This window comes from Microchirus variegatus (assembly GCF_963457635.1).
Source record: "Microchirus variegatus genome assembly, chromosome: 15".
Classification (NCBI taxonomy): domain Eukaryota; kingdom Metazoa; phylum Chordata; class Actinopteri; order Pleuronectiformes; family Soleidae; genus Microchirus; species Microchirus variegatus.
Window position 1 is genome coordinate 21,308,682 of NC_139816.1, and position 72,089 is coordinate 21,380,770.

At 40.9% G+C, this 72,089-nt stretch overlaps 4 protein-coding genes across 4 annotated transcripts in view; 3 read left to right on the forward strand and 1 right to left on the reverse strand.

Annotated features, from left to right (window-relative positions):
* The first annotated feature begins 8,020 nt into the window (after window positions 1–8,020).
* On the forward strand, window positions 8,021–12,997 carry LOC310937652 (MICOS complex subunit MIC26-like). The gene is made up of 9 exons (XM_083901965.1): window positions 8,021–8,113; window positions 8,403–8,525; window positions 8,715–8,837; window positions 9,940–9,972; window positions 10,113–10,167; window positions 10,448–10,543; window positions 10,999–11,090; window positions 12,084–12,173; window positions 12,693–12,997. The coding sequence occupies exons 1-9, from the start codon at window positions 8,096–8,098 to the stop codon at window positions 12,732–12,734; spliced, it is 672 nt and encodes a 223-aa protein (XP_083758091.1). The 5' UTR covers window positions 8,021–8,095; the 3' UTR covers window positions 12,735–12,997.
* Window positions 12,998–14,058: 1,061 nt separating this feature from the next.
* On the reverse strand, window positions 14,059–18,189 carry LOC310937183 (diamine acetyltransferase 1-like). Its single transcript, XM_083901397.1, has 6 exons — window positions 17,900–18,189; window positions 16,703–16,754; window positions 16,566–16,634; window positions 16,265–16,366; window positions 16,117–16,157; window positions 14,059–15,620 (listed from the first exon to the last, which is right to left on the reverse strand). The coding sequence occupies exons 1-6, from the start codon at window positions 17,960–17,962 to the stop codon at window positions 15,444–15,446; spliced, it is 504 nt and encodes a 167-aa protein (XP_083757523.1). The 5' UTR covers window positions 17,963–18,189; the 3' UTR covers window positions 14,059–15,443.
* A 3,987-nt stretch (window positions 18,190–22,176) lies between these two features.
* On the forward strand, window positions 22,177–46,861 carry acot9.1 (acyl-CoA thioesterase 9, tandem duplicate 1). The gene is made up of 16 exons (XM_083902054.1): window positions 22,177–22,310; window positions 30,563–30,657; window positions 30,892–30,918; window positions 31,804–31,849; window positions 33,079–33,249; window positions 33,360–33,397; window positions 33,736–33,819; window positions 34,590–34,693; window positions 35,215–35,288; window positions 35,382–35,449; window positions 35,548–35,659; window positions 43,876–43,966; window positions 44,072–44,157; window positions 44,260–44,347; window positions 44,901–45,051; window positions 46,452–46,861. The coding sequence occupies exons 1-16, from the start codon at window positions 22,297–22,299 to the stop codon at window positions 46,505–46,507; spliced, it is 1,305 nt and encodes a 434-aa protein (XP_083758180.1). The 5' UTR covers window positions 22,177–22,296; the 3' UTR covers window positions 46,508–46,861.
* A 20,170-nt stretch (window positions 46,862–67,031) lies between these two features.
* The window catches only part of zc3h12b (zinc finger CCCH-type containing 12B), a gene marked incomplete at both ends in the record, with an annotated part of 8,375 nt that continues 3,317 nt past the window's right edge, over window positions 67,032–72,089 (forward strand). The window contains 4 exons of the mRNA XM_083902033.1: window positions 67,032–67,663; window positions 67,759–67,898; window positions 70,731–70,965; window positions 71,565–71,671. Coding sequence (XP_083758159.1) covers window positions 67,032–67,663; window positions 67,759–67,898; window positions 70,731–70,965; window positions 71,565–71,671 — 1,114 coding nt within the window. The remainder of the gene's footprint in view (window positions 67,664–67,758; window positions 67,899–70,730; window positions 70,966–71,564; window positions 71,672–72,089) is intronic.

Here is a 72,089-nt window from a genome sequence, read left to right on the forward strand (position 1 = left end):
ATCACACTCCATCTCGTTCCAAACATTAATATAGATAGATTAATATAGAAAAACATGGTCTGTCTCCTTCTCCTCAACTGCCCCTTGGTATACCCCTCATCTCCGCTCTATGACTCTTTCCAGTCTGGTTCCGCCCCCACCACAGCACCGAAACTGCCCTCATAAAAATCACTAATGACCTCCTTATTGCAGCTGTTTCCGCTTCTCTCTCATCCTCATCCTCCTTGACCGTAGTGCAGCTTTTGACATCATCTCCCACCCTGTCCTCCTCAGCAGACTCTCCTCCATCGGCAACACTCACACCCCATATTACTGGTTCCACTCATCTCTCAGGCCTCACCGAGTGCATGCAGCTCAAATCTTTTAAATCCAACCCCTCCCCAGTCACTATAGGTGTTCCCCAGGGCTCTGTCCTGGGCCCTCTTCTCTTCATCACTTATTTCCTCCCCCTTTGTCCTAGTTTCAACCTGAATCAGTACATTTTTCATTGTTTTTCTCATGCCAGTTACTAACTCTCCTATCATTTCAGAACCTGTCAGTCATTCCACCTGCCACTCCCAGTTGCAGAGTGCTGCGCAAACTCTTGTCAGGTGGAGACGCTGCAATATTAAGCTCTGAAACTTATCAGATTGTTTCAAAATAATATTATTAATGTGTCTACAGTGACAAACATGAATTATTCTGTGAGAAACAACAACGATACACCAGGTACCTTTGAACATGTGTGGATAAGATCATAGAGGACACTGAAGACAAAACTGATCCCGCGCGCAAACACACACACTTCAAACATGTGTGCACGCGCGCGGGCGCATGTGTGTATGAGTGTCACACTTTTCTTTAAAGGGAAATAAGTAGTTTATAGTGCCATCTAGAGGAGAGGCTGAAATTTACAACAAAGACCTGCTCCTCTGCTCACCCCTCCCTTCCCTGAGCGCTACGGTATCCGCAGCTGGTCAAATGTCGTCCTCGTCGTCTTTCTCCGTGTCAGCAGATGAGGTTCGTGAGGCGAGGGAGAGGGCGAGCTACCGCGGCCGTAGCAGACGAAGCGGAGAGAGAGGAGGCGGGACTTCAGCTACAAGTAAAGAGACGCTTGTTTTGTTCTCTCGCGTTTGTCCTTACAGGCTCCGGTAGAAACATGGCGTCTTGCTGCTAACAGTGGCTACGCAACCGCGGTCCGCGGTCATGTTATTTAACATGACTTTTTGAAACACTACGAAAATGAAACAAAAACTATTATACAGCGACTAGACAATGCAGGAGCACATAATATGTATAAAAAAGTGGATTTTGGGTTATATAAACCCATAAATACTACATATTGTACCTTTAAGTCTTACTTTGAGCAAATAACTGAAATTGATTTAACACAATTTAAAATTTTCTTTATGTAAATAGACACACAGCTGCTGACGTGAAGACATTCACACACACCAGTCTACAATGTATTAAACTCTCCAGAATAAAGTTACAAACTAATTTGTTGTAAGAAAATGGGACTTTAACGTTGAGTAGAACATTTCCTTATCCCATTTTAATCCATACTATAACAAAATAACTGCAAAAAAGTTATTCCACCACCGCTGAGCCTTTCATCAGAAGAGACAGCTGATGCAGGTGCACGCTCGTCAGCCGCTGCAGACTCCGGCACACCTGAGACTCCGGCACACTAGCATCTTCTTCCTCCCTCTTCCTCCCTCCCCAGCATCCACAACACAATCAGTGACAGTAATGAATCATTATATGCAGTAAGTCAATGAGCTCTATCTGCTTATTATGTGCGTAATGCGTGTGTGCGTAACTGGATGATGACGCGTGACACTGACATATTTCTAGATTGTTGAAATGATCTGTAAATCCAGCTCACATGGATAAGTCATGTCTAAACAAACATCTCACATTTGAAAAACAACATCTACAGGATCAACTATCAATGCACAGCCAGTTTTTTTAAAAACATTAATATGAGAGCAGCCGTGGTGACTCTGCCATTTAGTTCCTTCGTGTTTATCTCTAATTCCAAAAACAAACAAACAAAATATTAATATATTTTTTCTAATGTATAGTCCCAAGGTGGCGTTGTCAGTCTCCAGTAGCCTACGAACAGGACCTTGTTAGTCTTAATAACTTTGTTTGCTTCCCTCCTTACACTCGTCACAAAACCTGCCGTTGTCAACAGGATCTACTCTAACAGCAGAGACGTGTGTTCTTTTTTGTTGTTGTTTTTGTTGGTAGGCACATTGGGCATCTGTGAGAGACAAAGCAGCAGTGGATCTTCAGGTTGCCCTAAGGAGGTTTCCTCGCTACAGGTTTGACATGTGTGGTGCTGTTGCACTGGTTTCAGTAATGTGGGAAGGGTTACAGGAACTTAGAGCCTTGGTGGCGCAGTTAAAAGTTGATAACGAGCTGCTTCAAGAGCAGCCTGGCCCTAGTGCGTCATCTGCCACTTCGGCACAATCTACTGCCCCTTCTACTTCTACTAGTGTCTCTGTATCAGAGAGACTAGTCTTCGTGCCCCGAGATAGGAAGTGTCCCATCTTTAAGGGGAAAACACCCCTTGAGTTAAGGTCATTGCAATCCATGGTTGCTTTTAAAAAGGGAATTACATTTTCTTTATTTTCTTCAGCTTTTGATTCATGACTATAGGGCTTTGTTTTTTAAGAAAAACACCTCATTTTATTGTTTCTATTTTAATGTGTGTGTATGTATGTATATAAATATATATGTATATATGTGTGTTTATATTTATATTTTACTTTTGCTAAGTGTGTTTGTTTATTTTAGATAATTTAATGACATTTCCACACTCAAAGCACATTGTGTCTATGTACACCATATGAAATGTGCTGCATAAATAAACTTGACTTGACTTCACCACTGATTCCCAGGGAGGCTATTATAGTTGAAGATTAACAGGTTGAGTGAAACAATCGGGAGAAACTACTTTTTCATTTCAGCACAAAATCGGAAATTGGAAAAACGAGTCTCTTTTTTCATTTTGATTTTGCAAACAAATTGCAGTAAGCTGTATTGCGATTTAGATACATTTTGATTAATTGTTCAGCCCTACACTACAGTTTATGCCAAAATATGCAAATTACATTTACATAACGCAATCCGATGCATTTTTCTATGTTGATAAGAGTATTAAAATGAGAAAAAAAAATGGTACAAAAAGAAATCAAGGGACATTTAGAATAGATAAAAATGTGCGATTAATTGCATCTCTTTTGCTGCTGTTACACTTCCTTCTAAAAACTTGCTCAAACTCACTGTATGAGCGCATTAATATTTTCAACTCCAGTGAGTGAAGAACGTCACCCTCCACTTCCCCGTTGCCATGGTGACTCGTCGAAACGGGGCTCCATTCATGCTGTCTTTTTATACTTGCACGCGCTTAACTTCAGGTGAAACTACTCCGAGTTGAACAAACTAACTCAAATCAGCTGTTGTGGAACCGAAAACTCAGAGTTTCCTATCTCAGAGTAGATCAACTCAGAGTTCAGGGTTAGACTGATAGTTTGTTGAACCTGCTTTTTGAAACGGAGCCCAGATGTCTTAATGAACATGCTTTGTTAAAAATACCTTAAGGATGAAGCACCATAGTAGTTCAATCACCCTGCCAAAACAGCCCTGTTCAGAACACTCTGTTAAAACGAAACTTAAAGGTCACATAGAGTGGTCCTGTTGCACATATATGTTAGTTATGGAGGTCTACTTACATACATTAACTTGTTTTTATGGTCAAAAACCTTCTAGTTGCTGTAAACAAGCCAATAGAAATCGGTCTTTTCTGACGCTGTTCCCCAGCTGTGATATTTCAGACTGACCTCTCACACTCAGAAGACAGACTGTGTTGTGATTGGCCAGCCAGCGTAGAGCCTTCCCAACTGTCTTGTGATTGGCCAATACCCGTAAGTGAGAAGCGCAGCTCCCCCCTCTGGAACGGTGGATGCACTGCTCCTCATTATCAAAACATTGTTTTAACCTTGTTTAAAAATAGCTTCTTCACGACTCCCCGCCTCAGTCCCTTTGACGACCTTTGACCCGGAGTCAGACCCAGAGTCAGAAGACACTATCGCTCGTGAAACACCTCCACAACGGACGTTATTCTTCTTCTGTGGTTCAATGTACGCAATTGGAATTGGAACTTCCGGTCTAGTTCCGCTTTAAGGGACAGGAAATGACAGCCACAGAGGCTACTGGGAGCTAACAGCAGTTAGCATTTGGAAAAGTGATCATTTGCAGGCTCTAGCAGGCACATTGCTGTCATCATCCATTGGACAGATAATTACTCTGAGGCTGGAAGTTTGTGTAGGACTCTGTGCTGCACTGTGGAGCCAAGAATAGAACTTGGTTGCCGTACACAGACCAGGGCCAAGTACATCACTGTTTTAACTCTTAACCTTCACACGTGGAAAGATTTCACTGCCTGTTGGCAGGAATTTAGGTCAGGTTGTTCACTCAAACACCTATAGATTCATCTCGGTATGCCAGTAAAAAAAAGATCAAGCGTTTCCTCTCCAACGTGCGGAAGTTTGAAGTTGAACGTAGCACAGCATTAACAACCACCTGAGGTGAACTTAGATCACCTTGGGCGGAGGTGCTCAGCAGCAGCCTTTGTTATGCACACTTAAAAACATGGCATCACAATAAGTAACTTTTGTGCCAAGATCTTGAGTTGGCCCCAAGCACTTGTGGGCCATTGCTTCTCGGCCTTTTGGAACCTTCACACGGTCATGGACACATTTCACAGCTGGAATTTAGGTCACGATGTTCACTCAAACACGTTTCATGTCAATCCAGATTCTTTATCTTCTGTTGTTTTCCAGTTGTAGCTAGAAGTAGTTCTGCCACTTCTTTGTTACATGGGGCAAAGAAACCAGAAAATATTCACATTTAAAGGTGCCATATGTAAGAATGTGGCCAAAAACTGTTACTACATTCAAATTCAAAATACCGAGGTCTTTTAGGTTTCGTTTTCTGACGTAACAGGCAACTCGTGGTTGCTTGGCAGCTGAGACTCTACTGACTGCAATGATTGGTAGTGGTAGGTGGCGCCACATGCCAAAACACAAAACTTGCTTTAGATTTATTACATAATAACTAACAGACTAAAAGCCTCAAATGCTTCTGGCGAAAAATGTCGAGAACACAGCCGCGGATCTTTAGGAAGTCGTGTCCTTCCACAGGCATCTTCCCACTCCTTTCTCCTCTTCTTGTCAGTGGGAAAGCTGTGTAAACTCACAGCACTTCCCTTGTTGCCTTTCGATAAAAGCCAATCGAAAGTCGCCCACAGCTACTAAAAGACCTCACCGGAGCGGGTGGATACAAACGGAGACTTAAACCAAATGCCTGTCCGAGAATTCTCCCACAAAAGGAGCCTAAACGCCCGCGTGAAGCGAGTGAAATCCGCGTTAAAAAGCGGCAGAGACAAGAGACGCTGGATGCTCTCCTGAGCAGACAACCCGCGTCTGCAGTCGCCGCTTCACTGTATATCTATATATGGAGATGCAGTTGCCGCACGTACACCACAGGTTTTGTCCCACTCTCGCCTCATCCCGTCTTTCTTGCGCTTCATTTTGATGCTCGTTTTGTGAAACATTGTCAGTGCTGTCCTCCTCCTGTATGTTTCGCTCGGGTTCAAATTGAAAAGGCTGAACAGATGACATGTTTATGCTGAACAGTCACAACAGGGTCCCGAAGCCCCCAGTACAACCTTTATACGTCACTACCCAGAGTGCATTGCGACGTAAACAACAATGGCGACCTACGAGTTAAACTATTTTTACAAATTTTATAAAAAGACATCAAGAAGGTTTTTTATATCAATTTATTATAACTGATACTAACATTTATCTTTTAAGAACTACAAGTCTTATAGCTGGGGTTCCTTTTAAGAAGCTGAAAAATTTCAGAAACTTGTTTTAATTTTCCTTGATAAGACTTTTTTTGGAGCTTCAAAATGTATAAAATCTTAGAAATAGTACAAGACAACAATCCTCATTGTTTTCATTATCTGACATTGTCAGATGTCAATGTTTATGTATATATACAGTACAGACCAAAAGTTTGGACACACCTTCTCATTCAATGAGTTTCCTTTCTTTTCATGACTATTGACATTGTAGATTCACACTGAAGGCATCAAAACTATGAATTAACACATGTGGAAATATGTACTTAACAAAAAAGTGTGAAACAACTGAAAATATGTCTTATATTCTAGGTTCTTCAAAGTAGCCACCTTTTGCTCTGATTTCTGCTTTGCACACACTGCATTTTCTTGATGAGCTTCAAGAGGTAGTCACCTGAAATGGTTTTCACTTCACAGGCGTGCCCTGTCTGGTTTAATAAGTGCGATTTCTTGCCTTATAAATGGGATGGGGATCAGGTGGATACACAGCTGATAGTCCTACTGAATAGACTGTTAGAATTTGTATTATGACAAGAAAAAAGCAGCTAAGTAAAGAAGAACAAGTGGCCATCATAACTTTAAGAAATGAAGGTCAGTCAGTCCGAAAAATTGGGAAAACTTGGAAAGTGTCCCCAAGTGCAGTCGCAAAAACCATCAAGCGCTACAAAGAAACTGGCTCACATGAGGACTGCCCCAGGAAAGGCAGACCAAGAGTCACCTCTGCTGCGGAGGATAAGTTCATCCGAGTCACCAGCCTCAGAAATCACAGGTTAACAGCAGCTCAGATTAGAGACCAGGTCAATGCCACACAGAGTTCTAGCAGCAGACACATCTCTAGAACAACTGTTAAGAGGAGACTGTGTGAATCAGGCCTTCATGGTAGAATAGCTGCTAGGAAACCACTGCTAAGGACAGGCAACAAGCAGAAGAGACTTGTTTGGGCTAAAGAACACAAGACATGTAAGAAAGTAGAAATATGTGCTTTGGTCTGATGAATCCAAATTTGAGATCTTTGGTTCCAACCACCGTGTCTTTGTGCAACGCAGAAAAGGTGAACGGTTGGACTCTACATGCCTGGTTCCCACCATGAAGCATGGAGGAGGAGGTGTGATGGTGTGGGGGTGCTTTGCTGGTGACACTGTTGGGGATTTATTCAAAATTGAAGGCATACTGAACCAGCATGACTACCACAGCATCTTGCAGCGGCATGCTATTCCATCCGGTTTGCGTTTAGTTGGACCATCATTTATTTTTCAACAGGACAATGACCCCAAACACAACTCCACGCTGTGTAAGGGCTATTTGACCAAGAAGGAGAGTGATGGGGTGCTTCGCCAGATGACCTGGCCTCCACAGTCACCGGACCTGAACCCAATTGAGATGGTTTGGGGTTAGCTGGACCGCAGAGTGAAGGCAAAGGGGCCAACAAGTGCTAAGCATCTCTGGGAACTCCTTCAAGACTGTTGGAAGACCATTTCAAGTGACTACCTCTTGAAGCTCATCAAGAGAATGCCAAGAGTGTGCGAAGCAGTAATCAAAGCAAAATGTGGCTACTTTGAAGAACCTAGAATATAAGACATATTTTCAGTTGTTTCACACTTTATTGTTAAGTATATAATTCCACATGTGTTAATTCATAGTTTTGATGCCTTCAGTGTGAATCTAAAATTTTCATAGTCATGAAAATAAAGAAAACTCTTTGAATGAGAAGGTGTGTCCAAACTTTTGGTCTGTACTGTATATACATGCATATATATTCATTTTGGTAAAATATTCGTTTTTTGTTACTTTTGGTGACATTATTAATTGTGTAATATGAACAATTACAGCACTTTCTAAAACAATTGGTAACAATTGGTGGATGTCTTTGTAAAATTACACTTACTTTGTATCTTTTTTAATTACCACAGTTTTAAATACATTACATTATTAGTATTATAACATACATTTCACCAATTTTACAACATTTAATTTTTTGGGGGGTAAATTAACATCTTAAGAAAAAGAAGGAGGAGGAGGAGGAGAAGAAAATGGGAGCAGGAGAAATAATACACGCGGTACACTCCAGTCCAGTAGGCGGCAGTCACGGTGTTAACAGCAGCAGCAACAGCAGCGGCGGCAGGCAGCAGCAGGCAGCGGAAGGCAGCATTATTAGAAGAAAATAAGAAATAAGGCCCAATGTCGTATGTGAAATTGGTAATGAACAAATTTAGCAGTTTTGTTCACGTGTCTCTGTTTAACACGTTTGTTTAGTGAGTGTCAGATTAACGGTGTTACACAGTTAAATGTGTGAGAAACGCGGTTACCACGAATTTTGCTAGCTTCAATCGTTGCTAACATGTCTGTTTTTTGCTCGTTTTATTTTTACCTAAAGTAATGTAATACAGTGTGTGTGTGTGTGCGTGTGTGTGTGTTGTATTTTATTTTATTTTATTTTTCCGTTGCTTTATTGTTGTCAACTGTTGTTCTCCCGGTCCGCCGCCAGGTGTCACTGTGCGCCGCAGCTCCGGGTTTGACGGCTCTGCTGAACGGCTCAGTGCAGGCCGCTGTGGCTGCTCCTGCTGAGGGGAAGAAGAAGAACACAGAGCCGCTGCTCAACCTCCATGAGGTAACTGTGGTTCAAATAAATATACATCTATATCTATACATACATGTACATACATGCATATATATACATATATACATTAGTACAAGCTCTGACAAATATGTATCACCTGTGTCAGACATTTTCATGGCAGCAGCATTAAAACAAACAGCCTCATCTTCTTCTTCTTCTTGGTTTGTTTGTTTGTTTCAGCTGCCGTCTTTATACACCAGACCTGAAGCGGAGCCTGGTTGCGTGGAGCCAGAGGCCGGACCACTGGAGCAGAGTGTGTCGTCACTGAGGAAATGGGCAGAGCCGTACACAGACCAGTGCCAGGTACATCACTGTTTTCACTCTTTACCTTCACACGGTCATGGAAACCTTTCAAAAGATGTCCAGCCGTACCCTCACCATCCATTCGGCTCACATAGACACATCCACCGGAAACCTATGAAAGCTTATCGTACTATTGTACCGAGACAAATTTGAGTACACAAGAATGTAGGACTGACTTTTTGATACAATAACCGCCTCGCTTGTGTCCGAAATCCACTAATTTTTACTGAAATTGATTCTCCTACTTGGCTCCTTCACTAGTGTCTCCGTGAAAGCGACAACAAAACCTAACGGAAGCAGACCAGCCTACCGGCAGCCACAGTTGCTAGGTGGAAGTTCCATTGTGCATGTAGCCTATTGCAGCACTAAATCAAATAAAATTTTATTTATATAACCCACAATTTCAAAACACAGTTTGTCTCACAGGGCTCCACAGGGTTGTTAACGTCTTGTGTCCTTAGACCCTCGACCAGGGTAAGGAAAAACTACCAGGGAAAAAACCCTTATTGCAGAGAAAGAGTCTTCTACACAGAGGTTGAGACCACAGAGTGAAAACAATGTAAAGTGCGCTCTTAAGAGTCTGTCAACACGTTTTACTAAGATCTGCTTGGTTCTTAGAATCTTAGAATTTTAACGCTTTTCATATTTTTACATACATTTCATACAGTAAATATAAGCATTATAGCTCAATAGCTTCCAGGTTATTTCACCTGCTGGCTCAAAATCGATGCACAATCACACTTTTTTAATGAGACACATCTCTTTATTTATTTTATTTTTTTCCAAAAAATCGAATGTTTTCATACATTCAATACCCGTGTTTTGAAAACCGGAAGTTTCTACACGCTGCAGTAAGCTAGTCTATGCACTGACTTTCCCAGTTGTCTCAAAGTATTCGGTTTATGGCCAACAATTTTTGCTTTGGTGCATATTGTTCTTGCATTTGTCTTTACACATTTCTGTTTTAATGATTTCTTTGTAATGTGTAGAAAAGAAACCAGAAAATATTCACATTTAAAAATCGGAGAGCCCTGATATGGTCTGGCATATAATTTATTTTTAGTTAACGTGTGACTCAGTGTTTTATGATTGTTTGTTGCAGCAAACCAGTCAGACAGTGATGGAGAAAGCCGAGGTAAGTGAATGAAATCCAAACCCAGCCTGCGCAGTTCACAAGCTCCATAACGATTTCTTTAGCCGTTATTGATTTGATTATACAAACAAATTGAGTGCATTGAAGTTTATCTTTTTACTGTCAACTGTCCCTGTCCACAGCGAATTTACAAGACAATGGAGCCAATTATCGACACATCACTTAATAAAGTCACAGGTGAGAATAAACATTCAATTGACAAATGTTTTTTTGTGTTATTGTAGTATTGGCAAATACATTCACTGAGTCATCACAGCAGCTGAATTCACTGACATCACTTCCTGTTTGTAATGAACCAAGGTTATGTTGACACCCACCACTGTGATGCTGTAATGCTGAAGGGAACTTAAAAACAGCAACTTTCTCTGTGAGGTTCTGAATGAAGCCCACCTTTGTTTTCATCAGAAATTATTTAATCATCACTCTTCTTTCTCTCTCCCTCACTTTTGTCTTTCAGATGTCTACCAGTTCCTCAGTGACCCGCCTGCTGACCTTTACCCAAGTGTGGCTGTGGTGGGATTCTCCAGCTTCCTGGGTCTTTACTTGGCCAAAGGTAACACACACACACACACACACAGAAAACAGGAATGAGGTCAGAGATGATAGATAGACTCATCATGAGTGAGCATGTGACAACACACCAGAAACATGTAATTTAAAACATAACTAGTTTTAACCATGCTTTTTTCCCTCGTTTTTCAGAGATTATAGAAGGAAATACTTATATTTACTTATACTTATTTTTACTGCTACAGAACCTCATTGAGAATGTTGTTGTTGTTTTAACATTTTCTTCAGCATCAAACTGAAATGGTGACACTCGTCTGCACAGACGTGACTTCACTGTGAACAGGAACTGAAAAATTATGATTTTGCTTATTTTTAATATTGCAATGTAAAAGAATAAAGGCTTGAAACAGTAAGACTGCAGCCAAGTGTTCATACTTGCGTAACAAAATTTGAGTGAATTACTACACGCGCATCATTGTGACTGTTTGTCTGTCCTAGGCTCCAGAGTGAAGCAGCTGGTATTTCCAGTCGGACTCGTGGCTCTAACTGCCTCCATGTTCTACCCTAAGCAGGCCGCCGCCATTTTAAAGGTGTGTTTTTGGGGTTTGGTAATGTTTCCTGTTCATATTCACATTCTTATCAGACTCCACTTTTTCCACTGTTCAACAAAACCTCCCCCACACATTATAACAAACATAAAAGCCATTGAGGAAACGGCAGCAGGAAGTGTGACCCACCTGCTCACCATGACTCACTTTACACTAATGTTCAAACAACTCTGCTACGTGTTTGTGTGTGTGTGTGTGTGTGTGTGTGTGTGTGTGTGTGTGTGAGACAGGAAACTTGGTTGTACAATCACAGCCTGGAGATGCTGAGATGCAGAGACACTGGGATCAGAGTTTATGCTAGAAAATATTTTTGGCCTTTAATATTCATTTAAATCATGAATATTAAGATCATTGATTTAATTATTTGGCATTTTTTACACCAGACATTTTGGCCAGTGACATTTTTTTTGCCGACCAAATTCACGTGGCCAAAGGCCAAAAGCCGGCATACTGTATACCCTGGCTGGAATACAGAGACACAAAGAGGCTCAGACACAAAGACACAGAGATACTGAGATTCAGAGACACTCAGATGCATAGACGCTGACACATAAAGATACTGAGACATAGAGACACCGAGATACTGAGACATCGAGATACTGAGACATCGGGCTGACCAATATGGCTGAAAAGTATATCATGATATAACTACTATATATTGATTGATATCAATAATTATTGATCAATTTCATTACAAACATTGAAGACGCATACTGAGATGTAAGCAATACTGAGACAGATACTGAGATACTGAGACAGAGACAAACCGGACTTTGTTTACCATCGTAGAGAGGACGTTTGACCTGAGTCATGACCTCTGTCACAGTCTGAAAGCGAAGGGTTAACAAGGGGTAAAATAACCCCATTCATGATCGATTCACACGTTCACCACCAGTCTGTCATCGTATGCATCGCAGTTGTGAGTAACTAAATCCAAACATAATTTGGATTGTTGCTGTAATCCCACCCCACCAGGTGAGTCGAGACTCTGCGTACAGCTGGGCCCAGCGTGGCCGTGTAACTGTGGAGACGATGTGGAAAGAGCCACCGTTTACCAAAAACAAGGTGAATTCTTTAAATCTCTCTTCACTCCAGATATTTAAAGCTGCGGTACGTAACTGTTGCTGCTGTTATTCTGTTTTTTGTTTGCTGCGTCTTTCATTTGAAATCAGACCTTCCTGGGGGATCGTTTGTGTGTATACAGCAGCAGAGCTGAGGCGGGGGGAGACGAGAAGTGTTTATCCCATTGTTAGCAGTAGAATTCACTTATGAAACTTTGTGTGGCTGCTTCTTTGTGTGTTCACTCAAACTTCAGTGACAGGTGGCTCGGTGGGAGAGGAATTTGCCTTGCACAACCAGAGGGTTGAGGGTTGGCTTCCCAAGAATGGCAAAATTGTAACATAAATCAGCTTTGAATAGGAGGATTAAGACCTCAGTGTCCGTCCGACAGATTTGAACATTACGTAAACTAATTTGACAGACATTTGTTTATATAAATGTTACATACTACAGCTTTAATCTGTGTGGTTTATTTTATGGCTTCTCTCACTTCTGTGTCGTCTGTCCTCTTTTTATTTTGTGCAGTCTGAGAAGAAAGAAACGGAGAGGAGCGACTCGAGATGCTGAGACGACATGAGTAACACTCACAAGCGCGCACACACTTTACATTGACATTTAAATTGACACTGTCAACTGATTATTTTCTTTCCACATCATGTTTTCACCATGTTCTGTCTTTAAACCTGTCTCTTGCTTCAGTAAAGAGGCCAAATAATTAACTTAAACACACATTCCATATGGATTTGACTTATGGTTTGTTGTCCATGTATACTATTAATACTAATAACATGCTGTATATATACTGTATGAGGATTTATCTGTGTAATTAAAAACACAATAAAGTGTCCAACTTATAGCCTTATTATTGTAGTAAATCTGTGCCACTCTCTCTCCCATACCTAAGTCCATTGAGAAAATCAATGATTTTAGTTGGCCGGGATGCAGGAGTTATTTCAAATGATGGCCACATGGTTGGTGTAGTGGTTAGCACTGTTGCCTTTGCAGCCAGAAGACCTGGGTTCGAACCCCAGTTGGAACAAGGGCCTTTCTGTGTGGAGTTTGCATGTTCTCCCTGTGTAAAACATGCATTATGGGTTTAGGTAAATTGGTCACTCTAAATTGACCGTAGGAGTGAATGGTTGTTTGTCTATGTGGCCCTGCGATGGTCTGGCGAACTGTCAAGGGTGTACCCCGCCTATCACCCTATGTTAGCTAAGATAAGCACAGCACCCAGGAACAAGGGTCTTATTTGGTGCAAAGGCGAGAGTGGGTGTCATCTTCTTCAAAAGAAATCTGTGAACTTTGTTTTTGTTTTTTTAGGATTCATCAGTTTCATGTTCTCCTTGTTCCTCTTTCACTTCTCTGTGAAACATGTGGTCGTTTTTAGACACGCAGGGCACAATGCTTTAAATATACACACGGTGATATTTGAGAAGTGAAATAAAGTTTCTATGATTTACAGAAAGTGTGCAAGAATTATTTAAACAAAATTAGGCATGTGCATAAATTAAAGGCACCCATGTCATTTTATTGATTTCAATACCTTAAGAACTAATTATTGGAACTCAAAATTGGTTTGGTAACCTCAGTGACCCTTGACGTCCAAAAACCGGTGAATACAATCATGAGAAAGGTATTTCTCCTCTTTGCATCTTCTCTGAAGAGTGTCAACATGTGAGCCTCAAAACAACTCTTAAATGACCTAAAAACAATGATTGTTCAACATCATGGTTTAGGGGAAGGATACAGAAAGCTATCTCAGAGATTTAAGCTCTCGGTTTCAACTGTGAGGAACATTGTGAGGAATGTGAAGACCACAGACACAGTTCTAGTTAAGACCAAGAAAAATCTCATATAAGCAGAGGTGAAGGATGGTGAGAACAGTCACAGTCAACCCACAGACCAGCTCCAAAGACCTACAACATCATCTTGCTGCAGATGGTGTCACTGTGCATCGTTCAACTATTCAGCGCACTTTACACAAGGAGATGCTGTATGGAAGAGTAATGCAGAAAAAGACTTTTCTCATCAGTGCTGTGGACAGATGAAACTAAAATAGAATTAGGCAAAACAAGGGGTGTTATACACGGCGGAAAAAGAACACAGCATTCCAAGAAAAACACTTGCTACCTACAGTAAAATGTGGTCATTCTGTGTGGCTGTGTGGTCAGTGCAGGGACTGGGAATAGTGTTGGGGTCGCATGGATTCCATTCAATATCGGCAGATTCTGGAGAACAATGTCCAGGACTCAGTGACAAAGTTGAAGTTGTGCCGGGCCTGGATCTTTCAACAAGACAACGACCCTAAACAATGCTCAAAATCTACTAAGGAATTCATGCAGAGGAGCAAATACAACATTCAGGAATGGCCATCTCAGTCCCCAGACCTGAATATTATTGAAAATGTGTGGTGTGATTTAAAGCGGGCTGTCCATGCTCGGAAACCATCAAACCTGACTGAACTGGAGAGGTTTTGTAAAGAAGAATGGTCCAAAATATCTTCCACCAGAATCCATACTCTAATTGGAAGCTATAGGAAGCGTTTAGAGGCTGTTATTTCTGCAAGAGGAGGATGCACACATTTTATCTTTTAAACCTATGAACATGCCTAATTTTGTTTGAATAATTCTTGCATACTTTATGTATTTCCCTTACTGTATCAAATATCACTGTTTGTCTCCTATATGATTTATTTAACTGAAATTTCTAATTCAAACAACCAATGATTTATAAAGGAAAATCATGAAAATTTAAGGGGTGCGCAAACTTTTGCATACCACTGTATATCTGTATAGGATAAACTAAAATGTAAGATTTTAGAGAATTTAGCAAAACTAAACTGAAAGAACTATAACTATCTTTTATTGTGTTTTTGTTAAATGTTGTAAGTTTTTATTTTTTCCCTGTTAAAGTTGTTTTGTTTGGCAATATCTTATTTTTATAATTGTCTGCAGAGCTGAAAAATCAAAAATAGTTGGCAATTCAATTCAATTAATCATTTAGTAATGATACATAATTGTTGAAGCGTAGACATTGATCAGTTACTGTTTTATTGTAAATATAATTTACAGTAAGTTTTACCTGCACATTAATAAACGCATCAACAGTAACAATGGAAAAAAGTCAGTAAAATGTTAAAATAAATGAACGTAATTCATTAAAAGCACCAGAAAGCAACAGAATTATACAGTGACAGTTTCCCCCTTTTTAAAGCGAAAGAAAAGCGGAACTTCTTTGCGTGCGCTCAAGCTGCCCTGCCCCCCTGTCTGGCCGTCGTCACTCCTCAGTGGGCGTGGCCATCTTGATGAGGCTGTCCTTGTCAAAGCGGAACAGCCTCCACCCCTCCTCCTGAGAGAGATCCTCGGCGCCACGGCGCTTGTAGAACTGCATCGACGGCTCGTTGTTCTCCGCCACCACAAACATCATGCCGGTGCAGCGTGTCTTCATCGCCAGCTAAAAGGGGAGGAGCAACACCGCGTTAAAAAAAAAAAAGGCAGTCCACCAAATTACACAAAAACTTAATAATCTTTAATTAAATCTCCTTTGTTGTGTAAAGCAGTTTTTTTTAGTTTTTTTTATACCACATCAGAGACGAAGATTAACATTAAAGGGATAGTTCACGTTTCAGCTGCAGGACAATAAAAGCCAGTTGAAATCCAAGATGTCTTAAGAACACGTTAAAGTCTTTCAAAATCAAAAAAAAAAAAATCAGTGAAATCAGAAAATCATGATTTTCTCTGTGGGGTTTTGGTCTAGTCAAATCTCAGGCTTTTTTTCTCTCCCACATCAGTGTCCATAGAGAAAATCAGTGATTTTAGCTCAGGGAACACAAATGTTATTCCAACCAATTACAGGTCGTATATACATTCTTTCGAAACAGATGTTTGAAAAAGGTGACAGTGCTGATCAACAGGAAGATAAGTTCTGTGTGTGTGTGTGTGACACTCACGTCACTGAGATGTCTCAGGATGTCTGATCCCATCCCAAGTCCTGCAGCGAGGAGAACAGTGTGTTAATGAAGCAGCAGAGTTGAATAAACATCAACATCAGCCACCATAGATCAGACCAGTTATTTGTTTAATGGTTGTTTTTTTTACCCCGACACTCGTCCATCACGTAGAACTCTTCCAGGTAGAGCTGTTTGCCGACCCACGGGTCGTACGTGAAGTAATACATTGCAAAACCCACCACCTTTGGATCTGATGGAGACAGAAATATAAACTATGTAAATTCGGTGGAACTCAATTTTGACCGTGTTTTCATGTTAGGGGGCGTTGTAGAGCCCTTGAGCAAGCCCTTGACACCCATGCGACGTGTCAAGAGTTTTATGCACATTAATCTCAAAATACTCTCTAAATCCAGATTAAATACAGTTTGTATTGAAGAGAGATTTCCTACCATCTCCTTGGAGTTCGGCGATGACACAGTGGTAAAACGGGGTGTCACCGAATCCATCCTCTAGGAGATCTGATGGAAAACACATGCGTTTGAAAACAACAACAACTGTGTGTGTGTGCTGTGAATAAGTAGCTCACCTTTCTCAGTCAGAGCCACCTGGTCCTCCATCTCTTCATATTTGGCCAATTCCTGTGCCAAGAAAAACACATTTACATTACTAAACAACAACTAAAAATATATCACTTAATAACACTGCGAGCAGAAATTCATATTTATAATGTTTTTAAAAATAGTTGTTGACAGGGTCATATCATTTCTGTGTGTAAACGCAAAATATTTTGACCTTTTCTGCTTTGATGCATTTTCCTTAAAGTTTCTAAATGACTTCTTCATAATCAGCACTGTTTTAGTGTTGTTATTTATATTTAATTTATTTTCATCTAGTGAGAAAATATTGCAATTCACACACTTTGATGTTTTGGTGCATAAATAAAGACATTTGGGAGGGGGAAAACGGGCAGATTTTATTTACATTAAAGCTTCAACTTTATTTAACTTTTGATTAATCTGTCCATTTCCATTTGGTGTTTTCCAAAACCTCAAAATGACGACATCCTCAAACTAATCCAGATTTGTCGCAAGAAAAACAAAAAAAACATATTCACATTTTACAGCTAAAATGTACATTTCTGGTGACAGGATTTTGAGAATAAACTCAAATAACTAACTTAACTAAAGTACTTCGTTTTGTTGATAAAATGTCAGTGTTTTAATTTGAAGTTGACGAAAAGTGGCAGAAAAAAATAAGTAATAACTGACCAATAATTGACGAATATTATGTAGAAATACATGATTTTATTTATTAATTTTGACAAAACTTAACAAGGGAACATCTTATTTACGTGCTTATATCGTTTTAGTGATTTTAGTCCATCAGTCCATCTGTGTGAGCTAGCTTCTCGAGCTAACTCGCTATTTTGTCTTTATTCACGGCGCTTGAACTCTCGTGGTGTTTAACGTGATTTGTGCCTCAGATTCAGGTTAACTCAAGTCCGTGACCATATTTGGGAATCCTGGTAATAAGAGCGGAACGTCGTCTGTCCGTAAACAAAGGCCGAGACCTCGTACATCCTTCGAGAGTGACGTCATTTTCAATAATAATAATAATAATAATAATAAATCACCTGCCCCTTCGGCTATTTTCGCCGTTTCGACGCCTGGTAACGCGTCTAACGTCGCAGCTAAACGTCGGTTTCACGCGATAACATCGTTCAACGAGCCGTTCCGTCGAATCGTAGCATCTTTTGCTCGTCTGAAGTCGCAGTCGGGCCTACCTTCACCAGTCGTAAGATATCAGAGACGTCCCGTGGTTCCGCTTTTCGTAATTTATACTCCATTTTCTCCTTTTACTCTTCTTTCCTCTGTTAACCAGTCCTCGGTATGTGAAGTGGAAGATGAGATGTTTCTTCATTCGCTTCGCAGTGACTTTGCCCCCACAGTCGTCAGCCTCTGGTCCGGACCTGTTCGTCGAGTCAAGAACATCCAGTAGAGTCGCCCTCGGCTGGGTCGCTGCCGTGTCTAAACTGCAAGAGCCTTTGTTTACATCGGCCTAGTTATACCCCAGCCTCTCGCTCAAAGGCGGTTGGTCGCTTCGTGGCAGGTGTCGGGTTTCGGGGGCCCGCCCCCTCCCTTCCCCGGAGACGTCTCTGCCAATTAAAGGCACAGGGCTGGTGACGCGTGGGTCTGTTTGGAATGTGTTATAAGATCTTTTGTTTTTGGTTGTGAGAAAATGGAATTTATGACAAAAACTTGTATGACAGCTAATAACAAAGCCACTACATTTGCATTTAATGTTCTTCATATTCTTCAATAAGTGTTCAATAATATCAGTGTGTCCTCTTTAGCTGTTAAAGGGATAGCGCATGTTTTTTACTTTGTTTTGGAGGAGAGGTTATATGAGGAACTATTGGCACTTTTCCATAATACTCTGCAAGAAGTGACACGTTTATGGAATAAAAAAACATATTTGTATTTTATTTGTTTGAAAATCAGTAATAAACATGCATTGTTTATTACTGTCATTTCAAAGTAATGTGTTACATTATAATATTACTGTCTTTGAATTGTCAGGCATTACACTTACTTTTGCATTATTTTCACCAAAATAACTGGAAATATGGATTTGGCATTCTCAAGGCATAGGCATACTGTATATTGTTTTTGTATGTTTAACTGTATGTTATTTTTTTTCTCCGTTTGCTTTCTTGTGGTTATTAGCTTAATGTTAGCGTGGCACTGCATTAGATGTTTAGTTAAACTACTTTTAAATTACTTGCTATTTCGCGAGTTAGACAGATTTTTGTTTTCGCTTAAGTGCACTGAACTATAATGTTCTTCATATCCATGTCTCTGACAAACTGAAAACAATGAGCATATGTCCATCTCGTGAATGTAGTCCAACTCTGCTGCACTAACAGGAAGTAAAAATTTGCGGATATTTTTTTCTCCTCTGCTAATCTTGCGGTGTTGGCGAATTTGTATAAAAACAACACACCACTTAATTTCGGGTTTAAAATGCATTGTAAAAATGCAAGTAAAATATTACTAATTATTTTTTTATGCCTTACATTACCACGTTACCACAAAAGGTGATGCAGTACAGGAATTACATTACTTTTGTAACATGTTACTCCCAACATGTTTGCAATGATTGGAATTGTGTTTTCTCAGACTCTACTTGCTCCGCAGTAGACCAGCAGCTGCTGCGTCCCTGAGAATTTACAACTACAAACTGTGTGAACACCCCTTTGATAGTCAATGCAGTAAAGTGCAATGAAGCTGTAAATTAACTAATGGCCAAGACCGCAGACCTCACTCGCTCTCACACTCTCTCTCTTGCCCGCGAGTGCTGATCAAGAGTTTTGTGCAAGCAATTTAAGGTCCCGACTCATGTCCCAAATATGACAGGCTTCATTCAGTGATTGAAACAAATAAATTAACATTATTGAAATGTTTACCTGCAGTGTGTGCCCACTCGCAAAGCAGACACGCTGGATATGCTGTGGTTCCTGTAGGCTTTGCGTGTGTGGTGTTGGGGGGAGCCTCCATGTCCATTTTGCTTGGGGCCCCCAAATTCCTTCAAACGGCCCTGTTTACATGCAAAGACCACAGTCTGTCCATTTGGAGTCTCTGCTCCACCTGAGCTGGACTCTCACACAGACACATGCTGCTCTCTCTTGAAATGTATTTTATGGAAATGATTGTAGTTTTTTGCTTTTGTTTTTCATTAGTACGTTTTTTTTAAAGGAACTCTTCAGGGTTGAATACATTCACTTGACTACTGAGCAGACCAAAGAGGCTCTGGGTGTTTTGCTCAGTTTTCCATGCTGTAGCAAAAATTCCATAGAAGCAAAGCGAGTAGAATTTTCCACCTCCCACAGGCAAAAAGGTGAGGTGAGGTTAAACTGTGTCAGCGTTCCGGCACCATTGTGTCCTGGAGGAGGAGGGAGTGTTCTGATCCTAAACAAATTTATAAGGTAATAAACACACTACTGGGAAAACAACACCATTAAGGTCAAAGTTGAAGAGCAGAATCTGACCTTTAGTCTTGACTGATTACTTTATTGGGATCAAGGAGTCTGTGGTTCAAGTTCAGTGTACCAATGTACCTCTTATGTAAATATGTACGTTAAAGCTACGGTAAGCAGAATTGCTCTGAAAGGAAAGTGGAAGAATAATGGCAAGAGGATGACTGATAAGGATGACAAGAGGACGAGACTGAAGAGACAACAAAGAATATGACATACTGGGTAGTGTAGCAGTTTTCTAGTACCAGAGGATGGATGAAGTAGAAAAAGAAGAATGTTATAATATAACATTATAATATTATTGTCAGTTGTACTTGTTTCAAGAACGTTTTGTTGGAAAAAAGCGGAAGAAGAAAAGTCATAGTAGTTTATATTCAATTAATGCGTCTCAGAATAACAATGCAATATCTTGAGATAACAGGGCACATATTATTGTGATAACGAGATAAATCTGTGCGTTATCTCGAGATAATGAGGCACAGTAGTTCATATTTGTTGTGTGTTTTTTTTTAAATCATTTTCTGCTCTAATGTCCAGTATCAAAAGCACAACATGCCCTCGAGCCTGAATGACTATAGACCTGTGGCACTTACATCAGTAGTCATGAAGGTGTTTGAGAGGCTTGTAAAGGACTCCTCCTGCTCCTACACCCCCAGCTATATCGACCCTCTGCAGTTTGTGTACCGTCCAAACAGATCCACTGAGGATGCCATCGGCCACATTCTGCACACCACCCTCACTCATGTTGACAGTAGCAGTGGGAATTATGTGAGACTGCTGTTTATTGACTATAGTTCAGCTTTCAACACCGTGATTCCGCACAGACTGATCAACAAATCGAGGGACCTAGGACTGAACACCCAGCTGTGCAGATGGGTGCTGGACTTCCTAGGGTGGACAGCTGCATCTCTGACACCATCGCCCTCAGCACTGAATTACCACAAGGCTGTGTATTGAGCCCTCTGCTATACACCCTGTACACCCATGACTGTGCGGCCACTCAAACCTCCAACTCCATTGTCAAGTTTGCTGACGACACAGTAGTGCTGGGTCTCATCTCCAGCCTACAGGAAGGAGGTGGAGATCCTGGAGAGATGTCGGCAGGATAACTGCCTCCAGCTGAACGTCAGCAAAACCAAGGAAATGGTAGTGGATTACAGTAAGCAGCAGCACTGCCACTCCCCTCTCTTCATTGAAGGTGCTCCAGTGGATGTGGTAAATAACATCAAGTACCCCGAAGTTCAACTCTCGGATGAGCTCACCTGGTCCATCCACACTCACCCCCAGGTCAAAAAGACAGCTGAGGAGGTTCAGGGTCTCCACTAAGATCCTGAAAACCTTCTATACAGCTGCTGTCGAGTGCGTCTTAACAACAAGCATCTGTTCCTGGTTTGGAAACGGCACAGCCCAGGACCGTAAGGCCATGCAGAGAGTGGTGACACTTACACCAGACGCTGCTGGAGCAGAGCCACCAAGATTCTTAAGGACACTCTCCCACCCCAGCAACAAACTGTTCAAGCTGCTGAACCCAGGCAAATGGTTCTGCAGCCTGACAACCCGCGCAGAAAGACTGAGGAGGAGCTTTTATCCCCACAGCAAAAGGCTCCTCAACCAAAACAGGCCTCTCACCCCATAACTATAACTATGGACAATTTGCAGTACTGCTATACTGCACTTTAGCATGACTGCCCCTTTCCTGTCACTTTACACCTTATATTTATGTGTGTATATATATATATATATATATATATTACCATATTTAAGTTAAATTTAATTTAAATTGAAGTAAATGTTCAGCATCAGAACGACTCTAAAGCAACATTTCACTGTGTTTCCGTTTAACCGTCAACATGTGACAAATAAAAATCCTTGAATCCTTGAATGAATCCTAATGTCGGTCACAGAAGAAGCCTGACAGACTTAACTCAGGGCAGTTTCTACTTCCGCTACACGACGGTACGTCATCTGAAAGGTGGGCGGTGCCTGAGAGTAAACCCGGAACTTCCCAGTCCAGTGACAGTCGTGTCTTATTCCTTGACAGACTTCGCTGTGAGGAGTGAAAAACATCACATCTTCTCCTCCGGGTTTCGATCCACTCACCGGGGTTTCCTTCGCTCACCTGAACATTCATCTGCTTCACCACCATGTTCTCCTCGAGGTCAGTGAGACCGGATAAAATCACGGGTAAAGCCCGGAGGTAGCTGTTAGCATGCTCGCCAGTGCAGCTAATGATAATGCTACAGCTACATTTTTAATTCTCTTTAGCTTTATTTACACAGGGAGGTAGTGTCACGTTCAGATCTCTCTCTCTCTCTCTCTCTCTCTCTCTCTCTCTCTCTCTCTCTCTCTCTCTCTCTCTCTCTCTCTCTCTCTCTCCACACACACACACATTATTGTCTGATTTCAGACCGTATATGTTGAGAAAAGTTATAATATGGAGTGCATTTTATGAGGTTCTTGTATTTATGTATTTATTCTTCCGATCTATGAAATTGGGAGTGCATCCCAAAACAATAACCTAGAGCGTAGCTTTTCTATTAAAGGGGGAAAGTTTTGTTGAATGAGAAAAGTATACTGTCTTGTCAATTCTATACCTAAATGGCTGAATTTATCCAGGGAGATTTTAAATGGGAGATGAATTAGAAATGTCAGATCATCCCTGTGAACTGGCATTAAGACACTTTTTGTCCAATTAATCCGATATCCTGCAAAAGTACAGAATAAGTTGATTTTATTTAAGTACCAGAATAGTCATTTGTGGACGTGTTAAATAAAGAAGAATATCTTCTGCATACAATGATATTTTATTAATTGTTTCTTTAGTGGTGTATCCATGTATCTTAGGGTCAAGTCTAATACTTTGAGCCAATGGCTCAATAGCAAGAGCAAAGATTAGAGGGGAGAGGGGGCGTCCATGCCTCGTCCCCTTACATAACAGGGAGGATAGTGTTCAGTTGGTTAAAATTTGGGTTGTAGGATTTTTGTAGATAAGTTTAATTAGTGACAAAAAACTATCTCCGAAATTAAATCTACTGCGAACTTCAAATAAGTATCGCCACTCAATCTGATCAAACACCTTTTCGGCATCAGGCGCAAGTATAACGAGATCAGAGTGTGGTTCCCCTCTTGTGTACATGATATTAATGAGGCGTCTCAAAAGTAGAGTTTCTATTCGGTACAAAACCCGTCTGGTCTGGGTGAACCAACCCCTCCAACAGGGGTCTGTTTAAGATTATGTACTTCCACAGGCGTGGCGTAATAAGATCTTGGGCAAAAGTAGTGCCACGGTTCGTCACGTGATCGTTCTACACCAATTGGGTGGCTGCATTTTGTCAGATCGGACCAAATGGTTTCTAAACAGTGCTGTATGCTTATTTTATGTCATGTTTGTCATAAGTATTTAATAACTCATTACGTTCGATGTATTTGCGTTATATAGGCAGTATCGGTGAGAGGTTTTACAATCTGTGGCTAGTGTAATGTCGGTGTTAAAGGCGCCATCTGTAAAAAAGTGGCCAAAAACAGTTAATACACTCAAAATCAAAACACTGCAGCGTCGTATGGATGTGGTATGGAGGAGAGGCTCCTCAATTCCTCAAAGCCCTCTGTTTCAAGTGCGGTCCTTAGGAAGCTTCATTTCGAGGGCTACGTAGCCCTACGGCTTGGCCCTAGCCCTTAACCCTAATGAGAAATGAGACAGCCCTACCCCTCACATGAACGCGCCAAAACAAGGGGTAGGGGGAAGGGGTGGAATTGGGATTCAGTCTTCCTCAGTTCCCTCAGATTTCTTAACTGTTCTCTCAGTTTTGGAAATCTGTTGCGGCAGTTAGGGCTGGGCGGTATACCAGTTCATACCGAATACCGTTTTTTTTTCCGTCACGATATGAATTTTTAACATACCGCCATACCGGTATATTTGATTACACAGCATCCGCGTTGCCGTGGCGGTGCTGCGGCGGTGCTGCGGCGGTGCTGCGGCGGTGCTGCGGCGGTGCTGTCTGTTTGCAAGTGAGCGCTTTGCATGTTAACGTTTCATTAATGTTTATATATTTCTTTTAATCACTGAATGAAGCCTGTCATATTTGGGACAAGAGTCAGGATCTTTAATTGCTTGCACAAAACTATTGATCAGCACTCAGCACTTGTTTGTTTGTCATTTTGTCATTTAAACCTGTGTGCGCAGAGAGCGCGAGGCATTTTTGGCACGGGGCGAGAGAGAAAGCGAGCGAGTGCGAGAGAGAGTGAGATCAGCGCTCTTGGTCATTAGTTCTTATCATACTACATTAGTTCAAATACTATGAGAATATATTTTGAATATCTGTGTTTTTTAGAGGGAATATTCGAATATCATTTTTGAGCAATTTGACAGCTCTAGTAAGCATGTCAATGTCTTGGAATATCAAGAATGCATGAAGTTAAGGTCAGCAGCACCCTTCACATCAGCAGGTAACACAGGGTTTTTTTATAAAAGATGTTGATTTGCACAGTCAAAGTTCTGTAAATTGTCTTTGCATTCCGATTCCTCACTTCATTAGAATCATGAGGAGCTCCTCTTTGTAAACAGCATCATTTTCTGGGGCCATGTGAACCTGTACTAGTGTGGAGTTATTCTACAGTATTCATGACAGTAAAATATACCATCTGCAGTAATTATGTTCTCTACCAGTAGAAAATGCTGTGAACACCTGTTTATGCATGGAAAAAAAAAATACCGTCAGATACCGTGAAACCGTTCGAATTTTTAAAAATACCGTGATATATATTTTTGGTCATACCGCCCAGCCCTAGCGGCAGTGAAGGCAGCGGCTGCTGGAGGAGAGGCTCAGCCGGTGATCAGAATCAGGTAATCAGTCGGCGACATAAGCACGTTCGTAACCTGGTTCTGGTCGCTTGCAGTAGGGTGGGTCCAGACACAGTTTGTTTGGGAAGGACGGAGAGACTGTGTTGTTTGTGTAAATAGTTTGTTTATTGTCAGCAATACGGAAAAGAAATGAAAACAGCTGTTCCTGCTGTGTCTACACTCTGCTGTGCTCCACTCTCTCTCTCTTCGTGCCACTCTCCCTCCGTTTATGTCTCTCTCTCTCTGTGTCTGGCCCCAAAATAAGAGCAAAACAACAACTGACTTTCAAGAAATACAAGCAGAAATGTTGTCTTACCTTTGCTGTTTATCAAAACAAGTTATTTCTACCGGAACAAAACCACTTCTAATGAAGAACTACACTTTCCAGCATGCTTTTGGGACTATTCCAGGTCTGATTGATCATTACAGAGCGACATTAGATCGTTCTGATGAGAGAAAGGCGAATGTCCTCACAAATGCGTCATATGCATTTATGTCCTTTTGACTCACTAATGAAGTGATTCACACGCATTTGGAGACCGGGGTCTGATTCTACAATTAGCTCTGCTATATGGCAGACTGTCAGGGTGAGCTATAACATACTGACTGGCATACAGATTGGTCTGATCCACAATATGTTGGAGCAGCTCATCAGTCAAGAACACCTCCAGGAAGGCAGGTGGCAAGTCGCAATCCAGCTCCGCGGCAGCTCTCCGGGGTCCAGCGGTTGCAGTGAAAGGATCTGAGAATCTTGCCCCCAAATATGTACAGCAGATTGTGCGGATGGGATAATGTTACTGTTTCTACTCCATCACTTTACTTCTGTGTTGTTATTAGTGGAACAAGTTAGAGCAGATTCAGCTACAGAAGAGTCGGATTACATGGTGGCGCACACACACACACACACACACACTGTAGTGACGACCTGTCTCAACTCAACTCAACTTTATTTATAGAGCGCTTTAAGCAGCCATAGCTGGGACAAAGTGCTGAACAATACAATAAATAAAACATGGCACATAAAAACATAGGAGATACAATAAAACAATAAAAAAATATAAAAACAATACAAACTATAAAACAAGAAAAATGTTTAAACAATGAAAACAATAAAACGGGAGAAAACAAGAGCAGAGTCTCATGCGGAGTTGGACGCAGAAGAATAAAAATGCATTTTTATTTTTACAAAAAAATTTTAAGATGAGTTTTAAAATTGGACAGTGAGGGGGCCTAATATAGAGTGGGAGGGCGTTTCAAAGATTGGGACCAGCAATGGAGAAAGCTGAGCTTTTGCTTAGACCTCGGTACCTCCAGGAGCAGCTGGTCAGCTTACCTGAGGCACCGAGCAGTAGCGTAGGGATGGAGAAGCTCAGAGAGGTAAGGCGGGGCGAGGCCATTTAAAGATTTAAAAACAAATAAAATAATCTTAAAATGGATTCTTAGGGTGCTTTTACACCTATAGTTTGATTGCTTTGGTCCGCACCAGTCAATGTTACAATGTAGCAAACAGACGTGGGTACGGTTTGTTTTCACATATGCATAGTTCTAAACAAACCAAAATAGACCGCGAAGACCATTGGCACCGGGAACCGGACTAACCTCCAATCTGATCAATGTGAGCATTTCCACCGGGCACACCGTGGCTTCTTGTGTGAATATGGCTGGCTCGCAAGGCTGCGCTGCGCTGATGGCGCACCCAGTTGCTGTAAGTGTGAAAGCACCTTAAAATGCACAGGCAGCCAGTGAAGGGAGGCCAGAATGGGAGTATTGTGCTCCCTCTTACTTGCTCCAGTGAGGAGGCGAGCAGCAGCATTCTGGACCAAGTGGTGAGTGGGAGGACTGGCTGGCTCCAAGATTAAGTGCATTAGAGTAATCCAGCCGAGATGTCATGAAGGCGTGGATTACTGTTTCAAAGTGAAAGAAAGGGCCTCACCTTTGCCAGCTGCCTGAGGTGAAAGAAGCTGGACTTTACTGTTGCACCAATTTGCCGGTCTTATTTAAAATCACTGTCCATAATAAAACCTAAGTTTGTGACTGATGGCTTCAAACAGTGTGTACTGCTACTGCAGTTAGGTCTAGCAGGACAAGGATCGCAAAGTCTCCAGAGTCAACTGCCAGGAGGATGCCATTGAACACTCTTATTAAAGCCGACTCCGTACTGTGCCTTGTTTTAAAACCAGACTGGAAAACCTCCAGGATATCATGCTCATACAGCATGGGTGTCAAACTCTGGCCCGCGGGCCAAATTTGGCCCGCCGTGTAATTTCATTTGGCCCTTCAGGCAATATCAAATTAACATTAGAGCTGGCCCGGCGGTATTATACAGTGGCACAGCTGTAACATTTTCAAATTTATTAGCTTGTGGAAAAAGTTAATGTTGATATTTACCTCAGAAGGCTGCAAATAGAAAAGAGGCATTCAATTTTTTATTAAAATTTTATTTAATATGCCATTGATGTTTTTTTGTTTGTTTTTTGAAAGTTGATTTTGCACTATTAAGTTATATAAGCGTTGCTTGTTCCATATTCAGTGTTAAAGCAAATCAGTGTAGCAAACTGAGCAATAATTAACGTTTTATTCATGCACTTTCTCTTGCTACTTCAAGGCTTGAATGTTTGATTCATTCATTATTGTTATTTTATTTTCAAATGTATTATTAGCCTGTGGAAAAAGTTTATTTTGATATTTACCTCAGAAGGCTGCAAATGGAAAAGAGGCATTACATTTTTATCCATCCATTATCTACCGCTTATCCTGTATTTAGGGTGCATTCAATTTTTATTTAAATTTTATTTGATATGCCATTGATATTTTTTAATTATTATTATTATTATTTGAAACTCGATTTTGCATGTCACTATAAAGTTATATAAGCCTTGCTTGTTCAATATTCAATGCAAAACTTGTTTGAGTCCCTATTAAAAGATTAATTTGTTCAACCTTGGCCCGCGGCTTTGTTCAGTTTAAAATTTTGGCCCACTCTGTATTTGAGTTTGACACCCCTGTCATACAGGAACGACTGTAACTGAGCGTGGACAACTTTTTCCAGGATCTTTGAAATAAAAGGCAGCTTGGAGATAGGTCTATAATTGGCTAGCATACCACGATCAAGGCTAGGTTTCTTAAGCAGGGGTTGTACCACAGCATGTTTGAAACTTTGGAGGACAACACCAGAAGACAGACTGCGGTTAATAATGGCCAGAACTGACTGCCCTATACAAGGGAATAGCTCTTTAAAAAGTGAGGTGGGACAGTGTCACAGGGAGAACCTGATGGCTTCATTTGGCCAACCACTATTTCTAAGGCAATCAGAGACACGGGCTCAAACGAATCGAGCCACAGCTGAGCAAAGAACACTGTCAGAGGGGTCAGATGCAGGTGTGGTGATGAGAGACCTTGTGGTAGTATTTTATTTATTTATTTAACCTTTATTTAACCAGATAAAAGACCCATTGAGATCAAGATCTCTTTCACAAGGGTGACCTGGCCAAGAAAGGCAGCAGCACACATCAAAAGTTAAATAAGAAGCAGGACATGCAACATTTACAAAACAAAACATTGAAATATAAAATTGCAACTAGATAAACATAAAGTGCAGTTGTGATCACAGTAACGATTTAAGAACATAGACACTTTCCAAAGGATTTCTGTTGTCTGTCTTTTAAGATGGAGCGGAAAGCTCCTAATGAAATAAAAGCTGGCATTTTAAATTCAGTTTGTAGAGTATTCCAAGCAGCAGGGGCAGAGAAACTGAAAGCTTTTTTTCCCCATCTCAGTCCGAACATGTGGAGCAGACAAGTGCAAAATGTCATTTGAACGCAGGGCGTAGTGGCTTCTGGTTCTCTGAAGAAAAGTGCTTAAATAAGCAGGAACCAAGCCAAGAAGAGCCTTATAGACCAGAGTCATCCAGTGTGTGTAGCGTCTTACAGACATGGAAGCATTAGCATACAGTTCACAGTGATGGGTGAGGCGACTACAGCCAGTGATGAACCTCAGAGCACAATGATAGACTGGTGTCAAAGACTGTAGACAGCTGTTAGAGGCACACATGTACACAACATCGCCATAATCAAGTAGTGGTAAGAACGTGGCAGATATCAGGAGCTTCCTGGATCTGAGGGAGAAACAAGACTTGTTTCTATAAAAGAAGCCGAGCTTGACCCTTAATTTAGAAACCAGATTTCTAACATGCTCTTTGAAAGATAGCTCCCCATCAATAACAAATCCCAGATACTTACAACTGGTCACCAGCTCAAGAGCTAGTAACCTTATCAATAAAGAACTGCAGGAAGCTATTACACATTTCAGGGGATTCCTCTGTGCACACAGGCTGAGGTGAGCCAAGAAAAGCTCTATGGTTTTAAATAACGGCTAAAGAAATAAAGTGGGTGAAAAGTACAGCATGGCAGTATTTCACAAAGCCAACCCCAGGAAGGGCAGTGTGTAATACCTGCAAAGACTTTAATGACTATGTGATTATGTTATTATGTTAATTATGTATTCATATTATTTTACAAAAAGTTAAGGCCATTTAGTCAGTGTAAACAAACAGTATACTGTATTCAATTTAATCCCAGGTGTGTTTCTCTAAATTTTGACACCAACATGTTCATTTTTACTGCAAATAAATATCGGTTCTACATATCAGCTATCGTTTCGCTTGGTTATTAATAATCGGTATCGGTATCGGCCCTGAAAAATACATATCGGTCGATCCCTAATTCATAATATTTAACAAGGTATAATAGGTTAACCAGTTTTTTTAAAAACTAGAGAGAAATTTATGAGTTCAGGTATTCTGTGTTCAATATGGAGTTTATATGGATACTTTGAACATGTATAAAGTGTAGTCAGCATTATATCATAATTTTTAACAGTTATTTTGTTGCATTTATTAATAATTAATTAAAACAGTTAGTGGCAGGTGCGAGTGCGTATACTTTGGGTATATTGGAAAGTTGAGGATTGGACAAGTTCGCGGATATACCCCTTGCTGTCGGCCCCAGACAGCGTAGGCTAGTTGACAGGTGCTCTCTTCTGGCCTCTTTGACAGTGCTCTGGTAGCAGCGCCAGCAGTCTTTTAGGATTTGCAGAGAAACCTGCAGCTTGTCCTTTCTCCACCTGCATTCAGCTTTGCTGCAATCCTGTCTGGCTGCGAACAGAGTCCAGTATGGTTCGGCAGGAGGAGCGAAACCAAGAACTGAGCACCTCCATGTTTGCAGATAATAAGTCAGAGGGGACACAGAGCTGGTTGAAGGCAGCAGACAACTGACCGGCAGTGACAGGGTTAAAAATCAGATGGCAGCCAGCAGGAGCGCCAGATATAACTGTAGCACAGGAGACAGCAGCTTCAAACAGTACCGGCAAATGATCGGACAACACATAGTCACAGATTTCCACGTTTGACACAGACAGACTATGACCAAGAGTTGGACCTGGGTCACTAAATATTACTTGATAATCATATACACTATTGTTAACCTAAAAAAAGTGGTATAGGGGTATAAAAGAAAATAGATCATCTTTAAATTAATCTCAGTCTTTGTTTCTTTGTTTGTTTTTCCTCTCAGGCTCCTGCTGCTGCGTTCGTCCACGTCGTTGACGTCCAGGTGTCTGTGTACAGAGGGTGTAACGGGGCAAGGCAGAGCGCCAGACATGATCGAGGGTACAGTGACAAAACAAAAGTTAAAATGACAAATTCAGGAACAAGAACAAAATCATTTTGTCGAGCTGATCCTCGCGGTAAAGAATGTCGTGTTATATAAAAAAATATGTATTTTTGTGATATTTATTCTCTCACATTTTTTCCTCATCTGAGTAAAATGAACGAGTGTGTGTTTGTCCCCTCACGCCCACTGATGTCTCCCCGATGTAATTAATCATGTTTGTTTCTCTGCAGGAAATCCACTTTTACACGTGTCGAATGGTGTGTAAGCCCAGAAAAATCTGAGTACTTCTCCTCTGTCTGTCTGTCCTCCATCTGTCTGTCTGTCCATCCTTTTCAACAACCACTCATTCCAATGTCTTCAATCGTTGGCGTGTTTCTGAGGAGTTCTTGGAATGCGATGTTGATAGTGATGTGTTTATGAGCAATGTCATGACCCAAACCGTACCTGAAACCAGATTAATTTTTTCTACGCACGTGTGAAGTAACCTGGGGCTACTTCCTGTTGAAACAGTTTTGGCTCCACCTGATTCTGAGGACTCCAGGTTTTCTGCTAACAGATAGTAGGGGGCAGTGGAGACAAGTTTCCCAACAACAAGACATTTAACCATTGCAATGACTCTAAAGCTGTTAAATTTGGCTAATACCCTTCGAAGTTCTGCTTTACTCCCCATCAGCTGTAACTGCCCAAACAGTCTTCGTAGTAGCAAGTAGAAGAAATCAGGTTTCTGGTACGGCTTAGGTAGCAGCTCTCAAGACCTAATGCATCGTTATGATGGTCCCTCCTCCATCTTTTTGACCTGAAAGGCAGCTTGTTTGTCGTAGAGCGGCTTTGACTGTGCACCCGTCCTGCCACTCATCTGTCTTCCTGCTCCAGAGCAGATCTAATCCCACGCTGCTGCTGTTCCGGGTGTTGCCTGTTCTCTTCTTCTCTCTAAACTTCAGTTTTTTTGTTTTATTTTTATTACAGCTGCTTCTCACATGACATGTAGTCTGTCCCCAGCTGAGCGCTTCTTCTCTCCTCTACCTGGTTTCATATTGTCTCTCACTTGGAACCCATTTAAATGAAAAACTGCTGCACATAATCCACCAGATTACTACACTGACAGAGACAGTATAAAACATGCAACTTGTTGTGTTTTCCAGTGAGGAACAGGCTCAGAGCCATCGTCGGAGCTTCCACTAACTGGAGGTAAAGAACCAGCAAAACTGCTTTTTGTTCCCTTTATGTTTTTTAACCCCAGATTTCCACTGGACGCGTTACAGCCGCAGCACGTCAGCAGTGCGGTCGCTGTTGCAAATAGCTTCCTTTCTAATCAATGTGAGCATTTTCCACTGGGTGTGCAGCGTCCCAGAAGTGGCTCGCCGCGCCAAATCTCTTTTGATAGGTAGCAGTTCTATTTTTTGCCGTTGCCGCTACTGAACCAAGTAAATTTCAACAGAGCAGATCGCACCTGACAGGAAGTCCGACACAGGCTCAAAGTAAAACACTTTGGCCCCCCTTTCAAAATAAAACACAATACGCCTATCACAACTTCACATCAACATTAAGTCGTAACCGGTGCTGCCAGGTCAACAGTCAATTAATCAGAGTGTCTCGGAGAGACGAGAGACTGATCGGAGACGTCAGAGAATGAAAGAAGCTGTGTTGTTGTTGTTTCCTTTATACACACAGTCTATCGCGGGAACTCGCGTCCATTCAAGATTATCACGTGATCTTCCGTGAATACAGCTGGCTCCCAAGGCACCGTGCCGCCGATGTAATGCGTCCAGTGGAAATCCAGGGTAAGGCTATGACAGAAAACATGATAGAAAAAACTCTTTAATAAAGGGTTACCTATAACTGAAAGGTGAGCTTAAGTCTATGTTAAGAACATCTTTATCTCACTGTTATACGGACCTTTTCAACAGGAAACTGAAGTAAACCACTCACTCTCCCACACCAAAGTCCGTGGAGAAAATCAGTGATTTTAGTTCGCAGGGACTCATCAGCTACTGGTCTACTGCTGCCTCACGTGGTCAGTTTGTCTCACTGAGGTAAATCTGAACAAAGAATTTAAAATGCTGTATTCACAAAATAAGCCATTTGAACTTTGTGATGGAGGCAGCAGTGGATTGATAACTCATGTGTGCTGTGAGGTTAAAATCAGTGATTTTCTCTATGGACTTTGGTGTGGGAGAGTGAGTGGTTTACAATCGTCAGTTTCCTGTTAGAAAAGTCTTACTAACAGTGAGATAAAGCATCATATGTATAAATTGTAGACTTAGTCGGAAAGTGTTTGGTTCAGGCTGGTTCTCTCTGAAGGGGGCCCTCAGGACTGTAATAATCACCAATTTGTGGGTGGTATTTCACTGCAGCTAATATGTACCAGGAATAAATACAGTGAGTGTGTAGTTTATATGTAGTGATGTCATCCGCAGTGACCACAAGCAGGCCATGGCAGAGCGGGTGTCCCTGTCATCCATGTTAGCCAAGTCTCAGCAGGACCTTCCTGCGAGGTCAATGAAGGACAGTTACCTGGAGGTTCACCTGCCTCTGGGCTCTGAGCCGCAGCTGAGAGAGAAATACCTGACCTTCCACAACACCGTCAGGTGAGACTGACAAAGTCAACTGTAGCGATGTCTGACGTCAAACTGAATCTCTGACGTCAAACTGTAGCTGAATCTACAGAAGGTCTAACATGTCGTCGGTCTCTGTCTAGGTTTGGCAGAATCCTGGAGGACCTGGACAGTTTAGGAGGTACTGTGTGGTTAAAAATCATCATAAATAATTTAGTAGTTATTTAAAAAAAATAAAATACACATTTTTATGTTATCTTTCATTTTAGTTGTTATTACAAAATAAAATACACATTTTTATGTTATCTTTCATTTTAGTTGTTATTATTACAAAATAAAATGCACATTTTTATGTTATCTTTCATTTTAGTTGTTATTATTAAAAAATAAAATGCACATTTTTGTGTTATTTAGTTAGTTTTAGTCGTCATGTAAAACATTAGCGGTAACAGGAAGTAGCGACACTTGGCACATGTGCAGAATAACGCAGCAGGAAATGACACGCATGTTTCTCCACAGTTCTCATATCTTACTCTCACACCTACAACCCGGTTCTCAAGAGGTCTCCTCTGTCCATCGTCACCGCCCTGGTGGACAAAATTGGTAAGTGTCTCCCACTAAAGAAACAATGTCCTGGAATGTCTTGTTTTGTCAGTGCGATGTCCAGATTTTCACCTTAATGAAAATAAAACCAGTAAATGTTTTTTTTTTTGCTTACAAAAAGATCAAAGTAATCAAACAGCTGCAGATTAATGATTAACTGTGGCTTTAGGTGTGAACGTGGATTTCCACCCACATCCTCTCATTGTACAAGACATTTGAGTTATTTCCAGGTTTGATCAACTTTTTTTGACTTAATGTATCGCACGACTAATCAATTAATAGAGAAAATAAAGGACAGAAATTAAGCAGACACATTTCTGCTAATAAAATGATTAGAACACGTTCTAGGTTCTATTTGTCAGAGAATTTTAGTCATTTTGAAGCTTCAAAGTCTTTATTCAAGAAAATCAACCTGCTAATTTTCTCTGCTATAAAATGAACATTAATCGATTACTAAAATAACTACTACCTGCTATTTAGTGTTTTTATTTCTAATTAAAGCAACTTGATTGGTTTTTAGCTTCTAATGTGAATATTTTATCTTGTTTCTTTGCTTTCTTTACCTGATTGTGAATTTAATGTTTTTAAAATTTCAGTTCAGACTCTAGAAAATTAAAAAATAAAGGACATGTTTTCTACCTTTTTAACGTGTTAACATCAGAACTGTTTATTTTCTCTTTAATAAAACCAATAAAACAAAGTCAGTAGCTTCTTCTTCTTCTTCTCCATCATTTTAACACAATGTGTTTCTTTATGTTTTGTTTGTTCAGACATGAGGCAACACATCATCTACCCTGACTGTGACATCAAGTTCACCGGTCATGTTACGTGGGTGGGACGGACATCTATTGAAGCCACGATGCACATGTTACAGGTAGAGTATCGTCACACTGTTAAAATAATGGCCTAAGTTATAATCGCCTTTTTTTGCCTAAATCATCTCATGACGCCGGCCATCTATGGTAAAATCACCTGAATCCTCAGTTGACCAGATCATGTGATTTTACCCCTATGTCAAATGTGTGAAGTTTTATGTGTTTCCTGAAAAACTTGAAAAAATTAGTTAGCCGATTATTTTAACAGGGTGATGGTATATATAATATATATGTTGTCACGTATAAATGAATGTGAGATGTACGGAAGAGTATTAGTGCCACAACTAAACAAATTGAAAGAAAGAAAAAAACCAGCAGGAATTCTGACTTTTTCTTTAATCTCAGAATTCTGACTTTCATTAATCTCAGAATTCTGACTTTAATCTCAGAATGCTGAACTCACAGCGCCGTCTGCTGGTCCTCGTCATAATTACATGAGATGATCTGACTGATAGTGTGGACATACTGGAGTGGACAGTAGGTCAACCCTTGTAACGTGTCTCTCTGTCTCCTCCTTCAGTATCGTGATGGAGCTTATGCTCCAGTCCTTGACGCTACGTTTGTGATGGTGGCTCGTGATCCAGAGAACAAGAGGTAAGAACTTTGACCTCCAGAAGAAGAAACTCCAGACCAGAGTAGAGTCTGCGTGAGTCTGGCTCCACACAGAGTCTGTGCTCTTTGTTTCAGGGCAGCGTTTGTGAATCCACTCAAACCTGATGGACCAGAGGATGAGACTATTTTCCAGCAAGGAGAAGGTGTGGCTTCATTTCAGGATTTTTAAAGATCATAAAGTAAACGTACACAGGTCACTTAGACCAAATCTTTTCTGTCTTCAAATTGTCTTTTTGTCCAGCTAATAAGTCCCGGCGTGTGGAGCTGAGCACGGCGTCCCTGCTGAAGGTTGCTCCTGCTCACGAGGAGAGGAAGATCGTCCACAGTCTGTTCCTCAACACGCTCGACACAAAGTAACACTCATCACACACTGTTACATACATGTGAATATAAGATTATTTGAGCATATTTAATTCTGTTATTTTAGTGTACATAATCAGATTATTTGATTGGGCACAATCAGACTATTCCGGGGAATGTATTCAGATTAGTTCTGTGTTTTTAAATCAGATTATTTGATCATATTTAATTCAGTTACTGCCTATCAGCCTCTCAAGTGCTCTCTGCTGCCATAGTCCATTGAAGTCAATTCAGTGGTCAGTCGGTGTAATTGCAAATAAATTTCCTCTGAATCCAAGATGGCCGATAAACTGCTACCCCTGCCCACCATAGACATATAACAGTAGACGCCGCATCGACCGCTACTGCCTATTGGCGCTGACGAGCCGTGGGGCCGCCATCTTGGACCGGTCGCCCGCTCCACTCTGTCTACATGTTTGACAGCTCAATGCGCACTTTATCAATCGTAACTCTGAATTCAAAACTTATTTTCACGCAGGGTTTTTTTTTGCTGCAAACGTCATACATGTAGCTGTGATACAGAACACATGGTTCGACGTATTTTAGTAGTCATAGTGGGATTAACAGTAATAGAATATTCAGATGTATGATATATGTGATATGTAGGTATTTTGCAAACACTATATACACTATAAATATAAACACAGCAATAGAAATCATAGAGTAATCATATATAATATATATATGTATGTATATACATATGTATATACATACATATATACATACATATATATACACACATATATACATATATATACACACATATACAGTATATACATACATACATATATACACACATATATACATACATATATACACACATATATACATATATATACATATATACACATATATATATTAGTATGCACAAGCATTCTCACACACACACACACACACACACACACACACACACACACACACACACACACACACACACACACACACACACACACACTCTTCAACAATCTTTCACACTCCCACCACCAACATCAACACAGATCACGTGTTTATTGTTTTTCCACTATTTTCTTGATTTTACAAATGATATCTTTCCCTATTTGAAAAAGAGAGAGAAAGAGAAACAGAGGGAGACAGAGAGAGAACACAGTTTATTAACAAGCAGAACAGATGCCTCTGGAGGCTGAATCGTTAACTGCAGCCCACACCAGAGTCACTGGATGGAACAGTAATAAACAACTGACAAAATCAGTTTTAGGTTCAATTAATCACCTGTTCTGGGTAATGTTCAATCCTACTTGTGAAAAGTAATCCCTCGAGTCCTGTTTTCAAACGTCCGTCTATTAACGCAGGAATATGCTGCACAATGTTCTGTAATCGTTTTGCTTCCGCTGCTCAACTAATAGTAGAACGACCGGTCCAAGATGGCGGCCGCATTTCTTGCGCTCCAGCAGCCAATGCGGCGTCTACTCTTATATGTCTATGCTGCCCACCACCGCTGGTATTTCATGTCAGTCCTTCTGTACTTGAAGAGCCCCAGTGGAAAGAAATATATGATCATATACAGTAACATCTAGGGAAGGATATCTGTTTGGAATATGACATTATTATATCCAATATGTAGAAAATTATGATTAACCATAGACCAAGACAATGACTTTTATGGAGACTTGCCTCCTTTTCTGCCATAATGTTTTTGTTCTGAGATTGAAAGAGAAAGTACAACAATACAATGTAAATAATACAATGTACGTATATAACACGTGCAGAATATAAATGATACTTTTGCATTTTATACCCCCAAAACATTCCCCTAAACGATAAACAGACACACTACCTCCAATGACAAGAGTGATTCAAGTACAGTGAGTGCAGGAGGACATGACAGTTAAGATAACTTAAGAGTAAAGTTCAAATAAAATAGTAATAATAAAAACAATGCTTAGTTATTATTATAATAAATGAAAAAGGATAGAAGGGAGGAAGTTTGGTTGAGAAAGGTCCTAAACTGCAGAGAGATTCTTCAATTTGTCAAAGTGTTGTGTAACTGGGTCCCAAGTAGAACTAAATTTGTCAGGTTGACTCCGAAGCGAAAACTTAATTTTCTCCAAATTTAAGAAGAACATCAGATCCTTCACCCACTCAGTAGAACTTGGGGATCGGGGTGATTTTCAGTCCATCAGGATTCTCCTACGCGCCAGAAGGGTTGGGAAAGCAATGACATTTCTATGTTTACTATTGAAGTCTGGATCTTTATCAGAATGGGTACCACATATACACATAAAGGCATTGGGTTGAAGGATTAAATTGAGGGATTCGGACAGGAATTTAAATATGGCATTCCAGTAATCTACCAGTTTTGCGCAGGACCAAAACATGTGCCTTAGATCTGCAGGTGAATTATGACATCGATTGCAGCTATCTTATACATTTGGGTAGATCTTTGAGAGTTTGGAATTACAGTAGTGTAAGCGATGCATTACCATAGCCTCTTCTTCCCTGACCCTCTTTTTGGAGTCCCTGCTCAAAAATGACATGCCCAAACTAAATAGAATAAATCTCTGCAGTTACAGAGTAGATGCCACTGTGTCAGAGTAAATGCACATGGAACACAGCATAAATGAAGGATTATTTTCTCTCGCCTAAAAAATACTGCATTTTAAAGCAAATATCACCTTTGAAATATGCAGTAGGCGGTTAAAAACACATAGATATCATGTAACAACATGTGGGCATAAAACATAACATAACATGTATAACTGTTTCCAGCCGCATAGCCAGTGCCTTTGCCAATATTTGCAGAAGTGGTGATAGTTTGTCTGAAAATTGCTTGAAAAATTCAATTGGAAAGCCATCTAGCCCAGGTGTCTTCCCACTTTGCATGGCTTTGATTGATTTTGTAATTTCACTTATGCTCCATGGTTGTTCTAGATTCCCAGCTTGATCGTTTCCAACTTTAGGAAAAATTATACCCTCAAAGAATATTTCCATGTCTGTATCATTAGGTGGACTTTCAAATCGATGTAAAGTAGAGTAGAACTCTTTAAAAACATTATTAATTGATTTAAGCTATTTTTATTTTGTGATATATGTCGACAATTGGCCTTAACTTTAAGCTGGTGTGCCAGTAATCTTCCTGCTTTCGCACCACTTTCATAATTTAGTCCACGTGCCTGCTGAAGTTGCCTTTCTACTGTAACCCACTGCCGCCGGGAGAGCGGCTGCGCCTTTTATTCTCTCATAGACGCCGGTAAAGCGGATATGTTAATTTTTGGGGGGTATCAGTGTTCCTCGCGACAGTGTTTTGAAATTACTTCTCACAAACATGGAGGACTTTGACAGAACGCGCTGAACAAATCGACCGAGATTTATGGTTAAGACATAATTATGTTTGAAGACGAGGTCTGCGATAATGACAATAAGTACCACCATAATCGACTGAGTGTTTACAACCGCGCACCAGGGGTGACAGTGGATTTACCTGCAGATGCCACAGCGCTGTAAGCACCATCACCGTCACATGTGAAGCAGACTGTTACAGTCATTACATGCAGTTCTTGTTCTTCACACTCCATCAGGACTAAATCAAGGCACTGACACAAGTTGATATTACTTTATTTTCTTACTGTTTTTTCATTGAAAATAGTTATTAACTTTAAGTTTACATTTTTGTATCTAAAAAAACTACATTTCACAGTAAAGCCACAGGTGTGAGCTCTCAAGTACTTTTTGAATTGCGTTCCTATATCTGCTACAGAGGCTGAGAAATCAGTCATTTAGTAGACATTGAAGCTCAGGTTTTAGAGACATTTCCAGGCGCTTCAGGCCTCAATGGGTTAACGGTTGACAATAAGTCATATTCCTTCTGTAAATTCAATCTCTGCTTTGAAAGGTCCGGTGACGGTGTCATTGCATTTTGTGAGTTTAACTCTCTTATTGATTTTAAGAGTTTGTCTTGTTTCTCTCTGCGTACCCTATTTTGTAAGGAAGAAAAGGCTATAATTTCTCCCCTGATGACAGCTTTGAGAGTCTCTCCAGGGAAGAGAAGGGCATACATTGTCTTTATCACTGTCCTCTGGTATATTCACAATGTGGAGATTAGATCGGCACAATCTATTTTCCAGGTCCTCTACTCGGTCTAGGAGGTGTTTATTTTTGAACTCCAGGGATTTTACCGTTGCTTCAGCCAAAGTGATCCTCTCGAAGTTTTCTCCCACTCTTTTTGGTAAGGCGTTTATTAAACGAGTTCACGTCCCCTCACAGCACGTCAACGGAGGCTTTCAATGACTGGGATGTGGTTTGTATTAGCTTCTGCATATCTTCCTTCGTACTGGCTCGTTGGTTTTCTAGAATGGCTGAGAGTTGTTGAACCGTAGCGGGCTCGTTAACTTGGGAAGCAGGTTGAGTGTTGTCCTGAGTGGAACCTGTGCTCGTCGCCATGTGGGTTAGCTGTACAGGTTTTGAATTAGAACGAGTTATGTAAGCATGAATTCCTTGTTGTTTGTGATGTTTTAATGGCATTACTTAGGTATTCCATTTCTAATGCGCATTCAACAGCTTGTTGTGAGGTAAAAAGTGAAGCAACAGGACCGTATTGAAAGTATATATTGATAATTAGTTGGGAGCCTCTCCTCGTGCGTCTCTGCTCACTACATCGTCTAACCCGGAAGTCCTTGCCTCCTTTTCTAGGAGAGTGGAAACTGAATGTGGAGGGAATAGATCCCATACATTTCCTCGGACATCTGTTTCCTAAACTTATGCTCATGCCTAATTTTGTTTAAAGCGGAACTAGACCGGAAGTTCCTATTATCGCTGTTTTTTTTGGTGTGTATCTGCGTCATTACCTTGTTTATGAAGCCTGACGGTTCGAAACAAACAGTTCAGCCATTGCTGAGAACGTTGTGTTTTATTGTAATCTCGTGGCTCAACGAGATCACTGAAAATCCCGTAATAGTTACGTAAGCAGCGGTTCTCCTGAACAACCGATCGTCCTGCTCCGGGCACTAGTCCGGGCACATCCGGTTGCGTACATTGAACCGCAGAAGAAGAATAACGTCCGTTGTGGAGGTGTTTCACGAGCAACCGTGTATTCTGACTCTGGGTCTGACTCTGGGTCAAAGTCATAAAAGGGACTGAGGCGGGGAGTCGTGACGACGCTAATTTTAAACACTGTTAAAACAATGTTTTGATAATGAGGAGCAGTGCATCCGCCGTTCCAGAGGGGGGCGCTGCGCTTCTGAGAACGGATGTGCTGGATAGTACTGGCCAATAACAAGACTCTGTCTTCTGGGGGTGAAAGTTCACTCTGAAACATCGCGGCTAAAAAACACTGTCATAAAAGAGGATTTCTATCGGCTAGTTTACAGCAACTAGGAGGTTTTTGACCATAAAAACAAGTTAATATATGTAAGTAGACCTCCATAACTAACATATATGTGCAACAGGACCACTCTATGTGACCTTTAAATAATTCTTGCACACTTTCTGTAAATCATATAAACTTTATTTCACTTCTCAAATATCACTGTGTTTGTCTCCTATATGATATATTTAACTGAAATGTCTTATCCGAACAACCAATGATTTATAAAGGAAAATCATGAACATTTACACCTAACTTTTGCATACCACTGTAGAGTGCACAACACCAACGTATATACTCTCCAGAAAGGGAAAGAAAATCTGGCAGTGACAGGAGAAGAAATGCAATGTTTTTTTAGGGATCAATCTGAACATGGGGTACATTCGGTATCCTAGGGAACCAATGTACTGGTCTGGTGAGGATGGCCTTCGTCTTGGAATAATTGCAAATGCCATGTCTGATATGAGCATATCCTGAGATACCTGCACTTTGTGGATAACTTGACTTACCAGCCAGCGAACACGGATAGGCTCTTCAAAATAAGACCATTGCTAAGTGCACTTCAGGAAACATTCAAGGCAGCAGCAGACCCTGAAGAATTTCAGTCAGTTTATGAGCAGATCATTCCTTTCAAAGGGAGACTTTCCATCAAAAAATACATACCAAAAGAGCCCAAACCCTGGGGAGTGAAAGTGTGGGTGAAGGCAGGAACCTTGGGCTATATGAATAGATTCGAAGTGGTTGCATCAGTGTATTGGGAATGGCTGGAGATGTGGTGATGCGTCTTTGTGATGAAATAAAACACAAAAATCACAAGGTGTTTTTTGGTAACTTCTTCTGTAGCATTCCACTCATCGAGGCCTTGAAAGACCAAGGCATCTATGGCACAGGTACATGCAGAGCAAACGGGCTGAAGGGAGCAAATCAGAAACTCAAGAGTGAAAAACAGGAAATGGTCAGAGAAGCTTGCTGTGTTGTCAACAATAATGCAAACATCACTGTCACACGTCATCCACATGGTCTCGTCCTGTGCTGGCCAGTCCCCTGAAGATGTTGCCAACAGATGGGTCGGGGAAAGAAAAAACAATGATGATGGTCCAAAAACCCTTTCTCTGGGGCCCTTTACAATCAACACGTGGGTGGGGTTGATTTTGTTGACCAATGTGATGTCTGTTTTGGAAAAGATGAGAGTCCTCCTCTTCAAAGCTTCTGTGGCTTGTGCACTAATAAATAGTGGGTACCCTCCAGCAAAGAAAAAGAGGAAGACCCAGTGTGGGACACCACAACCCGTGAAGCGGAGAGCAGTCACCAAAGTAGCCCGTGAGGTCAGGTTTGCCACAGGAAATCACTGGCCCAAACTCACTGAGGTGAAAAATGTAAACAGATGCCATGATACTGGATGCACATGGAAGACCAAATACATCTGAATGCAATGCTGTGTGCCACTGTGCCCTGGATGCTTTGCAAACTTTCATACAGCCTAGGTGTGATGAACATAGAAGATGGTGTTCGGAGATGCAGAGATTAAAATATCAGTTTGTGTTTTCTTCCAACATGCTAATATAAGGGCTTGGTAATACTGTCCTGCATCCTTATAGAACTGTGGAGACTCACAATAATGTTTCTCCTGTTGGGGATGGTTTGACACATTTAGGTGTAAGATTCACAGCTATGAGTGGCATTGGTTTTCTTATTCAGGCCTAAACAATGTGCCTATACAGTATTTCCCAAAATTGTTGAAATGTTTTTCAAAGCATAAAAACAAACAAGGGTTTGTGTAATAGAACACAAGTTAATTCATTTTTACAGTTCACAATGTTTTATGTTGAGCAATGAGCATTCAGGCTTATGTAGTCCACTGGATTGGACATGAAAAAAATCATATATTTGGAAGAAAAAAAGTTGAAATTTTTTCATGTCCTGAGAAGAATAAAAACACTTCAGAAAAAAATCTTGACCAAGGCTTTCATAATTCAGGCATCAGAGGGTTAATTCAGTTATTTCAGTATACATAATTTGATTACTTCAGTGGGCACAATCAGAGTATTCTTGTGAATGTATTCAAATGCTGGGTGAGCAGGAGTTAAAATCAGACTACTTCAGTAGGTGGAATCAAAATTAGACTGGAAGTTCCAATTAACGCTGTTTTTTAGTGTGTATCTGCATCATTACCTTGTTTAAGAAGCTCTGAAGGTTCTAAACAAACAGTTCATTTATTTTAATTTTGGGCTCAGCGAGATCTCTGAAAAAACCCGGTCCGGTTACGTAAACAACGGTTCTCCTGAACAGCAGATCCTCCTGCTCCGGGCACTAGTCCGGGCACATCCGGTTGCGTACATTGAACCGCAGAAGAAGAATAACGTCCGTTGTGGAGGTGTTTAACGAGCGACAGTGTCTTCTGACTCTGGGTCTGACTCCGGGTCAAAGGTCGTCAAAGGGACTGCGGCGGGGAGTCGTGACAAAACTATTTTTTAAACACTGTTAAAACAATGTTTTGATAATGAGTAGCAGTGCATCCACCGTTCCAGAGGGGGGAGCTGCGCTTCTGAGAGCGGGTGTGCTGAATATGTCACTTCCGGGTACTGGCCAATCACAAGACAGTTGGGAAGCCGGGGTGAGAGTTGAGTCTGAAATATCGCGGCTGGGGAACAGCGTCAGAAAATAGGATTTCCATCAGCTCGTTTACAGCAACTAGGAGGTTTTTGAGCATAAAAACAAGTTAATGTATGTAAGTAGACCTCCATAACTAACATATATGTGCAACAGGACCACTCTATGTGAGCTTTAATCAGATCATGTGAGTTTAATTAAATTTAGTGTACACAATCAGATTACTTAGCCGTATGAAGTCAGATCACTTCACAGTGTCTTCATGTGTCTTCTCTTCAGAACGGTCAGTTTCAGGAGCCGAGTTCTGCCTCCAAATTCTGTGTGGATGGAAGACGCCAAACTGAAGGGCCTGGAGATCTGCCACCCACAGGTGAGAGGGAGGAACTGCAGCTACACGCAGAAGCTTCAGGTGTTCTCATGAGCCTCGCCTGAAAATCGATCTCGTCTGTGTTGTTTGTACATTTGAACCGAGCAGGAGAGGAATATCTTCAACAGGATATTTGGAGGATTCCTCATGAGGAAAGCCTACGAGCTGGGCTGGGCCAACGCCTGCTCCTTCGGGTGAGAGAGAGATGTTTACAGGAGAAAATAAATATTAGTGTTTCTCTCTGTGTATTTGTTTTTTGTCATCACCGATAATCCACGTCTGTCTTTGTGCTGCAGAGGATGTCGACCGAATCTGGTCGCTGTGGACGATATTCTGTTCCAGAGACCAGTGGAGATCGGCTCCCTGCTGCTGCTCTCATCACAGGTCAGACACTGTGTGTGTGTGTGTGTGACATTTATTGATGAAAACTCTCTTTATGAGGACCACTGACCTTGTGAGGACATTTTTGTCTTGGTCCCTTAACTTTCTCAGGGTTAAGGGTTTTAGGATTAGAATCCAATCCAACGTTATTTATGAAGCACTTAATTCCATCTTAAAATCTTAACTAACGAAAAAAAAGTATTTCTACCTTACAGTCTTTACTAAAGTAAAAAGTGTAATTCCACCTTAAAATCTAAACTATAGAAAAAAAGTGTTGACACACTCATATTATGGGGACTTCTCTATAAGGACAAAAATCAAGTCCCAATAATTTAAATGATCACATTAAGATGAAGGCATATTGCATGTTAAATTAGGTATAAGCTTAAGGTAAGTAGTAGTTATGGTGAAAATGTTTTTTTTTTTTTAACTTTATTTACATAGCAACAGATAAAGTATCTGACAAATAGACATGAATAGAAAATAAAACATAAAAATATAAATAAATACTAGCATGTGATAAGAATGTGTGTGAGTCAGTTTTGTGTGTTTTCAGGTGTGTTACACACAAGAGAACTACATCCAGGTCAGAGTTCACAGCGAGGTGTTTGACCCTCTGAGCCGACAACACAACACCACCAATGTCTTCCACTTCACCTTTGTGTCGGACAGAGGCGTCCCCAACGTCATCCCGAGGACATATGGAGGTGGACACACACACAGACACAGACACGCACACACACACACACGCACTCACACGGACAGGGGAGGATGAGAACTGGAAGGAGAAGAGGGAACGAAGAACCGGAAAGAAAAGAGGGGATGGAAAAGGGAAAAGAGTAAAGAAATGAGGAGTAAAACAAAAGCAGAGGGGAGAGGAAAAAGGAAAGAGTGATTTTTCGGTAAACTGCGCAGCGGTTTTAGTGCCTCAAGTAGTTTAGTGCATTAGTGCCACAAGTCTTCGTTTCAGTCACAGCATAGTCCGTTATTTTAGCTGACGTGCAGGCATGGACTGGCCATCGGGCGTACAGCAGTCCGTGCCTGCATGGTACGCAAAAATGTGTTCAAGGTTTTTGTTTCATCTTTGTTAATGTCGATGCTCCAAATCAGGGCGACTGAAATTGCTGCACAGATCCTGAAGACAGGACTGGTCAAGAGCTGCACCCTCAGTCAGCTGCAGCTTTAAAACAGCTGCCAGCAGAGGCCGACTTAACCCTCAATCTTAACCCTCAAGCTCAACCCTTAATCTTAACTGGCCCTCAAAACCAAGTGTTGAGGGTTATTTTGTCACTTTGTCACTCTGTGCCAGACAAACAGTCCCAAAACCGAGAGCACGGACCTCCAAAACCAAGAGAACAGTTCAAAACAGAACTCGACAGTTCAAAATATAAGAAGTAGTAACCAATTCTGCATCCGTTTTCAAATTCCTGCCATCTATTTCAGTTAATATGCAATATGCATTAATATTTGGCCTCTTATGATGTTTGTGTTGTATACTGTATGCATACAATCTTGCTGGGAGGCATCCATTCATTTGCCTTTTCATTTGTGTATGGATGTGTCCTGTATTTATTTCAGTGTGCAGACATGTGGGGTGTGTATTATATACAGACCTTTGAATGTGCATTTATTCTTATGTTCTATAATATGCTTTGAATTTGTGATTTCTGTCTTTGTAGAGACAGAGTTTTGAAATTAGCTGATTTACTTGCTTTGATTTATCCTTATTCAATAAAGCAACATCATGTTACTCTTTGATTATTGTAATCAATGATCACAAATGTTTATATAATGACAGTGGGAATAGTTGAATGTGAAAACATTGTGTAGTGGGCAGTGGAATATTGGATATGGATTGGTTTCCATTTGTGGTGACTGCTGCTGAGATGAGGGATGAGATTGAATAAATCCTGGAACTTAGCCTGGTCTGGAGCAGACAAACTCCACAGGATAAATCTCCATAGTAACTTATGTCATAACATATCCTGCTTCCCACTATGCTGCTTTTGAGGAACCAAATTAATTCCTTATCCTAGTTTTGTGCAACAGGGCTCATGTTGTAAAAGTTTCTTGATGTGTGTTTGTTTGTTGTTTGTTTCTCTGACAGAGTCCATGTTGTACCTGGATGGAAAAAGACACTTTAACCAAACGGTGGAGAAGTGAGGAAAAAAAAGCTTCACTCATCATCACATCACATTGTTCTCTCATTAGTTACATTGTTTCAGTTTCTTTTGTTGGAAAACTGCACGAAAGCAGCTTTTTTATTTTATTATTATTTTTTAACTCTTTGTTTCACAGTTTGTCACCAGAGTGTTTACAGAAAACATGAAGCTTTCTTGCGTTATTGTAACCTCATATATCGCTGACTCACTTTACATCACTATGTTGCATTTATACATATACATATATATATGTACTGTATGTATATGTGTGTGTATATACATATATACATACATATATAGATATTACAAAAAAGCATAAGAGCATATTTACACTGCTGTTTTTTATATTTATTTTGAACAATGAGCTTCAGCCTGAATGTGTCAAACAATGAGAGTGTCATGATTTTACACCTTATGTTACTCAAATGCAATAAATAAATATATACATTTACTTTATTATTTATGTTGGTTTTTCAGCTGTCTCTGTGTCTTTGTTTCCATTACATTCAAACACAAGTGGTTTTTAGAAGGTGAATATTTAAATATATATATACAGTATATATATATATATATATATACATTCCTTCATAACCTTTATGGACAGAATTTCTAGACGCAGCCAGGGCATTAGTGGAGTCCAGTTTGGTGAGCTCAGGATTGGGTCACTGCTTTTTGCGGATGACGTAGTCCTGTTTGCTTCACCGTGCTCTTCAGCTCTCACTGGAGTGGTTCACAGCCGGGTGTGATGTCTCAAAATGTGTTCTTTATCCATTCTTAACTTTTCCTCTTTCATTGTAAGATGACGTGTTGTTTTTTAAACACTCTGGTTCTCTCTCTTTTTTTTTGTTTTTATATAATTTTATAACATCCTTATTTCCAAAAGGGGGTTTACAGTACAGATGTAATTCAGATAAACATATTGCATTAGTGAACATATACAATACAAACAGGGGAAATCAAACTTTGCCAAGGGAAGCTCATATGTTATTAAAAAGAAAAGGAGGACCATTTTTACCACTGAATTTTCATTTGTGAATATGGAATTTTTGCAAACAGGATTAATACATTAATAATGAAATATAATACATATTCTCTTTACTTTTAGTTCTATAAAAATAAAATAGAGCATTCTCCCATAACAGGACAAAGTCTTTATAAATCTTATCAATGACAAATCTGCTGAAGCATTACCAAAATGATCTGGTGTGTGAACAATACCAAAAGAGGTGCAAAACGGCTTCTGGGTGGTCGTCACAAAAAGACCCAAAGAGTCTGATGAGACTAAAATTAAATTTTTCGGCCATCAAAGAAAACGCTATGTCTGGTGCAAACCCAACACATCACATCACCCAAAGAACACCATCATGCTGTGGGGATGTTTCTCAGCAGGCAGGACTGGGAAACTGGTCCGAGTTGAGGGAAAGATGGATGGTGCTAAATGCAGAGCTATTCTTGAGCAAAACCTGTACAACTCTGTGTGGGATTTTAGACTAGGACGGAAGTTCACCTTCCAGCAGGACAATGACCCCAAACACACAGCTAAATCCCAGTGGAAAGATGTGGCAAGCTCATAGAGACTTATCCAAAGTGACTTGGAGCTGTGATTGCCACAAAAGGTGGTTCTACAAAGTATAGACTTTCGGGGGTTGGATAGTTATGCACTATTTTTTCTTTTGTTGTTTTCTTCACAATAATAATAATAATAATAATAATAATAAATCTTCAAAGTTGTGGCTATGTTCTGTAAATTAATTGATGCAAATCCTCAAACAAACCATGTTAATTCCAGGTTGTAAGGCAGCAAAACACGAAAAATGCCAAGGGGGGTGAATACTTTTGCAAGGCACTGTATTTGAACTACAAACCTCATGTAATCTGGGTACAGGAAACTTGGTTAAAACCGCAATTGGATTTTATTATACAGGGTTATCCTACCATAAGGAATGATAGAGAAAAAGATTGAGGGGTTGCTACATTTATACAAAGTGGAATAAATTATAGTGTGAGCAGCGTTGGAAAGGACCAGGAATCAATATGCATCAAAACCTGGACAGGAAATGATAGTGTCACAATAATAAGCTACTAGAACTGTCACGATCCCACCTCCTCCACTATTGGGTTTACCTTGGCTGGCGTGCCACAACCCTCAGTTTGACTGGTCCACGGGCAAACTCACCAACTGGGGAATTTCCTGTCACTCCCAGTGCCTTCAGTCAAACCTCCCTGTCTCCTCCGCGGGTCCATAGATGCCCCCTGCACCCAGAGCCGGATTAACACAAAGGCAAACTAGGCACGTGCCTAGGGCCCGATTGGTAGGAGGGGCCCAGACAGAGCGACAAATTTAAAAAAAAAAAAAAAAAAAAGTATATACAAATGGCATCTACACTTTATTCCAGTGTTAATATATCAATATTTATTCATTCACAAAAAAATAGTGGCGTTGTTTATCTTAACGTTTCGTTATGTCACATTAACGCCAGTCAGTTCAGTCCGAGGGAAGGTCAGGTGTCAGGACTAAGCGGGACAGGCAGAAGAGGCAGTGGGGGGGGGGGGCTATACAGAAGTGTCTGTCGGGCAGCCGTCCGACAGCTGTGAACCTGCTCGTATCAGCAGAGCCAGAGGCTGAGCCTGGCCCCAAGACGTGGCCGGAAGACGCAGCGGAAGACGCTGTGGCGCCGTCAACATCGCTGTCAACAGAATGACTAAATGATGGAGCCACATAAGGGCCAACGTAGACCAGTGCCACTAAGATTGACAGCTGGCCCACCCTATCAGAAGTGCCCAGCATTAACTTGAATTGGATGGCGACAGATTACGCATCGCGCTGTCCGCTGTCTCCGGTCAGGAACACTCTACTGGCGGCGCGGCGGCAGTAGTGATTCTCCTTGTGCCACTTACCTCCGTGGCACAAGGTACAGTAACGGATAGGATTTATAAAGTAACTAAGTACAATACTTGAGTTAATACGTAGTCAAGTAAAATACAAATTGTACTTAAAAAATACAAAATACACAAAAAAAGTATTCAGTACAGTAACTTGAGTAAATGTATTTCGCCACTTTCCACCTCTGATATTACGACACATGACTTATTTTGGCATACAAAGAACTAACTTGTGACCAAAGACTATGCTATGTAAAATGTGAATTAACTTTTATTAGTAAATTTGGTAAGTTTCAGATTTCAATTCATAAAATACAGTCTGCCTAGTACAGTCCATCTATTTTAATCCGGCTCTGCCTGCACCTCCAGATCTCTCCTCTGTACCTCATGAATATTAGACTTGGGCGAGGTATTTCCCAAACCCCAGCCCTCTATACAACCTCTCGCACCCGGAGCGTGTTCAGAAGAAGGATGGTTCTCCACAGCTCTGCATCGATTACCATGGACAAAATCACCATCAAGAACAAGTACGCCCTGCCCCTCAAGGCCTGCGCAACGCTTACCATTTGGTCTGGATCCGTGAGGGCGACGAATGGAAAATCTCATTCAAAAATCGGTCACTTCGAGTATCAAGTAATGCCTTTTGGCCTGACCAACGCCCCTGCGTTTTTTTCAGAAACTCGTCAATTACATTTTTTAACGCGACATGCTGGACAAGTTCCTCTGCGTGTACCTGGATGACATCATGATATTTTCCGAAAACGAAAGAGGAACATGTCCAGCATGTCCACCTGGTCCTCCAACACCTTCTCGAAAACTGGCTATATGTGAAGGCCGAGAAGGGCGCCTTCCACGCCCTGTCCATTCCTTTCCTGGGCTTCATAGTGGAACAAGGCCAGTTTTCTCCTGACCCCGCGAAGATCAGCGCCATAAGGGACTGGCCCACCCTCTCCACCCGTAAGCAGCTCCAGCGTTTCCTTGGTTTTGCCAACTTCTAGCGTCGGTTCATTCGGGACGACAGCAAGGTGGTCGAGCCACTCACCAGACTCACCTCTCCCCTTAACAAGTTCCAGTGGACTGAGGAGGCTGAGAAAGTATTTGACTGGAGACTTTTCATCACTGCCCTGTCTCACCCCGACCCAAACCTCTAATTCACAGTCGAGGTTCTGACGCTTCTGACATCACTGTGCGATCGGTCCTGTCCCAACGGAGAGCTACGGACCAAAGACTACACACCCGTGCCTTCTTCAGTCGCCACCTGTCACCTGCCGAGGCTAACTATGACGTTGGAAACCGTGAACTGTTGGCCATCATCATGTGTGGACTGACCACAAGAACCTTGCCTACCTCCGGAACGCCAAGCGCCTCAATTCTCGGCAGATTCAGCTTCTCCTTAATCCTAACCCAAGCCTGCCGCACTGTCCCGCCAGTTCTCCCCCTGACCCTTCCAGTTTCGAGCTGGACCCCATACTACCCCTCGCCTGCATAATTGGAGTGGCCTCCTGGCCAGTGGAGGAAAAAGTCCAGGAGGCTCAACAGGCGGAACCAGATCCTGTAGGCGCCCCCCCCCCCCCCAACCAGCTCTTTGTATCCGACTCTGCCCGCTCCGAAGTACCGCGGCCAGCAAGTCTGAGTTGTCGAAGATTACAACCCCGAAGTTCAAAGCCAGCGAGCTGAGTACAGAGAGGTCATGGCAGATCTATACAACCGAGGGCTCAAACAATCTCTCCTTTATTTCGACGGGGACATCACTACGCTACGCTACGATCCACCGATGAGGCACGGAAATATATCGATGGCCTGCCTCCACATCTTCCACCGTAAATGACTGATGAATGCCTGGCTGTATACATTTGCTAACATGCTATATTTCCTTTGGACTCTACCGTATGTGATTTAGATGTGAGTTTATCAGTGAACTGCTACATGCGATTGAGGGAATCCTGCTCTATGCTAATCTTTTAAAGCAGCATATATTTTTTGTTTGTTCTTCTATATAACTTTATCATGTTAACAGTTCATAAGAGATTTAGAATTTTTAAAAAAAAATTTTTTTTATCACTATTATGTTTGTATCCGTGGAATAGTTCAAATATGGTCCAAGGAGGGTAAACTGCATTTGAACACTTTAAAATAAGGAGCCAAAGATAGGGGGGTAAGTGACAGGAAGATTTTTTTTGTGGGGTAAATAATGAGTGTTTTGAAGAGCTTGCTGCTATGTTCTCTGGCAGCTGTCTTGTTGTGGTGTGGGGGGATGGGGGTATTTTTTCCTATGCCAGTACTGTTTTATTAACCTACACAAGCCATGTACAGCCCAGTCCTGGTTTATTTAGTCTTTTTTTTCCCTGGAGTTTTGATTTCTTCTATACTTATCATTCTGCATTTCCAGTTGTAGACTACGGTGGCCCTGAGGTGCAAAACACAAAGCAAATCACAAACACACAAACACAAATCAAAAACACAAATGCAAATCAAAAAACACAAAACGCAAAGGTGAAGTTAGTAGTTTATAGTGCCATCTAGAGGAGAGGCTGAAATTTACAACAAAGAACTGCTCCTCTGCTCACCCCCTCCCTTCCCTGAGCACTACGGTATCCTCAGCCGGTTAAATGTCGTAGCAAGGGCTACCCAGAATGCATTGCGTGTTTTCACATAAGAAAGATGGCGTCGAAAGCAGCGAAGCGAGCGCGATACAAATGAAGTATTTTCTTTGTTAATAGAGATATAAAAATGATGAAAACCATTGTATTATCTTAGTTTAGGCCCATATTATGGATTACTGACGTCATTGTTGCGTAACATTTATTTAAATTTTACGATCTTTTTTTCAATAGCCGGCCGGTGCGCACACGCGATCGTTTGCTATCGTTTACCCTTCAATAAGTCGTGGTGTGCGGTAACTGTCAGCTGAATATGTCCGTGGTTGTGGTATTTGTATGAGTATCATCTTATAACTAACTGCTAACCTAATAACTTGACTGAAATAAAATAATAAATAAATAATCCTGATGTAAATGTGTTCTTCTTCTTTTTTGGAGTTGACAGACTGGACGCAGCTTTCGCGTAATTCTGCCCTCTACAGTCTGAAGACGTATCTGCATTTAAGGGGTGTCCTGTCACGATCCACATTTCATGTCACTGTTTGTTTTTATTATTGGTTGCTCCTGCTCCGTTGTCTTTCTCTCTCTGTCCCAGCAGGGGGCATGGTTGACCCACATTCTGGAGAATGACGCCAGTGATCACCACCACCTGTGCAGTTCCGCCCAGCTGTTTCTGATCAGCGATCATGTGGGCTTATAAGGCGGGACTTCGCGATCCTCTGGCATCAGTTCCTTGTTCTCGTTCAGCTGGTAAAGACGCTCGACTTACTTCGCTATTAGAAACATTGACTTTTAAAGATTGGTACTTACCTTAACCTCCTTGTTTAGGTTACCACGTCTCCTGCTCCTGAGAGAAGCACGGGGCTGCCACGGATTCCAACTCCTCCGGAATCGTTGCCTCCCGTGATTCTTCAGATTCTCCTTCATCTCCACGCCGACTCTGCAAACCAAAGTAGCATCCGCCGTTCAACAGCTAACAGCTAGCCTCGGGCCGCTACTTCACCCCGCCTCACATGCTTCTCCACCAGTTCTGTCTCCTCCAGCACCCTCGTCACCACCCCGCGCTGCATCCTCTCGTGAGCCATTTGTTTGGCCATTTTCGGGGGAACTGAACAAATGCGCTAGCTTCCTTTTTCAATGCTCTCTGGTGTTTGATTTACAGCCGACTACTTACCCTTCAGACCATGCTAAAATAGCATTCGTAGTCAACCTGCTAACGGGTAGAGCGGCTCAGTTGGCGGCTGCTATGCTCCGTAACGCACACACTCGCCCCACTTCATACGCTAATTTTGCTACGGAGCTAATTCACGTCTTTGACCACTCATTCCAAAACAGTGACGTTGCTAGCCGTCTACTTTCCCTTAAGCAAAGTAATTCCTCTGCTGCCGACTTCGCGGTAAACTTCTGCATCCTCACTGCAGATAGTGGTTGGAACGACGCGGCGTTGCGGGACATATTTGTACGTGGTTTAAATGAAGACTTACAGGACGAACTGACTACTCGCGATATGTCTCCCAATCTGAACTCTCTGATTGAGCTAGCTATTCGCATTGACGGCCGACTCAGACAGCGGCGACGTGATAGGCGACGTTCACCATCCATTTTTTCCACCACTGAACCACCTCGTCGCTCAGTTTTAGCTCCACCACCGTCACCTGCTCCCCCTAGTAGCAGTAGCTTCCCAGAACCCATGCAGCTGGGCCGAACTCGTCTCTCTCCCACCGAGAGATGACGTCGTTTGCAGACAGGAGTCTGCATCAACTGTGGACAGTCTGGTCACGTCATCGCCTCCTGTCCTCAGCGCCCAAAAGCGTAAGCTCACCAGCACATGCAGGAGTGCTGGTGAGTAGAAAAGTTACCTGTCCTGCACCTACTCGTGTCACGCTGAAGGCCCAGCTTCGTTGGCGGGCAGAGAGGACATCTACCACCTGTCTGGTCGACTCCGGGGCTGACGACAGTTTTATAGACACTTTCTTTGCCGAACAAGCTGGGATCCCGATGACTCCGCTACCTGAACCCAAGAACATCTCCGACCTCAATGGGAACCTGCTAGCCGAGGTCACTCACCCACCGTCCCCATCACCCTGATGATCTTGGGTCTTCCCTGGCTTTCTCTCCACAACCCCACCTTCGACTGGTCCACGGGTCAACTCGCCAGCTGGAGTGTCCACTGCCATTCCCGCTGCCTCAGGTCTGCTCAGCCTTCGCCATCGAGTCCTCCCGACTTCCGTCCCACACCTCCAGATCTCACCGGCGTCCCTGAGGTCTATCATGGACTGGCTGAGGTTTTTTCTAAGGACTGTGCTCTCTCGTTGCCACCTCATCGGCCGTACGATTGTGGGATAGAGCTCCTCCCTGGCGCCACTCTCCCTTCTCGGAGAGTATACAATCTCTCACGTTCCGAGCGCCAGAGCATGGAAGAGTATATCAATCAGTCTCTGGCTGCGGGACTGATTCGTCCTTCCTCTTCTCCTGTGGGGGCCGGTTTTTCTTTGTCGAGAAGAAGGACGGCTCTCTTCGACCCTGCATCGATTATCGTGGATTAAATGACATTACAGTAAAGAATCGCTACGCTCTTCCCCTCTTGGACGCCGCATTCAACCCCCTCAACAAGGCGAGGATCATTTCTAAACTCGACCTTCGCAATGCTTACCACCTGGTCCGGATCAAGGAGGGGGACGAGGGGAAGACTGCATTCAACACCCCCATTGGACATTACGAATATCTGCTCATGCCCTTCGGCCTGACCAACGCCCCTGCGGTGTTTCAGCACCTAGTTAATGACATTCTGCGTGACATGCTGGACAGGTTCCTCTTCGTCTACTTGGACGACATCCTGATTTTTTCAGAGACCGAAGAGGAACATGTCCAGCATGTCCGCCTAGTTCTGCACATTCCATGTCTCACTCATCAAGCCCGTCATCGAGTCCGATCTGGTCCCTCCCGCCGATCCCCCTCCTCCGCCCAGGGAGGAGGAGGATCATCGAGGGCGTACACTTTACGTACAAATGTAAATAACATTCACCAGGCATATACCTATGGATGTTAAAAACACGGACTGTGCGTCCGTGCAATGAGCGACGACCCTGGTCGATCGCGGGAAACAAAGTTTTTCGTTAAAGGTCCCATATTATACCCTATTACCCCAAGTTAAACTAGTTCCTGATGCCCTAATGAACATGTCTGTGTCATGCTTTAGTCAAAATATCATAAGGATGAAGCACAATAGCAGTTCAATAACTCTGCCAAAACAGCCTTTTTCAGAATGCTCGGTTTTGTGCCTGCTCATTTACATGTGAATGAGACCCAGGTAAACACACACCCACTGCTTCCAGGGGAGTGTCGATCTAACTTACTATCCACAGCCATACTGTCACCACTTATCACCTATTGTCATGCACCGTCGTCACAACCCCCGCTCCATATACCCCATAGTAATGTCCGTTCACCCGTTGTTACTGCGTTTCACCGTAATGCATAGAATGACCACGATTTTGGCTTCTCGCGACCATAAAATTATTAGAATCGAAGAAAAACTGTTATGAATTCAATGAAGGTGGACCCGGAAGCAGACTGAGACGGTAAGTATGTGTGTAATAAATAATAATATTTATTTACAGAAAACTAAACAAAAAGCGACTTCACAAAACGCGGAAGTGAATGGGAGATAGAGGGAGAGAGAGAGAAGTGCTGCTGCAGCTGTGACAGGTTTGGCTCGGCTCGGCGATCAGGCAACGTTCCAACATGGAACTAACTCACTGGTCGTAGGAGTCATCAGGAGAGATTCCCAGGGAGTTTGGGAAAGCAGACAGTGACCAGTGGCTCTCGGACGTGCAGGAGACGTGGCGACCTGGAGCGAGGAGAGACGGGTAAGTTTCCAGCGAGACAGCGACTTTAAAGAGACAGCAGACTGACATGCGACTTTACCACTGAGTGTGAAACAACGATCTGACGTGACGTGTGTGGATCAATAATGAGGAGAGAACGTGGAAACACGACAGAAAGGCAGCCTTTGGTTGAGAAGAAATGTAGGACAACATCTACATCTTTCTGCAGTGCTTTCAAACGTGTGCTCTTCATATTATTGATCCACACATGTCACTTGCTAACTGCAGGCACGTAACTGGTGCGTTCAAGGTGTTTTTCTAGCATAGGAATTTACATACACGATCAACAACAAAGGGCTTGTGAAGCTTGTGAACATTTTTTTCATAAATAAAATATATCCACTGGACACAAAAATCCTCTGAGGCTGGAAGTTTCTGTAAAACACTGTGCTCCGCTGTGCAGCCACTCTTCCTCCCTCGCCTGCAGTCTCGTATTTCACAGGGACAAGGGGGAGCTACGGTGGAGCTGTGAAGTACTCTGTGAAGTACTCTGCCTGGCGGGGTGCCAACATTCACGGTGAAATGCTTGCTATGTCGTCATTCCGAGGGAGGTTTAAACATTGCGTGTTTTATCGCCTATACTTACACAAAGTGGAACCACTAAAACATGACTGAGTCTTGTTTTTTCACATTTTTGGGACTGGTATGGCCCACTGAGTCCCAATCAGTACTTAAATTATTAAAAAGTTGATTTTGCACAATATGGGCCCTTTAATGTTTTATTGTCCTTAATGTTTTGTGCTGTTATTTTTGTGGTTTTTGAATTGCGTTTCCGTTTTTACATGCATTTCCGTTGTGTTGTCTGCTTTTGTGTTTTTTGATTTGCGTTACTGTTGTGAGATAATGCTGCTGCTTTAGTAGTTGTGTTTTTTGCTTGGGGCGGGATTCGAACATGGGCTATCTGTATTTTTACAAGGGACGGCAGCTCTACTGAGAAAGCTAAAGTGAGTTAATGAAATGAAATGGGCTTAAAGGTCCAGTGTGTAAAAAATTGGGTGAAATTATTTGCATTTGGCAGAAATAGAAGATAGAATACATTTTTTATCAATGTTTTTCATAAGCGTACATTGATTGTATGGAGTGATGTATTTAATTTCTCCAGAATGAGCACTTTATTTTTGTATCAGCTATATCTATAACTTTCCCTTTCTCTCTGGCCTGCACTACTACACGTTATTATTTTAATCACAAACTATGCAGTTTTCAATGTAAATGGAGTATAATATACATAAACGAGATAAACATGCTGACAGAAACATGTCAGCATTTACAGCAAAACTACAATGATGAATAATGAATGATGTACCTTTAACCCTGGGTGAGCGGTAGCTGGGATTGATAGTTAGGTTTTGTAGTGTCAAAATGAAATAATATAGAATGTATTTAAATATTTAAGTTCCTGCAGGAATCAATGGAAAGTTTGTCATAGCATCTTTGCAAAGGTCAGCGTTCATGGAAGCATCATGTACACAGACAAGATGAATTATTTTTCTCGAACCATCGTTTTGTGGTAGAGACGTGAAGTTTGTCGCGCTGTTATGATCCCGGCTTGTTTTTCCGCAGCTTTTCTTTACATTACCTGTTTCCATCACATTATCTGGCAACCCCGACAAAACTGCGACAGAGCCAATGGCAGCAGAACACAAGTGTTCACGCGAAGAGGATGATGACAGCAACAAGGTGAGGTGAACTCCGTGTGAAGTGAACCACGGTCATGGCAGTGATTTACGTTAGGCTCATGCAGAGACGCAAGTCCCACCGCTGTGCTGAAACATGAAGTCACCGTCAACTTTGTTCTAACTTACTGTTATATTGATGAACGTTAGCACGCGCTCCGTTGCTAAAGCTAACCGCCGATAGCAAGCAGGAGTTTGTGTTAGCCTGTGGAGCACTGAGTTGGGTTAGCGTCTCTTAATATTAGCTAACCCTGCTATGCTAACATTTCCATCAACCGAGAAGAGCTTCGGGTTGCTTGTCAAGCTGGTTGTTTAGCGTTAACTTGGCACAACATTTAACACCAAACCGCTTCCCGATCGTTAGATTATATAGCTAAAATGTTGACTCTGCAGCTGGATGAGTAACGTAACACCAGCGTGTTATCGTGTGCTAACCGTTACTCGGGGCCTAATTGTACCAAAGCAGATAATTGCGATCAAACTGGACCACAAACATGATGTCGTTTGGACTAATGTTGTCACCTCTCTTGGTGTTAAATGACTGTAAGTATGACATCTCTTATACTGTCATTCTGATTAACTAATTCATTTCGTCCATCTCATGATGCTTTTGTTATTGATATGCTCTTCCTCAGCTGTATTTGTATTGATCATGTTAAGTCTATGTTTGCATTGACCTAGTGATTAAGTTCATCTTTTGGGGAGGTTGTCTGTATGATCACTATCATTGCAATAGATCCAGAAATGGGAATCGATTGCATACTTGTGTAGTTTGCTGAACGCCAAATGGCTGTTAACTTAATTCTATCTGCTGACCGTGACCACTGTATTGTCAATTTCCTTCATCAGTTTAACCTTTTTCAATGAAGTTCATATTTTCTTTTTGCATTCCTACAGGATTGAGCAAAAAAATCAGATACTTGTTAAGTTGACACTCAGATCAACAAGGTGAAGTTGAATGGAATCTCATGTAAAGTCTGACAGATTGTGGTCATGTCATTTCATTTGTGATCTTCAATGATCCTCAATACTTGAAAGACATAATAAAATAATGAAAATATGACATTGTTAGTTGGAGACAGATGACCAAGACACATTATGAACTATAAATCACATACTACAATTACATTACAGTTAGTTTGTGCAAGATAAACCTAATATTTAAATTCTCTCTTGGTAAAATGTTGACACACTTCAGAAGATCATTTGTCAGTGTCATAATATCTATTTGATTGGTTCCTTCTATTTTAATGCAGACAACAAATCCTCCAAAATCATAGCATTGTTTGGGGATAGATGCCACTTCTCCAATTAAAATATAACTAGATGGCAGCTTCTTGCCACCGACCGATCAGTTGCTTTATTGTAATAAAATAATTCCAGAAACCACCTTTTTTTTTTATTGCATTACAGTTTTGCAATTTTGAAGTGATGAGCATTCCAAAAAGTGATTGCTAAATGCTGTCCACGAGTCTGTAATCAATGTCTCACCTGAATATGTAGGACTTTTTCTTAAATTAGATGACGGATCATTTTAAAGACTTCTAACCACCCAGGTAATAAAACTCACCATGCATCAGTGCATTTTTTTCTCGCTGTATAGTGGATATAATATTGGGTCAGAAATGCAAAAGATGGCTTCAGGGACCTGCTTCTATTTGTTGCTATGAAACAACTACACAAGAGTGTGCATAGAGATAGTCTGGAGGCTTTGCTGAGTCTAAGCCCATGAATCCAAAGGTGGAAGGGAAAGGACTGAAGAGGCTCTGCTTCCATAACCATGTATGGATGGTGTAGTCCTCAACTGTCTTGGATGGCAGTGAGCTCTGTGAGCTTTTATCCTTGTCTGATGGTAATCAAACATCCCCTCATGTCTTTGTTTTTACTATTCAATCATTAGTTTGTTTTCATTATAGCCATGCTTACTGTGTTGCAGTGCAACATAAAATGACCCCTCCATCCCACCTTACGTGCCTCCCATTAGTTTCAGAGTCTGTTGAGGATGTTTGCTATTCATCATCATGTTCATACTATCCTCATCATTTACACATTATTATGGATCCAGATTTAGTTTTCTTCCCTTTCAATTATAAGTCTAATATATATATCATTAATCTAATATTTATTGCAAGAAATGCTGCCTCAAGATTTTTGAGTGTGGAGTTGTAATGTAATGTAAGTGTTCTGCATTTACTGGTTGCCTGAAGAGAGATGATGAGCTGTGTTTGTGTTAGTCGTGACTGGTAAAAAGGAGTTAGCTGATGACAAGGCTGTGTTGCTAGGCAACACACATCATGGGCTGCGCCTCTTGAAGCTCGAAGCTTGCTGTATTCTCCTCTCTGCAAGACTGGGGGAAGTAATGTACTGTTTCTCTTTGTGAATGCATGTTATTGATTTTAATTATCTACATTTGCAAAAAAATGCACACTTGTGGAGCTTGTGGTCTGTAGTTTATGCTGCCCCCTCCTCCTATTTGAGGGTCATCTGTCTGACAGCTTTAGGGGATATAGAGGGGATAACAATGTTCAGCCCACACTTTGTGTGTCTGGCTGGCTTGGAAGTTGCTTGAGAGCCAGTAAGGCTTTTGTGCTCATAGATGTGAGTGCTTAGTGTTGTTCTGCAGTATGGGTCCAAGCAGTTTTTCAAATTATTAACTAGTGCAGTGCCCGTGCAAAATTTGGGTGGGTGACATTTATTTCCATCCACATATATTATGTGCCACTGCACTTACTCGTGCCAGTAGCAAGACACCTGCCAAGTTTGAAATCAGTCAGACCATCGGTTGGAGAGATAACACACACACACACACACACACACACACACACACACACACACACACACACACACACACACACACACACACACACACACACACACACACACACACACACACACACACAGAGAGAGAGAGACATTCCTGGAATCTATAGATTGATAAGAAACTCTCTCTGATGACATGCATTTCACTGTGATACACAGATATTAAACCTGAGGAAACGTGGTAATTTTTTTGGTGTGTATTTGCACCATTACCTCATTAATGAAACCCTAAAGTTTCGAAACAAACAATTCTCACCCTCTGCTGAGAACGCTGGGGTTGTATTGTATTTGTGTCTGAAAAATCCTGGAATCGTGACGTAACCAGACCGTCTCACCACTGCTCTGAACAGCAGCTGCAGTGGTGTGTTCTGGTGCTGCTTGTAGAAACCAGCACCAGACACTTTGTGAGCTGCAAAACATCTTCTTCTCTGCACCCAACTCAATCTGAAGGAAGGAGCAGTGTCAACTATCCATGATGGATTCTTGATGACAGAGATAAGTATTTCAAATGTTAATTAATTAGACATGTGTGTGCAGGTTCTCCTGTGTAGCATGCGCTAACACGGTCTAACAGCTAATTGCTACAGAATTAAAAGGGAACTGTGTGTGTATCTAATCCCATTTTACACAATGTTTGCAGGCTAACTGCTTCAGTTGGAGGAAAGTATGTGTGTTCCCTGTCACAGGCTAACACCTCATTGTGGGGGAATTATGTTCATTAGCTGACCGTAACATTGGAGCCTATTTCAGAGATCATGAAAAGTGACTCTAGTATATTTAGCTTCTGAAGTAATTATCAAGGCTTTATGCTTTTTCATGTAAACATTGCAATAAACGAAACAATGAAGTTGGAGATACCGTGAACAATTATTTGCTGGGATACATTTTCCTAACTTTTCATGTCTTTGAAAAACTGTTGAATTTGTCAAGTTTACATGGTCCATAATAATGTTGTTTTTCTTACTTTAGGATAAACCTCACTTGGTTGTAGCTTGTAATCTATGGGTGTCTTTATTATTCAATCGAAAAAAAGTTTGCTTCAATCAAAAAAAATATTTTCAATCAAAAAAACCTTCACTTAATCAAAAAAAACCTTTTCAATCAAAGAAAAAAATTGTTTGAATGCAAAAATATATTTGAGACTCAAAAAAAATGCATTTGAACACTGTTTTTCTTTGATTGAAAATGTGTTCTTTGATCGAAGTGAAGGTTTTTTTGGTTTGAAGCACGTTTTGATTGAAGTAATGCTGTTTTGCGTTTGGGCCATATTATTGTAGTACATTTGTGTCTTTATAACTCAATCAAAGAAGAAGTTGCTTCAAACAAAAAAATATATTTTCAATAAAAAAAAAAATCACTTCAAAGAAAAAAAGTGTTTGAATACAAAAAAATATTTGAGACTAAAAATATTTCATTTGAACACTTTTTTTCTTTGATTGTAAAATGTTTTTTTTGATTGAAGTGAAAAAAATTTTGAAGTCGTTTTTTTTGATTGAATCATTTTGACACTCGTCCGCAGTGGGCGGGTGCTTCCCCATTGGTCAGACATGTTTGAGTGACAAGTGTCTACACCAACGATGTCTTTCTGACAAGCAAGTCATGGTCGCCAGCAAGTCAGGTTGCAGTGCAGTGGCAAAACAGTATTAAAATGATTTGTGTCATGTTATGATCCCATAACATGACACAAATCAAAACTTGCTTCAAACCAAAAAAACCTTCACTTCGATCAAAGAAAACATTTTCAATCAAAGAAAAAAGTGTTCAAATGCATTTTTTTTGAGTCTCAAATATATTTTTGCATTCAAACAATTTTTTTCTTTGATTGAAAAGTTTTTTTTTGATTGAAGTGAAGGTTTTTTTGATTGAAAATATTTTTTTTGATTGAATAATAAAGACACAAATCTAACTCCATAATAACCATCCATCAAAATTAAATGTACAAGCTGAAAGCAGACAACAAAAGTTTCAAGCCAACCTGTTTCATGGTTTCATACCCAAAATCTAATAAAAGTAATTGTTATAACAAAAAATAATCAACTTTGTACAAATGCTGAGCAATGTTTAATTTAATTAATAAGAGTGTGTTTTTAAAATCTTTGTGACTTGTGACTGAATTCATTTGTAACTGAATATTTGTCTTAAATGTAGTATTTTATAGGACTACGTGGCTGATCTGATGAGGCTGGTGTTCGAGGTCATGAAAGAGCGATACTCTTTTGCTGAAGAGTTGCAGAAGAGATCCGTCATAGAAAGCCTGTCATCACAGGAGGAAGTGGTCGCCTGCCGTGTCCTGCTCCAGTCACAGAGTGGACGTTGATGTATTAGATGGTTGGATCAGGAAACTCCTGGCGTATCCGGAAAACAACACAGGACGTGATGGCGAGTTCTACCGAAATACTCCCAGCAGCGACAGACAAAGCTGTGATAACATCTGAGAAGAGAATAAGACAATAACAGTTTAATGCTGTTGTTTTTGTAAATATTTTGAAATGAAAATATTCTGTGGAAAAATGCGACTTCTTCTTTCATTCATTCTTTGGTCCATATTAGGGCTGTAACGACACACAAACTTACGATTAGATTCGTATCACGATTTTTGACCCACGATTCGATACATTCCACGATTTTTAAAAAATAAATTTGATATTTTATTTAAACAACATTTACTTCTATAGCAACTTAATGTAACTTTTAATAACAATATTTTTGAACACTGTGAACAGATTTGAACATAAATAAATAAATAACCAAAGATTTCTCTCTTTTCTGTAACAAAATAATACTGTTGAAAAATACAAAGTAAATGATCAATCAGACCCCAAAGCATGCTGGGAAGTGTAGTTCTTCGTGAGAAGCAGTTTTGTTCCAGTGGAAATAACTTGTTTTGATAAACGGCAAAGGTAAGACAACATTTCCCCTTGTATTTCTTGAAAGTCAGTTGTTGTTTTGCTCTTATTTTGGGGCTGGATCCGTGAATCTTGTTTGTAGAGTGATAAAAATGGTACCGTTAGAATCTGTGAATTCTCTGTTTTACATAATCACGCTGACGCTCCGGTGCCAATTTTCAATGTGTGCGCTGTAACAGGTTTTTCCACTCCTGCGGGTTTGATCCATCTGTGTTTTAACTGTGTTTGGTGAACATAAGAATGTTTATATGAGCTTTTAGCTGAGTTTCTGACCTTTCTGTGGGTATGCAGCATGTCTGTGTTTGTTAAAGTTAGACGTGGTTTTATAATATAAGTGGCGATAATTTGACAACCCTAATAAAAATACGTTTGGTAGCACTAACAGCTCATATCATGTGGCTGACTGGAAAAATAACTTCTGTTTTTTCACACCACGAGACAGGTTCGTGGCTCTTAGTATCACGATTTTGATTTCGATATGCATATCGTTACAGCCCTAGTCCATACGGTATGATTTTAATAGGCCTCTAATTTTTACATTACACTAATGTTCTTTATTTGATGTGATTAAGAATTTATTTGTGTAATGTTCTGCCTCAACACTTAAATTGCTACTAGTGGGCAAAATGTTGGATACTTTTTCAGTACAGCAGATGTTTCTCACCTCTGTGTGCAATGCTATGCAGTGACATCAGAAGAGACAGAGAGAACATGATGTACAGAAAGTTCTTTTCCATATTTCATAGATTCAAGATTTTTAATTGTCATTTCCTCATAAAAGCAAATTAACCTCTTCTTCACCGTACCGGGGGTGTCACATGCAGCGACAAAAGTGTCATAAAACCATATCTAACTTTAACAAAAACAGACATGCTGCATACCCACGGAAAGGTCAGAAACTCAGGTAAAAGCTCATATAAATCATTCTTATGTTCAGGAAACACGGTTAAAACATCGATGGATCAAACCAGCAGGAACGAAAAAAAAAACATTACAGCGCAAAATTGAAAAGCGGCACCGGAGCGTCAGCGTGATTATGTAAACAAAAAAAACGGTGTCGACTGGACAGCGGAGAATCCACAGATTCCAGCGGTACCATTTTTTTACTCTACGACCAAGATTCACAGATCCAGCCCCAAAATAAGAGCAAAACAACTGACTTTCAAGAAATGCAAGCAAAAATGTTGTCTTACCTTTGCTGTTTATCAAAACAAGTTATTTCCACCGGAAAACAAAATCACTTCTAATGACTTTTTGACTTTTTGAAGTTTTGAATCACTTCAAAAAGCAACTTTCCAGCATGCTTTTTGGACTATTCCCGGTCTGATTGATCATTACAGAGCGACATTAGATCGTTCTGATTAGAGAAGGGAAAATGTCCGCACATATGTGTCATATGCATTTATGTCCTTTTGACTCGCTAATGAAGTGATTCACATGCATTTGGAGACCGAGGTTTGATTCTACCGGTTTAGAGGTTTAAAATGAGCTGTCAATCACCCAAATTGACCAAGGTAAGCCAGAGCTATGGCGCTGCGTAACTGAAGTCACAGAGTTTTTATTACGCACCTCACAGGGAGCATCCATTTACAGGGAGTTTCCTTGTTTTTTGTTCTTTTTAGACCAATAGTGAAAATTAAAATGGGTTTTAATAATTTGGTACCTAAGAAATCTCAAATGGCACAGATGGTGCCAAACTATGCCAAAAAACGCCTAGATATCTCTCTACTAATACCTCTGTAATTTTACTCTGCTTCACTTCAGCAGCACCAGACTTTGCACAGCTCATGTCCACGTGTTGTTACATGACCTCCATTTGTTTTTCAGCTCCTACTGAATGAAAAAATCCTTCATTTATGCTGTGTTCCATGCTCCTGACACAGTGGCATCTACAGTGAAACCTACACTTCTGGTGGAATCTCACAAGTGATATCTTCATTCAGATAACAAGATAATCCACATAGAGGTTGTAACTGCAGAGATTTACTCTATTTAGTTTGGACATGTCATTTTCGAGCAGGGACTCCAAAAAGAGGGTGAGGGAAGAAGAGGCTACATGAGTTTTCAGTTCCACCAGCTAGCTATGAAAATGTGTAAAAAAGAACGACAAATGTACAAAGTAGTGCACAAACTACATCACAATCGGTCCAAAGCTCATACGCACACATTTACATGACTTCTGAGGACATTGCATTAACTTACATTCATTTCCTGGATACTTACTCTAACCTTAAAACATGTCCTTAAAACATGTCTTCAACTTAAACTGTGGTAATTTAAGTAAGGGCTGGCAGCCCGCCAGGCTTATAATGCACTTGGTAAACCCTGCTGATGTGAAATTTTAAATATATTATCGCAAATCAAATCACAACCCCAATAACTTTCAGGAAAGTTTCACTCACTTTCTCAAAGTTGTCCCAAATTTGCTATCGGGGTATGACGCTTACCAAAGGACGACTAGGTGGAATAGAACCAGGTTAGCTGAGAAGTGCAGTAGGGCTGCACAGTCATATTTTAATCACACTCACAACTTTGGCTTCTCACGATTAAATGAATGTGATCATCCGGTATTGAAAGTCTTTTCTCTGCAATAGAACATGCTGCTGTTCACTACACTACGCAGCTCCAAGTTTCCTGGGTAGTCTGGACAAGTCACATTATTTTAAAAACAGATATGCTGCAAATACTTTAAATCTAATGTCTTGCACAGTACAAGGCCACAAGTGCTCTCTCTATCTGTGTGTATGTGTGTTGTTGAGCGAGGAGGCAGACCGAGATGTCGACAGCAGCTGTTAGCAGTTAGTGTGGAAAATAAGGCATTTTATTGGTCTGCCATAAGGTGGACAGAGAGCAGGAGGTGAGAAGGCTGATGACTCGTAAGCACATTAACAGATGGTAGAATTCTTAGGCTAATGAGTAATGCACATGAATACCATTCGTATCATTCAGGCTCTTCTGTCTTACTGCACTTAGAGCTGTTTTCATCAAGCAGATATTTTAATTGTTTGAATTAAGTTTTGTCAAAATAAACCTTTTCGTGTTTTTGTATTGTCCAACATAAATATAAGGGAACAGAATATTGCTTTCGAAATTACTTGATGTGTGGTCTTTTTTGTTTTGTTTGTATTGTGCTGACATACTGTATTTGAGAGGCTTTTTCTAATATAAAAGATGGCTGCCAGTGTGGACACAAGTAAAAAAACATATTAACTCCTAGATCAGGTCTACACTATTTTAAGAATAATTAAGCCAGTCAGAAGAGCTTGCATAATTGCAAGATAGAGCAGCGTAATATATTCTTTAGATATTGTAGGCTTAAAAAACAGGTGAGGATTTTATTAGGTGAGTCTTTAATGGCTAAAATCAATTTTTCATTTTTTTTGCAAACAGCAATGTTTTCAGAGGAAATGTGTTGGTTCCCAGTGCAGGGAGTGCACCCATAGGGTGAACATCAGGCTGTGCTGTCAGTGTATCCATAACTCATTCAACCACTCTTCAAAAAAAAATAAAACTCATCTAACAGTCTGTAAGAAAATGGGAAAAAAAAGGTCAAACTATCTTCTGAATTGAACTGATATTAATAACTCTCTCTTTGCTTTGTGTTCATTCTTTCTTTTTAGGATCACATAGTTTGTTGCTTTGGCCCTACACAAACAGCCTGTAGTGCTAAAGTACAGAGCTGAGTATGATTCCGTGGTTGCAGTGGAGGTTAGGAAGCATGGGGTGGAACTCTGAGGTGTCAAGACAAACGTGATGACAGCATGGTCCTTGTTGGAGAAGCTCAAAATGGAAAAACACTCATGTAGGGAGGAGAACATTGACTCTAGCGAGGCGCAGCATGCCACTGACGAGTCTGAGGATGGAAGCAGCTCCGAAAGTGAGTCAGAAGAGCGACAACACCAGAGGCTTCAGGTGAACAGCAGCAGCTGTAAAAAGCTGGAGGCTGGGGCTGTCACTAAACCACACCGTCAGCTTTGTCGCTCTCCATGCCTGGACCGACCCAGTTTTTCCCAGAGTAGTACCGCGGTAGATTTCCGTGAGGATGAGAGCAGTGTGGGACCAGGGATCAAGGCTGCCAGTGACAGGGAATACCAGGCAAAGATGGAGTTTGCTTTGAAGTTGGGCTATTCTGGAGAGCAGGTGGAGACTGTGCTCAACAAGCTGGGAGCTGCTGCTTTAATTAATGATGTTCTCGCAGAGTTGGTAAGGCTTGGAAATAAAGTGGAACCTGAAGTTCAACCTTGCAGCAGTACAGCCACGCTGATATCACGGTCCCTCTGTGTGAAGGAGATAGTTAGTCCAGAAGTGTCAGTGGAAGAGGAATCTGTGGATGCCTATGATAACCTCAGGCCTATTGTCATCGATGGCTCAAATGTGGCAATGAGGTAAGACCCTTCCAAACATATAGTACATTCCTACATAACTGGTATTTTCTTGAGCGTTAGTATGACCTGGTACCATTTTTTTTTTCTATGTGTAGTCATGGAAACAAAGAAGTGTTCTCTTGCCGTGGGATCCAACTTGCTGTTGAGTGGTTTCGGGAGAAAGGACACAAAGACATCACTGTGTTTGTCCCAGCCTGGAGAAAAGAACAGTCAAGACCTGACGCCCTCATCACAGGTAGTCAAGCTGTTTTATCCATTTTGTTTTAATACTTATTAATATACTGTTTATATACTTTTAATACTAGTATAGCTGTATAAATATCTATGGATAACCCTAACATATAATTTTTAAGATGATGAGATGAGCGATGAGTAACTTGTACAGAAACACATACAGCAAAACTAGGGGTTGCTACAACTGAAGGTGCATTTGATTAACAGCAATTTGATTATTAAACAAGAATAAATAAGTCAATAAAATAAATACAATTTTGGCTCATGTGCAAGGGTGGACTGTGTATAAGGACGATTTGGGCGACGCCCTACCAACTAGGAGGAGCAATTCCAAAGATCCTTAGTACTAATATTCCTTTCAGTCGTCTCTGCCAGCAAAGATAGTTATTATCAGTGTTCAAGACATATTATCTGTCATTGTCCAATCAGAATTGTCACATTTTATGGTTTCGCCTCTTCTGACATTGACGAGAAACGCACAAAAATCGCATTTTCTACTCATTCTAACAGAATTACTGCAGTAGATTAACTTAGGGTGGTCTATTTTACTGTCATGAATACTGTAGAATAACTCCACACTAGTACAGGTTCACATGGCCCCAGAAAATGATGAAGAGCTGAAAAGAAGAGCTCATGATTCTAATGAAGTGAGGAATCAGAATGCAAAGACAATTGCAGTCAAAATACAGAACTTTTTCTGTGCAAATCAACATCTTTTATAACAATTCCCAGTGTTACCTGATATGAAGGGTGCTGACCTTAACTTCATGCATTCTTGATATTCTAAGACATGCTTACTAGGGCTATCAAACATGATATTCGCAATTTAAGGTCCCGACTCTTGTCCCAAATATGACAGGCTTCATTCAGTGATTGAAACAAATATATAAACATTAATGAAACGTTTACATGCGGAGCACGGCCACTCGTAAAGCAGACAGCAATAATTCATACTGTAACGAAAAAAAAAAACCGGTATTCGGTGTGAACCTTTATACCGCCCAGCCCTAGTGTGGGAGCACTCGGTTTTTAAAAAGAAGAAAGTAACAGTTTTTCGTGCCATGTCACCGGAGTCCAGCCACCGTTTACCAGTTAGCTCCGTTAGCCGTTAGCCTACAGACGAACTGAAGCGGTCTGTTTATCAAACGAAAAGAGCAGCGCTACAAATAACCAGCGTACCTGTGTACTGTGTATGTCTGCCTCTGTTTTTAAAGTTTAGCATTACTTTAGAGACTCATTTTAACAATCGGGAGTCACGTAAACATGATTTTTCCGATCAGTCGTCATGGAAACGAGTCATGCGTTAACCCCGTTCATGGCCCAGCACTAATTTTAAGTTAAATGTTGTTCTTATTGACTGTTTGGGGAAAGCCATGGTACTATGTTTACTTACCTGGTGGCTAGACTGTCTGCTTCATGTGTTCAGTGTTGAGCTAAAAGAGCAACTGTTCAGAAGAGGCCACTTGATGCATTTTTTAACTCCATTGTTAATTGCAATACTGCACTTTGTTTACTATTCAGGCTTGTAAGCTACAGTTTGCACTGTTTCAATTAAGGGAACTAATTTTCTTAGCTCATTGAACACATCTTTAATTCATTTTGTCCAGCATTTGCAAGCTGTAGACTGTCCAGTCAGAGACATATTGTAATATATTATATTATATTACATATTGTGTAATTTATGTTTTTAGTTTTCAGGTCAAGTAATTCAATCAAAGATAAATGGAACACTCACAAGATGTCACCAAAATCACTTTGTCCCCTTTAAATCTTTCAGAAAATTATGTAAGAGTATCGAATTATATCGAATCGTATCGTTGGCTGAATATTGTGATATATATCGTATCGTGAGCTGAATATCGTGTATCGTATCGTGAGATTAGGGTATCGCTACAGCCCTACTGTCAAGTGTCCTGCCAGTCGCTTTATCCTCCACCTGAGGGCACGCGCCTGTCTATACCCGCTTGGAGTCTGTCCAAGATCAGTTTGGAACACCAATAAAACGATTCCAACACCTGTACTCGATCCTCGTCATAAAGTTCATTATGCATGCGTCATATATGGATATGGGGATATGGGGCTGTGCGTAGATAAATGATCCAGTCTGCGTTGGAGACGGAGAAGTGCGTGGCACACAATGCAGGAGAAGGAGAAGAATAGAGAATATAATAGATCTCTCATCTCATACAGCAGAAATAGACAGACATTTTCTTTCAACACAGTTTCAACATCTATATCAGCAGCATACAAACACACCTCCTGTTTCTGTTTTAAAATAAACGCATAAACAACATTTTCAAGTCCCTGAATCCCTGTTTATTTATTTTTCAAAAAAGCTACTATTGTGAAATATATTCAAGATCAACAGATGTGCAGCTTGATATTGATTACAGAGTGTTTAAAGGTATAGCAGACACACTCCCTGCGTAAACAGCAGTGAGTGAGACACACTCCAAGGGAAGTCAAGGAGGAGTAAGAATAGACTGCTAATCAGAGAAAAGGAACTTCTCATGATGTGAAAAAAGTGAATTTAATATTTGCACTTTGGATTTAAGTTCTTAAAGTAGTACTTATGTGCATTTATAGTACGTTTTTTTTATCTTTTTGTTTTGAAGGCCTCTTGTTTTGCTCACCTGACATGAGCAAATCATTTTTTGTATATTTTTTTAAACTCAATGTTAAATGAACAAAAGCCCGAAATAAAAATATTATTTCAGTATACTTGAATTGTTGACGACATCAATTCATGGTCATCAATTTGTACTGCCCCACTGGTGAGACGTTGCGTTCATTGTTTTAATTTAATTATTATAAAACTTCTCTTTTCTTTCAGATCAAGAAATATTACGCAAGCTGGAAAAAGAGAAGATTCTGGTTTTCACCCCTTCTCGAAGAGTTCAGGGGAGAAGGGTGGTGTGCTATGATGATCGCTTCATAGTGAAGCTGGCTTATGATTCTGATGGAATTATTGTGTCAAATGACAATTACAGAGACCTGCAAAACGAGAAGCCCGAGTGGAAGAAGTTCATAGAAGAGCGCCTCCTAATGTACTCCTTTGTCAATGACAAGTAAGAAACCAAGTGTCCAGTTGTAATGTCGGCAACAAGGATATGAAAGATCAAAACAAAGTATTTCTATATCAGAATTCTTTGGGTTGCATAGGTATTACTTTATAAGAGATGCAGAGTTGAGATTAGAGCTGAAACAATGAAGTGATTATTAATTGATTACTAAATGAATCGTCAACTATTTTGATAATTAGATTAATTGTTTTGAAGCTTTTTTTAATTATTAAAAAAAGATATCTGATTGTTTTAGCTTCGTTAATTTGCTCCACATAACCAAATCATTAAAACTGAATAATTTTGGTTGGTGGACAAAACAAGACATTGGAGAACATCGTCATTACCAGGTTTGACAAACACCGATCAAAGTTTGTTCACATTTCCTAACATTGTACGGACCAACCTATTAAGCGAGAAAATAATCGACAGATTAATCGATTACGAAAATAATTGTTAGTTGCAGCTCTAGTTGAGATTCTTTCCGCTTTCTTTGTTACATATAGCAAATAAATAAAAGAAACAGAATATTTTTGGTTTTTGGACAATTGCCCAAACCTATTCTGGAATATTAAAGTTCACATTGAACTAATAAATGTTCACAGGTTTATGCCACCTGACGATCCTCTGGGAAGACATGGTCCGAGCCTGGAAAATTTCCTCCGCAAACGCCCTGTTGTTCCAGAACACAAAAAACAACCCTGCCCCTATGGTAAGTTGACCAAATATCTTTTAGAAATTAAGTCTGCAATTTGTTAATGAAACTGTTTTGTTTTCTTTGTTGAAATTGTCTTCATGTCCTAATAGTTTTGGAGGAAACTAAAGCCCTTGCAATACTGTAATAAACATGAATGGTCATTTCAATCAGACTAAACGTACGCTGGCGGAGCCAAGTGACAACTTTGTGTGCCTATTTGTTTGAGTCTTTATGAAAATATCAGGTGATTTAGCGTCAGTGTCGCTTTCCTCACCATGCTTTCTCCTCCATTCTCGTTCTAATAGTGTGTCCTCTTGTATTTTGAGGCCGGAGCTTGGATGAGAGAGCAGACAGGAAGAGGGTGGGATGTGTCGGGTTGCATTAGTCACTGTTGCAACCTTTTGCAGACTCCTACACAGAATGTTTCCCCTCA

Coding starts and splice junctions, on each gene's coding strand:
- LOC310937183 (XM_083901397.1), bottom strand. CDS start 17,962: ATGGAGTATAAATTACGAAAAGCGGAACCACGGGACGTCTCTGATATC. Junction 16,635..16,702: donor GGTGGCTCTGACTGAGAAAG/GTGAGCTACTTA, acceptor GTTTTCCATCAG/ATCTCCTAGAGGATGGATTC. Junction 15,621..16,116: donor TCCTGAGACATCTCAGTGAC/GTGAGTGTCACA, acceptor CTCCCCTTTTAG/CTGGCGATGAAGACACGCTG.
- acot9.1 (XM_083902054.1), top strand. Junction 33,398..33,735: donor GGACCTGGACAGTTTAGGAG/GTACTGTGTGGT, acceptor GTTTCTCCACAG/TTCTCATATCTTACTCTCAC. Junction 33,820..34,589: donor CGCCCTGGTGGACAAAATTG/GTAAGTGTCTCC, acceptor TTGTTTGTTCAG/ACATGAGGCAACACATCATC.
- LOC310937652 (XM_083901965.1), top strand. Junction 8,526..8,714: donor CGCTGCTCAACCTCCATGAG/GTAACTGTGGTT, acceptor TGTTTGTTTCAG/CTGCCGTCTTTATACACCAG. Junction 12,174..12,692: donor CACCGTTTACCAAAAACAAG/GTGAATTCTTTA, acceptor TATTTTGTGCAG/TCTGAGAAGAAAGAAACGGA.